The following is a 72,089-nucleotide window of genomic DNA, read 5'->3' on the forward strand; positions in this document are numbered from 1 at the left end:
GGTGTGCTCCCAGCGGGCCTTGTCAAAATAAAAAAAAAGAAAACTAGGTTTGGGGAACTTAGGCGCAGGCCCAAAAAAAAAAATTCTTACCGCCAGGCCCACAATTAATTTCTGATACAGTCACACACATAATTATTTAAAAATATTTAAAACGTACTGAAAGACTCTATTACCCTTCATCGTTTTTGGGCATAATTTTTTTTTTCTCCGCCGGTTTCTTTCTCATTCCTCCATTAATCTCTGTAACGGATCTGCAAAGATTTTTTCTCCATCATTTAAAGAAATAAATCATTTAAAATCGATGATTCAAAGAAGTAAATCATTTTTGACTAAACCCTAGAATACATTTCAACAAAAATGGATGAAACAGACGAAGAAGAAAAAATCAAGTAGAAGAAACAGAAAAAAGTTATGTAGCTAAATTTTCCCTTATATTGTCTTATGCACTAAACAAAATGATGCAGAAGACATTATGCACGTGCATAAAAATCCATAAATCAAAAAAGTGAAAAAAGTAATGCATAAGACAATATGCAGCTAAAACAAAATAATGCATAATGTCTTATGCATCTAAAAAAACTGATGCATAACCAGAAAAAGTGAGAAAAGTAATGCATAAGACATTATGCAGCTAAAACAAAATAATGCATAATGTCTTATGCATCTAAAAAAAACTGATGCATAACCAGAAAAGTGAAAAAAGTAATGCATAAGACATTATGCAGCTAAAACGAAATAATGCATAATGTCTTATGCATCTAAACAAAACTGATGCATAACCAGAAAAATGAAAAAAGTAATGCATAAGACATTATGCAGCTAAAACAAAAATAATGCATAATGTTTTATGCTGAAATAATAATGGCATAATGTCTTATGCACTGAACAAAATGATGCAGAAGACATTATGCACGTGCATAAAAATCCATAAATCAGAAAAGTGAAAAAAGTAATGCATAAGACAATATGCAGCTAAAACAAAATAATGCATAATGTCTTATGCATCTAAAAAAAACCTGATGCATAACCAGAAAAAGTGAGAAAAGTAATGCATAAGACATTATGCAGCTAAAACAAAATAATGCATAATGTCTTATGCATCTACAAAAAACTGATGCATAACCAGAAAAGTGAAAAAAAGTAATGCATAAGACACTATGCAGCTAAAACGAAATAATGCATAATGTCTTATGCATCTAAATAAAACTGATGCATAACCAGAAAAATGAAAAAAGTAATGCATAAGACATTATGCAGCTAAAACAAAAATAATGCATAATGTTTTATGCTGAAATAATAATGGCATAATGTCTTATGCACTAAACAAAATGATGCAGAAGACATTATCCACGTGCATAAAAATCCATAAATCAGAAAAGTGAAAAAAGTAATGAATAAGACAATATGCAGCTAAAACAAAATAATGCATAATGTCTTATGCATCTAAAAAAAAAACTGATGCATAACCAGAAAAGTGAGAAAAGTAATGCATAAGACATTATGCAGCTAAAACAAAATAATGCATAATGTCTTATGCATCTAAAAAAAACTGAGGCATAACCAGAAAAGTGAAAAAAAGTAATGCATAAGACAATATACAACTAAAACAAAATAATGCATAATGTCCTATGCATCTAAAAAAAAACTGATGCATAACCAGAAAAGTGAGAAAATTAATGCATAAGACATTATGCAGCTAAAACAAAATAATACATAATGTCTTATGCATCTAAACAAAACTGATGCATAACCAGAAAAGTGAAAAAGTAATGCATAAGACATTATGCAGCTAAAACAAAATAATGCATAATGTTTTATGCATCTAAACAAAACTGATGTTATGCATAACATCTTTAATTCAAATCTAATCATAAATTTCCGATTGAGATCAAAAACATGGAGACAAATAAGGTATGAAAATTTCCAATTCAGTTGATATCGAAATACTGCAACACACTTCTTACCCTTTTCAACTTCAATTTTAATTTCTTTTTACTTCTCGAATAATCAAAGACAACAGAAACCCAAAATCCCCAGATTTAAACCGCAGATTTTGAAACAGAAACCCTAGTTTTATTGAGAAGATTATTCAGAAAAGGATTTGGGAAACGATTTGACAAAGGGAAAAATCCAAATGTTAAAAACTAAGAATCGGAGTTCACCATTGTTTTCTTCTCGCTTCTCTCTGTTCGTCGCTCGAAGAAAAGGGTAGTTTGGCCTTTTAAATACTGAGAAGCAGAATTTCATAAATTATGGGTCTGCTACGAATTTTTGACGGGAAAATGGGTGCGCGCCTGAACTTTTCTGTCTGTGGGTTTGACAGTGGAAAAATCTGGGAGAATGAGTCTCCCTGTAGTTTTCACTTTGGGGAAACCAGTTACGGTTAGGTATTCTTGGTCTCTTAACCGTAAACATGTTTTCTGAAACTTTTACGGTTGGTAACAAAAAATTCCTAACCGTAAATTAAAAAAAATAAAATTACACTTGTTTGTTACGTTAGGTTTGTAACCATAAATAGATTTACGGCGGGATTCGACTCTCGCATAACCCAAGCGTAAAATATCCTAAATAAAAAAGGAATTTAACTAATTTACGATATAAACGACCGCCATGATTTTGCGGTCGGATCTGGCTGATACCAAAATTAACCGTAAATTTTCCAAAATCTTTCTACGGTTAGGTTTGGTTAAGATCTGCAATTAGTATCTATCAGGAAAAGATTTGTTCAAATCTCGTGTAAGTTATCCCTCCGTTTGATTAGCATATACCATGGCAATCCTAAAACACATCGGATCCCACTAGTTCACATTTAATCTCTTCTTATCACTTTAATGGCAGCTGTGTCCAAACGAATAAGTAAGGTCAATGTTTATATTCTAACATCACGAGGTCCATTATACATACGGCCAAATCACTAATCAATAAGAAAACGCAAATCTTATAGAAATAGAATAATTTTTTTTTCTTTTTAAATAAACTAATAATTGGATAAAGAGTATTACATTAACTAGTTGGAAGCCTAACAAGCTAAGCTCCAACAACGAACTACTACACGAATTGAACAGGTTTCCTTGCTAACCTACCAGCGAGCTTCATGGGTAACCTAGCCAAGGGAACCGAAGCGGGAAAGGACTGAAATTGTGTCACAAGGGGGACAAGCTAACTCTACCGTCCATGTTAATTCCGTCATCTTTTTTTTCTGTTCAAATTTTATATAAGGTAAGAGAGATGAAGAATGTGTTGGGCGTACCAGTTACAATTAGGAGTTTTATATTCCTAGCAGTAAATAGCAAGGGAATATATCTACGGTTGGAGATTTGGTTCTTGTCCTAGACGTAATAAAAGACTTTTTTTTTCCGGCTGATCACAAATTAATCTAAAATATCAGTGATTTAATCTAAAATACAAAGTATATAATCTAGTTAAATTATTAATATAAAATTAAACTTAACTTAATTAAATAATTAATACTAATTAACCGACGGTTGTTTAGTCATTATAAAATTATTTTAGATAAGGGGTTTCTGAAATTACTTATGGGTGACCTGTTTTTGTCTTATTAGATGACGTCTCTCTATTAGAATGTGACGCCCCAATAATAATTTTCAAGAAAAATTAGCCAAGTTTCATCCATCATGCACCAAGTTTCATCCAATTGGCAGTCATTTATTTCGGGACTGAAAGCCGTTGTTTATCTGGATACATTCTACAGACTGGCTGGTATTTTTTAGTCTGCAAAATATTTCTCAATCTACCAGAAGGTCTTAATATTGTGTTTTTTTAGCTTCTAAAAGAGTAAACAAAAAGAAAGAAAAAAAGATACCCAATGAAAGCATGCTATTACGAGGATGATGCAACTTCGCCTGAAAAATACTACTTCTTGCCTTTCTTCTTTCCAGCCTGCTTCTTGGACTTCTTTTGACTTTCTTCCCTCTTCATTCTCTTGCTGTACGGAGTATATTTAATAATAAACCCAAAAAACCCTTGGATTAGATATTTTTTCAGAATTGGATCCACGGTCAAGTTGTTAAAGCAGTCACGAATTTTCGTATATTGGATATCGGGATCCTCGTCACTGAAACAGATTAGTCACAGTGAATAAAGTTAAGTATGCTCAAATCCTAAGAGAACTATGATACCACATACTTCTATGAACCAGATAGTAAACTGTTCTAAAAAATGTCTGCAATGCAGAGAAAGACTCGATTCCTATTGTATTCCATGCTAGAGCTTACGGCTTACATATGCTTAGAAATGAAGTCTGTCTAATGAATTGAATAAGCTCATGGAAATGCAAGTTAAATTGCGGAACAGTATTGGCAAGCTAATTTAACTTCAACTAAACCACGAGGTATACTTGAAATAATAAACCTGGTGATTAATGCAACAGAGAGCTGCTTCAATTCCCCAATCCAGTTTGCATCTCCAACGCAGAAAATACTTTCCTTGTACCTCTTTTCTTCAGGATCTTAACAAACTCAGGCGACAATACGGTTATATTACATCGTATCGACTGAGTAGCCTGTAGAGCAAGTCAAAGTGACGTCCAGAATTCAAACAAATTAAACTAACCAAGAGAACCAACTTCTTGACCAGAAAAGGGTAATAAGCCTGTAAGTCAAAATCGCGCTCCCAAAGCCAATGCAGCTTACTGGAAAAAATTTCTTTGATCTTGGATGCTATAAAATCGAAAGACCTCCTTGAGAAAACTTTTGAGCCAGCTGCTGATAAAGAGCTAGAATTGCACCTTAGATTCCCCCAGGGAATTGTTTCACGGACAGAAGACTTAAGTGTATGAAAGGAACCATGCCAAGATGAAACCAAGAAAAGAAGACGTTCAAGAAAGTAAACAAACCAGGAAGCTGATATGAACTCAAAGTCTCTCTTCCAGCCGTGGTCGATTGTTTCTTGTAATGATTTTTCGAAATTGCTGACCAAAGAAATTGATACCAATCCTGATATCTTGCTCTCTTTCAACTGCTTAATGAATCCTATATAGGCTTGAGACAGATCTGAACGTTGCATTATAACTTGATAAAGTTCTTCGCTTAGATTGCCAAACATAAAGATCTGCAAGACCACACTCCACATTTCCACATACTTTAACCTGCGTTTGGTGCTCATGATCTCAATGGAAATGTCTTTGATTAAACCCTCAGCGGGCTCAGTTAATCTCAGATCCATCATAAGTTTGAACAGCATGTGTTTCGGATCCCTGAGACAAAACAACGCGTAATAATTCATCTTGGAATCATCCAAGTACTTGAGCAGTTCCCCAGGGAGCTTTCTATCCAGTATCTTGGACTCTGTTATTGGTTTTGCAATTTCGTAACTCTTAAGAGCGATCATTCCTTGTCGAAAATGACCATAAGTGTGCATGTAAGAATCCTTACCGACCCAAAAGATACCAGAAATTTTATGGAGACTTTCCAGCTTCTCCAGTACATGCATACAAAGGTTAAGCAGTGTAGAAAACCAAAAGCTTTGAGCAGAAGATGCAAATTGGTGATCATTCATGCTAAGTAAGTCTCTGGTCTTTCGAAGAAATCGATCCTCAATTTCTTTTCTCCAACAGGCATCACTGTTCAGCAAAGTGTATATGAAACTTCGACCGTGTACCTGCTTATACACACCCAAGTAACCCAAACCGAAATTCTCGTAGCTTTTGTCGTCTTCTTTATCTTGAGTTCCAGGAGAACTGAGATAACGCAATATGTTTACTATCTTTTCCTTCCATAAGTTCCAAAAGTACGTCAATATCTCAATGGAGACCCTGTTCTTGGATACATTATTCTCTAAGAGCTCTGTAGTATTCAATACCACATCATCTACCCAAACGTACTCTGAAGGTTTTACTTCTAGATGGTAATCGATGATTTTCCTTAAAGAAATAATTTCACCGCGCAGACTCTTAAATCTCTGTGAAGCAATAAAACAATCTTTCATCTCTGATAGTCCAATTTTGGTGTCTGATAATATGATTGCCTCTGTACTAACGAGTTCGTAAAAAAGAGCATCTTTGTTTTTTGCAATCATCAGAGCTTTTGCCAAAAGTTTGTCTTTGTTTGGAAACCTTTTCAAGGGCCAACCGTTGCTCCCATTTGCCCAAACAGTATTGCCAAGAACGTAAAACAGAATGACATCTGCGGCTTCTACCAAGTGCCCTGCCTTCTCTAACATATCCGCCTCAAGAAGACAATCCCCTTTCAATCTTGCAACACTGGCAGCTTCCGTGAAATTTTCAGACCCAGCTTCAAAGAGGACGAGCTCATCAAGATAATCATGAGATCTTAGAAAAGTTCTTATCATGTCCAACGAGTTAAATGCTTTGACAAACTTCATCATATTGTTAACATCATTGATGATAGTGAAGAGCACAACTCTCGAGAAAACTCCGTTCCATATCAATCAAATCTTGACTTTTGGCTGTATCAAGGTTTAGCCTTGCACTTTCTTTCCAAAATTTTATGAACTGAAGACCAGTTTCAAAGAGATTACCATTTGTGCAAACTAGCAAGCACTTGGAAAAGCAGTTACACCTAGAATACACATCAGCTGCCGTAGACCAACACCCGGCAACACTGAAACAGTCACCAGCATCTTCTAGCCTAGAGTCCCCACAGTTTTCTAAATATATCATACCTGTTACATAAAAAGCAGTAACACTATAAGCAAGCTGAACATAACCTGACTGGTAGGATAATCTATGATCCATACTCAGGCAATCACCTGATCACTGAATACTAATCAAAATTCAGGGATACAAGTGGGAAAGGCTCGCATTTATGTTATTTCAATATAGTGATCGAACCTTTTAAGTGGACAATGGCTGGATCTACCAGCTTTAAAGTTAAAGTTACAATTTAATTTTAATTTAGTTCATTTTCTATGAATATCAGATACAAAGGAGATGGTATACCGAAAGATTCCTAAAACCACTTCTATCCTACTAACCGCTAATAAGTTGAAGTCTTACAGATCAGTCCTCTTGAGGTTCAACAAAGACCGGGTAGAGGTATCAAGGAAAGCAGCATCTAGTAGTCAATTTAAAAGTCCACTGATCAAACAGTATATGTGTTCAACCAAACCATTTATGTGGAAATATGCTCGCTTCGAGTGCAGAAGAGGTAACAAAAGCATGATGTACAAAGGGAAAGTAGTCCATACCTGCTCTCTTGAAATCCTTTATATCCATAAAACATTTGGCAGCAAGATCAGCCTTGCCAATTGATTCATAAATCTCAGCTGCCTCAACAAGAGAAACGCGAGCTAGTTTAGTATTAGAACCAAGCATGTGAACACCAGCAGCTCTAAGACCAGAAGCTTTAGCAAGCTTCTCCAAGAATGAATCACCAGCTCTTTCAAAGCACATTGTCGCCATCTCAAAATTACCTTCATCCAGTAACTGCACAACAATTAAGCATGTAAAAATGATGTTCGCAACACAATACGTAATAAGCTAGTAGCATGGATGCAAGGAAGATTAGAAGCGGGGACATCCATATCACACATGTAATATATAAAACAAAGACTTCTAAGGTACTGGTTAACACATTCTTTATAGCAAAAATATTAGGAAGGAAAATTTTAAAATCTAGCTAATTTAAAATTCCTGCGCATAAATTGTGTATTCACGAATGTGTATACGTGGTTTAAGTTTAAGTTCAAACTTCAACCTTGATACCGCGTGAAGTCCATTCCTCTTTGCTGCTCGTAACCTGCATTGCCCGTACAAGTGATTCATCAAGTTCTCTCTCTTGAACGAGACATAACTTCTTCCAGTAATCAAACATAGGCTTCGAAAAATCATCTATATTCTCACAGATCCACAGTCTCTGCCTAGTACGAGTAATAGCAACATACAACTGCTTCAGCTCAGAGCATAGAATTTGGTGTCTCCCCTCGCTAAATTTGGGAAATTTTGCATCATTGGAGTCCAGAAGATCTCGTTCCTTCATATGCCCATAAACAACTCTCCACTGACTCTTTAAAGGTGATGTTACAAAAAAGTTGTAAAGCAACACATCCTACATAAAACAACAAGTACAATGTCAGTCTGAATCATACACTGTGGTGTACACTCATGGAACACAAAAATCCAAGATAAAATCTAATGGAGCACGATCTCGAAATACAGAAGTAATACCATAAGGCACAATCGTGTACCTGAAATTCTAAGCCCTTGCATTCCGCTATAGTCAGAACCAAAGCTTGTTTTCCAATATATTCGGCAATTTCCTTGCAGAATCATCACGCACCAAAATAACTTACTCCGCACCAAATCCACCGGTACTCCTACCAGCATTTTCGCCGCTTTTGCCAAAAATAGTCAAAAGCGCATCATGTGCAGATTCAAGCAAAATTGGCGCTTCTCCATAAATAGCGCTTGTCTCGGGACTTAAATTATCAATGTGCTGTGGGAAGAATACGTACAGGAGTTCAATCACACTCTGTGACAAGTTGAGAACACCTGCATGAGTACGAAAGTTTTGATTCAAAACATAGATGTCTGAGATACGAGATTGATCCATGTCTTTTGCATTTCCCACACCATCACTTCCTGAATCCAAAATAAACTCATTGTAGAACAAAGATCTTGCATCCTGAAATCTGAAATCAACCCCACCAGCAATAGTTTGCGCAGTATCACCAGAAAAAACAAATCCTTCCACAAAATTTCTACAAATATATTTGAATAGACCAATCTGTCTCATGGTGAGATCCTGTACTTCATCAATATACACAAAATCCATTTCCACACCCTCGTAACACCCAGTTTTCAATCGACGGTGAAGGTCAATAACAAAATCAGCCAAATCGAATTCATCATTTAGTATTTTCTTCTTCTCGTATTCAAGAAAGATATCATAAACCATCTTCCTTATTTCTTTGCTTATGGATGACCCCCGTCCATCTGATAGTTTTATGTAATCATCCCGACTTAGTTTGTCATCAGGTAGCCTTCCATCTAATAGCCCACCTTTTATGTGTGAAGTTATCTCGATAAAAACCATAGATGGATCAAGCTTCTTGGTCATCTGGTAATTAAAGTGAGGCCAGTAAGATGAGCTGAATCTTTCATAAGTGACCTCTTTCGTTCTTCTTAGAGCACACAAAGCAAATGACCTGGAGGTTGCAATTTTAGATTGCGAAAGTACTCTTACATCACCAAATCTATCAAAATACGAATTCCTCGTACTTCCATCAAGCATCATTAAGAAATTCTGAAATGTTATGACAAGTGGAGAACTTTCAGGTGGAATGTCCCTTAAGTCTGGTGTATCTCGATATTGAACTGCATCATCGAAATTAGCCGACCCAAGGGAATCGTAATCTGTTGAGGCCCTACCACTGCTGATAAAGATGTACTCCGTATTAAGTAGAAGAAAATTAATAAGAAGACACACAAAAGCATTACTATATACAAAACAAACATACAAAAAATAAAATAAAAGAAGTAATAGGGAAATTTCAAAGCTGACACATACCTTTTCAATTTAGAAATTTGGTTTTTAACAGCAGCGCATAATTTTGGGCTCACTGTTACGAACAATTGCCGTAAGACAGTACCTTTTGTCTCATCTTCAACCACTCTGCACACATTCCCAGCTGGATCCCACAAAGAAACATCTCTCGTGGCTTCCACAGGTCCTTTAGAAGAGAAGTAGTGTTGCTGCTCCTTTTGAAACAGTTTCATTGTCAAAACAGTGGTTTTCCCTGTTCCAGGCCTGCCAAGAATGAAAGTACTTCTAGGGAAAAGAATTATATCTAATTCTTTATCTGTTACTTCAAAAGGAAGATCAAGCTCATTTCAATCACTTCCCGAGAGCAAATGGTTTACTAAACCAGCTGATAAGGAGTAGAACTTCATGAGCAGTAGACTATCTCTCACTTTTGAATTCTCAATGTAACATCTCCCTGCTAATACTGAACTATCTACTAACTCAGCATCGTCAGTATTCTTATATCTAACCATCTCGTCATCTATTCTCCAGGTAACTGGCACTACCATATCCCTGCAGAAACAAATGATGAACAATACGTGATTTTTATTAGTAAAATGAATCCATGGTAAAATATTGTTAGCATTCGCACGGTAAAGCAAAATCGAGATTAGGAACTGATATTCGCCATCTAAAGATGAATGCAGACTTCAAGAGACGTTACAACAAAAAAACTGGTGTTTAGAGAGATGAAAGATAGCATACATACCCCTTAATGTCTTCCCGCTTATAGCGCTCGAGGTATTCGTCAGTGTATATGGAAAGTATGCTCTCCAGACTCTTCACTAGTTTTGGTATTTCCTCGAGAGGTAAAATATCCCATATCTTCAAAACTTGGGTGTAGCATGAATATTTCGCAACATCGACGCTAGAAATGATATACAACTTTCCAACCTTATACTGTTTCACAAGCTGGGTAGAGTTACCACATGAAGTTTTGACCTTCAACTTCTTTGGACGCCAACCATTGGAAAGTTCAACCAATCGATTAACCACAGACTTTTGTGTTTGTGATGACTTCAACTTCCCAAATGACTTCCTAAAGTTATTGCTGAACAGGACCTGTAAATCTGAGGCAAGAGTCAACGAATAATGAGTAGAAACTAAAAAAATAGTAGTCACTTGATTTAATCTTGGAATAGTTTACCTTCCACAATGCACTTTTGAAAAGCATACTATTTTCACTAAGTAAATTATCCAACTGATCAAGCTCTTTGTTGGCCTTGAACATTTCATTCACTAGCTCTTCATCTTCATCAGCATTAAAAAAACATTGTCGGCTCTTCGCATCACGGATTAAATCTTCCCAGAAAGATCCAATCTTACACAATTTTTTGTCATCCCCCAAAATCCAAAGGCAGTGCCTGAAAAGTTAACACATAACGAGCTAAGAAAGAATAAAGGACGTGTAGATAAAAATCTCCTACAATATACTCTCTTTACCAAATACACACTAGTTCTACCTACCCCGTGTCAGAGCAACATTAGTACACTGCGGATTAGAAAGGAACCCATCTGATAACCCACTATGATTAGACCCGGCAGTAGATATTATTATGACATCTTCCTCGCTGCCATAACATCCATCTGCAGACATCACCTTCACGATAAAGTCCTTTAGCTTCTCATATTTCTGGCCAACTTTATTCTCTATTGCAGCAATTTGGGCAGGGTACGGAGATATAATACCAATGGATAAGCTATACTTTGAGCGTTCCCGTGCTGTAAATGGTTAACATCCTTTATAAGTAGAATAAATGAAGTAATCATGATTTAACGGTTCAACTATTTTTTAAGTAGGCTTAATCAATAAAGTGATATAAAATGATATACAACAACAATGCTGATTGCCCACATACGGGTACATGTGTCATGTACGCGTGTCTAACACAGCAACTTAAAAAATTCATAATATGGGGACACAGGAGTATACATAAGGATACCGTCAGTATTTTATGATATACACATATGTTATGTTGTAAACCACGACACAGTTCCAATATCAGTTCCAATATATAGCATGACAAAGAAGCTACTGCAATTTACTAACAAGGATCAAACCACTAACCATATATAGCATAACACAGAAGCTATTGCAATTTACTAACAAGGATCATACCTTCAAATAGGGTTCGGATTATTGCCATTACAACTGCCACTTCAACCATATTTTTTATACCAAGCCCAGCTTCATCTATCTCCACCCTTCCATTAGAAATATTTATGAACGAGTAGGGACCAAACATAGGTCTGTCTCCTGGTATATAATTTTTTTGAAAATTTTCACAAAGAACACTTGGAGCATCTATAATCTGATCTTTATAAAATTTGTGATTTGGGAAAGAGCTTATTTCTGGATGCATTCTGACTGCATGTTTAGAAGGTCCTCGGAATGCCCAAAGAAACCCAACCTTTCAAATAGACTTCTTCCAAAGCCAGCTTCATCAGACACCTAAGATTACGATAGATTGGGAAATCTTGAGAACGAAAACATCATGTTAAAACGAAGAAATTGATGTTACACTTACCCTGCTTTTCACCCTAGCTTGTGGATGGCACTCATCACCAATTAGAACAGCGTGTCGTATTGCTTCAAGCTGCATGGGAATCACTGATTCACACTCTTTCAACTGAGCAGCTTCATCAATTACCAGGAAATCCAGTGGTTCCAGATCTACCTCATGCAGATTATATGAGCTTGACACTGGAAAAAATGAGGGATGCATTCTTTAAGCAGAACTCTGTTAAGAAATTTCTGTTTATGGAACTTGGAAGGCGATCACCCAGAGAATGGCCAACCGATCTTAGAACCTCCACAATTTCAATTGCCATCTTGTGTAATTTGGCTGAAATATGGTTACATGCTCTACTTCCTTCCTTGGAGTAATTTTCTTGCAGAGCAAAGAGTTCTTCAAATTCTTCGTCAGCCACCTGATTTTGAGAGAGCAAAATATCAAAAGATTCAAGCAAACCACAAAGAGTATCCATCTTTTCGAAATTCCCCAGCAAAAGTCTTTTAGGGAGATGGGTGCATAGTATTCTGATGCTTCTTTTGAGTGGCACCGCTAAAGCTCTGAATCGATCTTTTCCGAACCTGACAAGTGACATATGGACTTCAGAATTAGTTCCAACTTTCTCCAATACATGAACCTTTGTAGTTATTACATTCTTCAAATGCAAACGATACCGAGATACACAATCTTCAAGAAAATCCACCATGGAATCAAAATGTTTCTTCCAACCAGTTGATGGTGCAAAACACTCTACAAGACTATCCACACGATAATCCACATAAATCTTTCCAAGATCATTACATAACTCCAATGTATTCATATTTCCAAACAAGAGAAAGTCCCCTAATGAACAACTTGACTTGTTCTTTCCAAAGTCTGATTCGCTAGCATCTTTCTGAATGTTCAAGATACGTAGCGCAAGTTCAGCAACTGCGACGTTTTTCGGGGCACAAGCAAGTGTTCTGTAGTTCATACATAGCAAGTTATACAGTAATATACTTATGGTTTTGGTTTTTCCTGTCCCAGGTGGACCCCAAACAAGTTTCATGGAAGACCTGTGGTTACACTGCACTGCAGATATAGTCCCCAATACCACAGCTCTTTGAGATTCATTAAGATCCAGTAATAATTGTGAATCAACTTTCCAGCCAAAATCCTGTCAACTTCTGCAGAACAGAGACTGCAATTTTCCTTTACCTGCATTACATAAAAGCCAACAGAAAAATCACTTCGTAAACAACATACAAATTATTATGCAATTTTCTTCTTAAAAGGCGAAAAAGTCTTACTATAAATTTTCCCATATCTATGCAACTTATATAAAGAAAGAAAGCCAAAATTAACACAAAATCCAACTCCAAAATCAGAAAAGAAATGTCAGAGGTTAAAAAGTGAAACCAAATCACAATTGCATCATTTATTATTCACATTACGAAGAAGTCTTTAAAGGGTAGAATGTACACCAACTCAGACAAAGTTTTATACTGAATAAGTAGGGAAAACATCTTACCATGGAATTGGCACACAAAACCTCCTTGATACTATTTAAGTTTCGAAACATATGTAACGCCTTCCAAGTTCCAGTATTTGTGGCCAAGTTTACCAGAAACACAACAAAACGTGGTTTCCATATGCCCTCTTTCATCTCTATCTTTATGGTCTTTGAGGTCTTAACCTGAAAGTATACAACTCTGTCTTCGTCCCCTAGAGAATCAGACTCTTTCACATCTTCTACAACTGAAGCCAAAGACCAATTGCTTCGAAAACGCTGCAAGTCCGAAGCAACTTCGGGCACAGTATCACCCAAAATAAGCAAATCCAAAGGTTTCGGCTTGTACAGTTCTTTGCCAGATACACCATACCGGTGTCTCCAGAAGTCAACCTTGATGCGATACAAGATTGACCCCCCATGCTGCTTAGACCCCTCTACAGAGATCATCTCAGCATGAGGAACACCTGACATAAACTCCATCCGTGAACATATCTCCATGCGAGTTTCTTCCAGCAACGGCACAGTATAAGAGCCAAGATAATGTTGTGCAGACTTGAAACGCTTTGGTATCGTTTCCACCTACAGAAACCATACAGATTCTAAGTTTAAAGACGTATAAAATTGAACCAATCATGGTACAAAATCCACATATGAATTTCAGGCCTTAGCCAAACCCAGCAATGAGAAATTAACACAGGCTACCACTGAAAGACATACCAAAGAAAACCATACAGAATTTCTAAGTTTGAACAGGACATACAAATTTCAACTAATCATGGTACAAAATCCATATATGAATACCAGGCCTTAGCTAAACACAACTATGAGAAGTTACAAATTAACACAGGCTATCAAGTAGTTATTTTCATGCAGACTATTGCCACTAAGGTCTACAGTTGAGACTGTAATAACTTCCATAACATTTGGGCCTGCATAGACCACCACTGCCACCATTGCATTAGTGGGTGTTGGTAGTGGTTGTCTATGCAGTTGTTCAACTTCCATTGTACAGTATCTTTCAAAAATAGTCCATAGTGAGTACTGTTTGTTATCAATTATTGGCAGTGTTCATTTTGCCGATATATTGCTTCTCATATCACTCCAGAGCGATATCCGATATTTTGCTGATATATTGGCCGATATGGCCGATATTGACTACATTGCTACTACTTCAGACTTCTCCAGAGATCTAGAGAGAGATGGGGAAAGGTAGAAAATGAAAACCCTAGAGAAAAAATGTCGATGAAAAAGTGGAATGGTTGTTTAGCCTTTATTTTATTTATTTATTATTTTGGCGCGTACGGAGTGTGACAGGTGTCACGAGACGAGAGTATGGTGTGTCTAAAAAATATACTAGTAATCGACGGGGCTAGTCCAGGTTGCGAGTTGTCACACCCTTAACCAGCGGCCTTCAATTTTGTCGCTTCACAAAGGAAGAAAGTACTTGTTAGGGGTTGATTTAGATGTTCCATTGGATGACAATCTGAACATTACTGATGATACTAAGCTCAAAGCTGCTCTTCCTACTATTCAATACTTGATACGTCATGGAGCCAAAGTTGTTCTCGCTAGTCATATTGGGAACCTCTAGAGACCAGAAATATTGAAAAGCTTGTGTTATTTCTTCATTCAGAAAGCAGAACAGGGATGGCTTTTAAAAAGCCTTACAAGAACTACAAAATAGGATCATAACTGACACGACACAGTAGTGGAGCTACTGGTAACTTAACTGACAGACTGAATCAATAACTAATGCCTTGAACAATAGGGCTTATTCACTTCTAAAGACTCGATTAACATGCTTGACTAATAATCACGACTAACAACTTCAACATTTCCTCCCTTAAACTGAACTCCTGGTTTCAGTTTAACATTGATTCAGAGACCATTCCCATCAGACCTCTAAGCCTTACAACTTAAGGCATTCAGCTTCAGTGGCTTAGTCATTATATCTGCAACTTGGTTTTGACTGGGGCAGTGAACTAACTTGATAACACCATCATTTGTAAAATAACGAAGAAAATGAAACCTGACATCTATATGCTTGCAGCGACCATGTAAAACTGGATTTCTTGACAAGGCAATGGTTGAACTATTATCACAGAAGATGATTGTATGCTCACCACTTTGTGTCTGGTTTAAATACTCCAGTATTCTTCGTAACCAGACTGCTTGTGTCGCAGTTGCAGCAGCTTCCACGAACTCTGCTTCAGTTGTTGACAGTGTAACTATAGGCTGCTTCTTCGATAACCAAGACACAGCTCCAGAACTCATTAAGAAGGCATAACCTGATGTGCTCTTGCGATCATCTACATCACTTGCATAGTCACTGTCTGTGTAGCTTTCTAGGATCTCATCTCCTCCCTTCCGATAGAGAATGCCATAATCGACTGTCCCTTTCAAGTAACGCAGGACCCTCTTAGAAGCATTGTAGTGAAGTTTAGTAGGACAATCCATAAATCTGCTCAATCGACTTACTACGAACATTATATCAGGTCGAGTTGCTGTTAAATACATGAGACTTCCAACTAATTGTTTGTATTGACAGCTATCAACCCTTATTCCCTTTTCATCCTTGTTGAGTAGAGATCCTGGTACAATTGGATTATAGACTGAGTTGCAACCAGCCATACCAAATTTCTCAAGGATCTCTTCTGTATACTTCTTCTGATAGATGAAGTAACCATCAGCTTTCTGCATTACTTCTATACCAAGAAAATAACTGATTTTGCCAAGATCAGTCATATCGAACTCTTGCATCATCGAGTTCTTAAACTCAGCAATCAAACTTTCATCATTGCCAGTGAATATAAGATCATCAACATAAACACACACAATCAAAACGTTACCTGCCTCTCCTACCTTTATGAAGAGTGTGTGTTCATAAGGACACTTCACAAACCCTTCTTTGGCAAAGTAAGACTCTATGCGACTGTACCAAGCTCGTGGAGATTGCTTGAGTCCATACAATGCCTTCTTCAACTTGTATACCTTGTTTTCTGTACCTTGTGTCTTGTAGCCAGGGGGTTGAGAAACAAACACATCTTCACTGAGTTCACCATACAGAAAAGCTGATTTCACATCAAGTTGATATATGCTCCATTCTCTCTGAGCAGACAGTGAAATCACCAATCTTACCGTCTCCAAACGTGCCACTGGTGCAAATACTTCAGTGTAGTCTACACCATATTCTTGAGTGTAACCCTTTGCCACCAGTCGAGATTTAAGTTTTTCGACTTCACCTTGCTCATTGTGCTTTGTCTTATAAACCCATTTCACTCCCACCATCTTTGCACCATCAGGCAAATTAGTTAATTCCCAAGTGTTGTTCTTCTCTATGGCAGCAATTTCAGCATCCATTGCTGTCCTCCAAGACGCACTTTTGATAGCATCTTCAAAATGAACTGGGTCTGTTGATTTGGCCATCATCGCAAAGAATGATGCATCTTCATCTTCATCTGAGAGTCCTTCTCCACTTGTATAGTCCCCCATCCAAATAGGTTGTCTTCTTTCTCTGCCTTGTGGTGATGGTGTACTATCAGCGACACTTGAAACAACATTGTGGTGTACAGCTGGAGTAACTTGTGGTGTATCAGGTGCTGGTTGTTCTTCTACAGAAACTGGTGAACTGACTGCTTCAATTGCCACATCTCCATCTTTAGCAACAACTGCATCTTCTTCTTCCTCTTCCCATTCTAGGTCAACAAGAACAGCTTGCTCATACTCCTTATCCCACTGTAAACTAGCATCTTCTTCAAACACAACATCTCGACTTAGTATGATTCTTTGAGAGATTGGTTCATATAGTCGATAAGCTTTTGATTCCTCACTGACTCCAAGAAGAACACATTTCATGCTTTTGTTGTCAACTTTAGAGCGCCTACTATCAAATACATGAGCATGACAGATGCATCCAAAGACTCGAAGTAATGAATTGATGGTTTAACTCCACTTCAAGCTTCCTCTGGAGTTTTGTTCTTCACTGCAACTATAGGACTTCGATTCAGCACATGTATTTCCCAATTCACTGCTTCAGCCCAAAAGGTCTTTGGAAATTTCTTCTCAACAAGCAAACTGCGAACCATGTTCATAATAGTCTGGTTCTTCCTTTCTGCAACGCCGTTCTGTTGTGGAGTGTATGCAGTTGTGAGTTGTCTTTGTATGCCATTGTCGCTGAAAAATTTATTAAACTCACTTAGGGTAAATTCCCCTCCACGGTCAGTACGAAGAACCTTAATAGACATGCTTTTTTCTTTCTCAACACGGCTTTTAAACATCTTAAAAGTATTATAAGCTTTTGACTTTTGAACAAGAAAAGTAATGATGAACCTCTTCCCGCTGTTGGATATAGGTTTGATAGGTCCGCATATATCAGCGTGTACAAGTTGCAGAACTTGTCTTGCTCTCCATGTGGTTTGTTCTGGAAAAGGGAGCCTGTGTTGTTTTCCTAGTAGACATACTTCACACACCTTCGTCATGTCTCCAAGAGAAGGAAAACCATTCACCATCTCCTTGTGTTGCAGTTTTCTCAGACCTTTATAATTCAGGTGACCATATCGTTGATGCCACAGTTGAGCAACATCGTCAGTAATAGACAAACACATCTGCTCCTTTCGCTTTATGTTTGCATATAACTTGAACATTCGATTTGAGGACATTGAAATCTCTGTGATCAGACCCCTCTGACGATGATATATCTCGCACCTTCCGTCTTCAATCACTATTCTCAAACCTTTCTGAGCAAGTTGTCCAATGCTCAACAGATTATTCGTCAAATCTGGAACGTAGAACACACCTGTGACAACCTGAGTTATACCATTCACCATCATAACAATATTGCCCCTTCCCATTACTTGCATTCTTGAGTTGTCACCCAACTTCACAGTTTCTCTGAAGTTTGCATCCATGGTTGAGAATAGCTCCTTCTTGCCACACATGTGATTGCTGCAGCCAGAATCGAGATACCACATGCATACCTCATCATGTACCTTCACTGCTTCATCTGTATAGGACATCAACAACATCTCTTCTCCTGTCTCGACATAGTGTGCCTTTTCTTCAGTCTTATTTGGACATTCATACTGGAAATGTCCAAGTTTGTGACACCCAAAGCACTCAATTGTAGACTTATCAAAGTTGTTCCTTCCACTGCCTCTTCCTCGACCACGAAGTCCACCACGTCCTCTACCTCTTGAAGATTCACCATATGTAACTTTCAAGGCTTGTTCTTCCTGAACATGTGTAGTCATACGTTGTTCATGAACCAATAAATTGCTTTGGAGTTCATCAATTGAGAGAGAACTGAGATCCTTTGATTCCTCAATTGAACAAACTACATATGCAATGTTTGGAGTCATGGACCTTAAAATTTTCTAAACAACATCTTCTTCACTGACCTTGCCTTTGTGCTGTCGCATCTTGTTGACAATGGTTAATGTGCGAGAGAAATAACCATTCACTGATTCTCCTGCCTTCATGTTAAGCACTTCAAAATCCCTCTTGAGAGCCTGTAATTGTGCATGTTGGATGCGATCTGTCCCTTATACTTCTTCTTCATCGAATCCCAAATGGCTTTGGCAGATCCAGTGTCCAGAATAGTTTGCAAGACAGTTCTGTCAATAGCCTGGAACAAGTAGTTATTTGCCTTTAGATCTTTCACCTTTGCGTCATTGATCTCCTTCAATTGTGCTTTTGCTATTTTTCCTCCTGTTGCCACAGTTGGAATCCCTGCTTCTACAATACCCCAATATTCTTTCGATCTCAGAAAATTCTCCATCAACATAAACCAATGATCATAAAACCCATCAAACTTTCGAATTGATGGTTGAACATAGTTGCTCTCTGTTTCCATTCTTAATTTTCACTCAAAAACACTCCAGAAAGATATTTTCACTCAATGAAACAGCTACTGTTTCTTCTTCACTTTTCACATTCAAGAGAAAGACTGCTGTTTTCTCACAAACCAGCCCGTGCTGGCATACCAAATCTAGAGACCAGAAATATTGAAAAGCTTGTGTTATTTCTTCATTCAGAAAGCAGAACAGGGATGGCTTTTAAATAGCCTTACAAGAACTACAAAATAGGATCATAACTGACACGACACAGTAGTGGAGCTACTGGTAACTTAACTGACAGACTAAATCAATAACTAATGCCCTGAAAAATAGGGCTTATTCACTTCTAAATACACGACTAACATGCTTGACTAATAATCACGATTAACAACTTCAACAGAACCCACAAGGTATTACGCCTAATTGCAGCTTGAAGCCTCTTGTGCCTGCGTTGAGTGAGCTAATGCATAACAACGTGAGATTTGTCAATGATTGCATCGGAGAAGCAGTTTCTGAGATGGTGGTGTTCTACTCCTGGAGAATTTAAGGTTTTACAAAGAGGAAGAGAAGAATGACCTCGAGTTTGCGAAAAAGCTAGCGTCTATTGCCGATCTATATGTCAATGATGCATTTCGAAATGCTCACATAGCTCATGCTTCCACAGAGGGAGTAACTAGGTTCTTATCGCCTTGTGTGGCTGGATTCCTTCTGCGAAAGGAACTTGATTATCTTGTTGGAGTTCTTCAAAGTCCGAAGTGGCAATTTGTTGCCATTGTTTGTGGTTCAAAGCTCTCATCTGAGGTAGAAGTTGTTAAGTTCAACAAAGAGGCTGCATTATTATGATCTCACATATAATATAATATGAAAAATGAACTTGGACTTTGGCTTCTCAAAAACAACTAAAACAATCGGATTAAGAAATCTACATAGCATATACAGAAATTCAGTTTCTCCAACCAAAAACATAAAACTAAAACCTTGAAATAGTAAATCAACAACAAAAGAAAAAAATATAGTGCAAATTCTATGATTTCCACAAGGCATGTAACTAAATTGCATGAAATATTTTCATGCATTCTTCTGCTGTTTTATGAAGAATTCATTCCGTGATGGATCAGCCTTGTACCTTTTTCTGCGCCTGCACTTTTCTCCAAGAGCTTTCAGCGAAACAAAGGTGTTCATGTGAGGAACTACATTACGATATTTGCCTTCCATAAGTATTTCGAATGCTTCAGTTTTTGGATTATAACAGCAAAGATCAGACTTGTACGAAAGTAGAACTTCACCACTCTTTGTTAAGGCAAATGGCCATGCGTTCTCACCTACGATTGGTATACTGAACTCCTTGATCCAGGTCCAGAAGTCGTATCCTGCTCCTTCACATCATAATTACTATTCTCACCTTTTTTCCTCAGGAACCATATGTCTAAGAATTTATCTCGCGTTTGGTGAACAAAAGATAAGCATCCTCCCAGTACCACAAGTTCAAAACGGTTTGTCACATTTGCAGCATGGACAAAAGGTGGTGTTGGGAGCAAGTAGAACTTCTCTTCTGCAAGATCGAAAGACAGAATCTTTTGTTCTCCATCAAGCCAATGAAGTGCTCCATTTGCATACACGCCAAATTTGGAACAACCACCTCGATAACCGAGTGTATTAGGTAAACGCAGTGAGTAAGCAATTTCTCCAGTGTCTCTCCAACCACTGCAACTACCACCCCCAAGTGTATATACCTGGACCCGCGCCAGCGGTTGGTCCTGAGTATAGTATATTTTTACAACTTTGAACTTGTTTGTAGAAGGATGATAACCGAAACCACACACCATAGAAACGAGCTTGATTCACCAGTAGCTTCCAGTTTCGGGAAAGTCATGTATTCTCTGGTAATAGGATTACTAATGTAGCTAGGCTCATAGACATTGAAACGTTCAAAGGGATTCAAAAGGTTGATGTCCAAGTCATAAAAGCAAATCAACCCGTTACTTGAACCAACCATTGAGTGATCAGTAATGGGAGGCTGGTTGATCCTATTAAGTTTCTTATCAGACTGGTCATCATACTCTCCATAGTACAGTTCAATGTCGCATTTTGCCTGAAACTCAAAACTGAAAAGAAAACCAAAACCAACCTTAGAACCATTAGCAGAGGTATGACATGGGTAGCTGTCGTCGTTCATAGATATTTTCTGCAGGTACACATGAGCAAATTAAGGATGGTGAAGTAGCTTTCACACTAGTCTGCACTGTAAGATTGAATCAGTGGGCAAGCGAGATAGTATGTCTGTGATAACTTCTGACGGGAGACTGTTCACTAATGAAACTTGTATCACTCGGCAAAGTTTACTTTTTCTCTTTGATCTCAATACATGTGGATCGACCGTCATCAGTCTTGTATCTGTGCATGAATATAGGTTTCTTTTATAGTTAGTTATAAACAAATCTATGTTGTTGTTAAAGGCGAGCAAGGCGTCCATAAAGGCGCCCAAAGCGCGTCAGACAACATAGGTTCCAACACAACAACATATAGCCAAAGAAACAACTTAAGATCATATAACCATATAAGATTCGAGGAAGATGTATACCTTTTTAAGGTTTGGCTTCAGGCACTTGCACTTATCAGTTTTTGCCACGACTATGTTTCTGGGAAATAAAAAACGATATTATCAATATGTAATTCATCGAGAAAAAACAGTACTCAAATCATTTTCTATATATATTCCCTTCACTACCAAATCAAAAGAACGAACAAAGAAGAAAAGAAAAAGCAATGGATGGTCACATACCATCGCCTGCTGGATCAGTTCTTCAAACATCTACGTGATTAGTTTGGTTTTTAGGTTTTCTCCTCTGAAATTGTAGTGGTGTTTTTATAGAGAAACAAGATCCATATTTTGAGGTAGTTATCAATTTGGGCGGGAGATTCACTTTGGCGGGGTTATTTGCCTCCAAGAGGAATGTAACTGTAAATTCGGGGTTAACTTTATTAATCCTTCATTAACGGAGAAAAATCATGTGAAAATCTCGTGGAATATCTTTATAGACTTTGAAATATTGGATCGAGATCCGTGACCACAAAAGAAGAAGAAAAAAAATGGTGGCGAAAAAGAGGTGTGTTGGTGATCTTAAAGAGGCTGATTTACGAGGAAAGAAAGTACTTGTTAGGGTTGATTTAGATGTTCCATTGGATGACAATTTGAACATTACTGATGATACTAAGCTAAAAGCTGCTCTTCCTACTATTCAATACTTGATTCGTCATGGAGCCAAAGTTATTCTCGCTAGTCATATTGGGAACCCACGGGGCGTTATGCCTAGTTTCAGCTTGAAGCCTCTTGTGCATGCATTGAGTGAGCTAATGCATAACAATGTGAGTTTTGTCAATGATTGTATAGGGGAGGAAGTTTTTAAATCTGTTGCTGCAATTCCTGATGGAGGTGTTCTACTCCTGGAGAATTTGAGGTTTTACCCAGAGGAAGAGAAGAATGACCTCGATTTTGCGAAAAAGCTAGCGTCTCTGGCCGATCTGTATGTCAATGATGCATTTCGAAATGCTCACATAGCTCATGCTTCCACAGAGGGGCTAACTAGGTTCTTATCGCCTTGTGTGGCTGGATTCCTTATGCGAAAGGAACTTCATTATCTTGTTGGAGTTCTTCAAAGTCCCAAGAGGCCATTTGTTGCCATTGTTTCTGGTTCAAAGCTCTCATCTGAGGTAGAAGTTGTTAAGTTCATGATGGAGAAAGCTGATGTTCTCATTGTAGGTGGAAGTATGGTTTTCACATTTCACAGGGCTCAAAACTTATCTGTCGGAGCATCCCTTGTGGAGGAAGACAAGGTTGGCCTTGCCAAATCATTTCTTCGCAAGTCCCTGGGGGTCAACAAGAGAGTGCAGTTGGTATTGCCAATCGATTTTATTGTTGCTGACAAATTTGCTCCTGATGCAAACAGCAAGAGAGTAGGAATGCTTGCAATCCCAGGAGGTTGGATGGGATTGGATATTGGTATGAATTCTATTAATACAATTAACAGAAAACTCGACAGCGCAAAGACTGTCGTGTGGTATGGATCTATGGGAGTGTTTGGGATGAAGAAATTCAGTGACGGAGCACAGGAAATTGCCAAGAAGCTGGCAGAGATTAGTGGGAAGGGAGCAAAAACCATCATTGGAGGTGATGACTTAATTGCAGATGTGGAGGAAGTAGGTCTGGAAGAGAAGATGAATCACATCTCAACTGTAGGATCAGAATCTCGCAATGACAATGTTTCAGCGAAATTATCAGTGACACAGTACAACAGCGTCGCAGAACAATTTCAGAAATGATAAAATAAATGACATCAGCTAAGATCACGAGAAAGATATGATAATTCTGCGAAAATTAGAGAGTTTGCGAAATTAACATCTGTGAGGCTGCGAGAATGTCGCAAAACATACCCGAAAATAATGGACAGATTAGCTGCCATCCACTATGTATTTCCTTATAAATAGTCGTTCGAATTATAAAGAAAAGAGAGATTTTTTTTGAAGTAAGAAACAAATAAATAGGAGAGAGAAAGTTTAGACCATAGATCATTCTTGGATTCTTTATCTTTTCTTGTAAGCACATCCAAAGATTAATCAATAAAATTAAGAATACAAACTTAAAATGAGTTGATTAATAATGAAATCACATGAAGAGTGTAGTGTAGGATTTCCTGCAACTACATCACCCGCGGGAGATGCCTATAAGGCACTTCTAAAATGCAAGACACTCCCTGGAACTTTCGCTCTAGATGATGATGCCTCGGCTTATTATTGATGTTTTTGGATGCTGTTTGGTCAGTGACTTTCCTTACATTAATAAACTACAGTATTTACTAGCAGTACAATTTTCATTATTTTAGTTTACAACTAAGAAAAGAATAAAAAAATCATTTAACACCCGAAGATCTTTCTTTTCTCTTGTGAACAATCCAATACTCCAACAACATTTTGTGTTTGGAGGATGTTGTAGCATTTAGTCGATATTTCTGACGAAATGCGCCTTGGGATATACTCCAAATGCCCGTTCAGAGGTCGGCCGAACCTTAAAAACCTGACATCACTAGTAAGGTTCCTCAGATAAAAGTCTTCAAACTGCAAAAGTAACCAATGGCTAGTGATGAGCCCAAAACTCATCAATCAATAATCAAGAGAAACTAGAGTGAAATGTCAGATAAGGAAGAGAAGAATATCAGACAAAAAGTAGACGAATACATATAATCAGACAAGAAGATTACAAACTCAAGAGAGGACATCAATCCATCTCCATTCATAATCAACATAATAAATAGATACACCACCTATATATACCAACAGCCATAAGTGACCACCTAAAACTACCCTAACTACTCCACAAACAGTACGTACATATCAATCATATTACAATCAGGGCCTATCAGCTAGATATTACAATCAATCTCACGACTAAATAAACTGACATCCACGTAGTTTCCAAAATGTTGATATTAGTTTTCAAAATGTTCCTAAAAATGCAAACCATTTGGCACACGAGTTGTGTCAATATGCAATGCATGGAAATGTAAATAACTAGTGGAATGCTAATTCTCCACCCCTTTGTATCTTTGCAAACCTCAATTCTAATGAGGTAGTTGAATAAAGTTTGAGCTCTATTGAGCTCCTTTTCCCCTTCAAAAAAAAAAAAAAAAACTGACATCCACGTAGAAATGTTTAACCAAGTCAATGAAATACCCACTTAGAGATTAGACCTTAGTGATAGTAATCATTTCCGTGTGAACTATGTATGAATCATTAAATATGCAATGAAATCGCAAATTACCCCCGAGCATGAATTTGTGTTGCGTTGTCACTTGGGCGCATGTTACAAAGTACTTATAATAAGACATGCGAAAGAATGTTGCATTGAGATCAAACTGCAAAGGTATTGGAATTAACTCGACGGCCATTTGCTGGCTGCAGAGGATGAGTGGAAAGCTTATACTGGTTTGGAAAAGGGGCCGGGGATTAAATTATTTTTGGTGCCTTTTTCTTCCTATACATAGTCCTACGTTTATTACTCCTAGGACTTGTTGAGCAAGTATTCTGGTCTTTTAATACCCGAGAAATGAAGGGAAATGTATAAGAAAATAACTTCAAATTCATAAAGGTGTTGCATCATTATGATTATCTCACGTAAACATATATAATGAAAATGAAACTCGAGATTATTTGGTCTTTCGAAAACAATTATATAATGAAATTAACATACTAGATTCTGAAATTCAAGCGTTTCAAAATAAAACAGAAAAAGAACATCTAAAACAACAAAAAGAATAATAATCACTAAAACAATTAGTACTCAATGAGATATTTTCATGCACTGCTCAGCTTTTTTTATGAAAGCTATCGTCGGGAGGTACGGATTCACCTTGTATCTTTTTCTGGACCTGCACTTTTTTCAAGCGCTTTCAGCAAAACAAAGCTGGTCATGTGAGGGACTACACTGTAATAATAGCAATGACAAAGCTTTTGCATGGATATAGTTTTCACAAAATTAGTTAAAAAGACCAAAATCAACAATTCCTGGGTGAAATGGACGGTTAGATTTTGATACTATTTAAATGGACAAAAATGTAAAAATAGGCAGGATGTAACCATTTCATCGTGCACATTTTCAAATATTTTTTCTTATTTTTAATTTACACACATGATGTATCCAGTTTCATCCTTGTTATTTTTTGAATTTAAGCTGATTTCATCCTTACTATTTTATTTTTTTTGGCCATTTCACCCAAAATATTTTTTACTCGTCCATTTGAACCGTGATTTAAAAATATTTGGACAAATGACCCATTTTCCGTATAGTTTTTGGATCATAAGAGAATACACAGGAGCTATAATTCATTGACAGTAGAACTTCACCGCTCTTTGTAAGGGCAATTGGCTTTGCATACTCGTCCAAATTTGGTTTTTTTTGGAGAAGATAAAATTCATTCACTAGAGAGTGCTGAGCTAGCACTAAAAGAAACAACACACAGCTATTCAAACTGGACAATACAAAACGAGTAAAGGGGAGTGTAAAACATGGAACAAAAAACATTTCCTCTACTACATGTTTGAAGCTAGTTACTACTTAAAAACCTCCCAACCGTGCATGAAATCCACAAACTTAAAATGCTTAAAGGATTCATGAACTCTCGACCAACTGAATAAGGAAGCCTTCACTTGAATAATAACCCTTTCTACTGTTTTTTTCCTTATTGCGGAAAACTCTATCGTTCCTTTCCTCCCAGATTTGCTGCCATATGGCGAAGGAAAAACAGAATTTAAGAAATTCCCTTGGTTCGGTCCTGAATTTTAACTTCCAAGACACAACGAAATCCATACATGAATCTGGTGGCCTCCATCTAATTTCCAACAAGTTTAGGAAATGATCCCACACTTTCTTTGCAAACTCACATTGAATAAAGATGTGTGAAATTGATTCGTGTTCTTGATGACACAGACAACAGTTAATGTTTGTGATTTCCATCCCTCTTCGACGTAAACGATCAATAGTTGGTAATCCATTCATTGTTGCAGCCCAAACTAGAAATGACACTTTCGTTGGGATGGCTGAATTCCAAATGTAATTCGACGGCATTCTGCGTTATCTTGCTTGAGCTTGAGCTTGAGCTTGTCCTCGTAACTGTTGTTGTCCATCAATCATTTCGTAACAAGAAGAAACTGAGAATTCTCCATTTTTACCCGGAGTCCATGACCTTGTATCTTCTTCTGTTCCTAAATTGCTAGGATCCCCAATAGTTTCAATGAGCGCAGCAAAATCACTTATATTTTCTTCTCTGAAACCCGATTTAAAGCCTAAATCCCATGATGGAGTTTGCAACCCATTTCTGTTCACCATTCTGTGTATCACTCTTCCTTTCTTGCTCGACTTTCTCCAAATTTTAGGATAGAGCTCCTTCAAGGGTTGAGCTGTTTTCCAACTATCTTCCCAAAAACGAACATTCTTACCACTCGATACAATTTGCTTAGTCCCACTTTTCAAAATTTTTGATTGCTTAAGAATATTTTTCCATAACCCACACCCTTGAGTCTGGTTTGTTTGTGGGGCAGTCCATGCCTCTTCATCACCTCCGCACTTCTGTTGGATGATTTTGCGTCATAGACTAGATTTTTCTTTTCCATATCTCCAAAGCCACTTAGTTAACATGGCTTGGTTCATTAATCTTATAGATTTAACCCCTAAACCACCTTCTTTTTTGACCTGCACACCTTTCGCCATAAGACCCAATGCATCTTCTTTCCATTTTCAGAGTCTCCCCAAAGAAAATTACGCATGATTTTTTCCAGTGTATTTGCTACTGATCCTGGAATTGCAAATAAAGAGAGATAATATATTGGCATCGAGCTTAAAACACTCTTAAGAAGGATCAACCTCCCTCCTGTCGATAAGTATTGTCGTTTCCATGACGCTAGCCTTTTCTTTAGCCTATCAATAACCGGATCCCAAATACTTATCCTTCTTGAAGAACTACCAATAGGAAGTCCTAAATAAGTAATTGGAAGACTTCCAACTTCACACCCCAGTGCGCGAGCACATTCTTCGCAATTACTGGCAGCATCTCCTACTCCAATAACTGAAGACTTTTCCAAATTAATATTCAATCCAGTAATTTGTTGCAGCTCAATTAGGATTTGCTTTAATGTCGTAAACTGTGCAGGATTTGCATCAAGAAACACAACCGTATCGTCTGCAAACTGTAAATGCGTTATTGGCGTTCCATTGCTCTTTACTTTGAAACCGCTTATTAACCCATTTCTTTCTGCCTTCTTCATAAGAGCTGAAAATACCTCTGCGACCATTAGAAATAAGAACTACGAGTGGGGATCCCCTTGCCGAAGGCCTCTCGATCCCTTAAAGAAGCCTGTTGTTGCCCATTAACTATAACAGAGAACCGCATATCTTCATAACAATTTTTCATCCACTTTACCCACCTCCAGCCAAACCCCATTTTCCGACCAATTATCTCAATAATTTTCCAATTGACATGATCATAGGCTTTTTCCATGTCTATTTTACAAATGATCCCTGGTTTCTTCTCTTTTATTCTCGAGTCTATACAGTCGAACGCAATCAAGATGACATCCAAAATTTGCCGTTCACGAAGAAATGCCCCTTGCTCCAGAGAAATGACCTTTGGAAGTACCACCTTCAGCCTATTTGCAAGAACCTTAGCTATTATCTTATAAACACCCCTGATTAAGCTTATCGGCCTGTAATCTTTTAAGTGTGCTGCTTCAGTTCGCTTTGGTAGTAAAGAGATAAAAGTACACTTCATTCGCCAATCTAGTCGACCTTCATTGTTGAACTCATTAATCACTTTTGGATAATCATCTCTAATTATACTCCAGCAAGTTTTAAAGAACTCATTCGTGTATCCGTCGGGTCCTGGGGATTTGTCGAGACCAGTTGCGTTCATTGCTTCTAGGACTTCCTCCTCTAGTATATCCCTCTCTAACCAACGTTTATCTTCACCGCTAATCTTTATGAATTCCAAATCATCCCCCTTTGGTCTCTCTACATTTTCTTCTGCGTACAACTGCTCGTAATATTTCACTACTTCTTCTTTAATTTGCACCGGATCTGTAACGTCTTCTCCCTGAACCTGTAGCTTGAAGATGTTATTTTTCCTTCTCTTTCCATTCACAATTTTGTGAAACATTTTGGTATTTCTTTCACCATTTTTAACCCAGTTGGTCTTAGCCCGTTGCTTCAACTTTCTCTCCTTAACAGTGGCAAGTTTAGAGTATTCACTCCTTAATCTCAATTTCTCTGAAAATTCTTGTTCAGTAATATTATCTTCTTTTTTATCTATCACCTCGATGCCCAAACTGATGTCTTGCATTTCCTTTTCCAGTTGACCATACTTATTTTTGCTCCAACACTTGATTAAAACTTTCAGTTCTTGTAGTTTTTTTGAGAAAATGAAACTAGCAGATCCAGAAAATTCATACTCTGCCACCAAACATTCAAATTCGCAAGAAAGTCTTCATCTTGCAACAAGGAATTCTCAAAGCGAAAAGGATAAGGACCCAACTTAATACCACCTCCTCTTAAACTGATCGGGTGATGGTCTGATAAATTTCTACGAAGTAAGTGGTGAGTCGCTTTAGGAAACTGATCTTCCCAGTTATCCGAAAAAATAAAGCGATCAATTGTATATATAATTTGAGGACAAATTGCTGGCCTCACATTGAAAGTTAGGCCAAAAGCTTGAATTCTAGAGTTTCTGGCCCCGACCAATAAGAATTGGGAGTTCTTAGAAGTTCCCGACCAATAGGAATTGAGAGTTTTGAGATCTTTTCGGTATGCATGATCAATATTTAGATACCAAACCTACTCGCCAAGCCAAACCGATACCCTAATTCGTGAGCATGAAAATAAAACCCTAATTTCCATTTCTGCAGCCGATTTCCCTCTGCCTATTTTTCTTTGTTTTTACAGCACCAAGAAACGTTTGTTGCCGATAGGAATCGACGGTTTCCATATCTTTTTCTTTAACTATTTTTAGCTACCCATCAAACATATAACGTGATGTTTACCCCCATTGTTCCAACATATATAAGGAGGCTTCACCTCTCTTCCTGAAAAAAAAAACTAATCTCAAAAACCTAATTCTCATCTCATCACTCCTAAATCTCTGAAAAAAATGGTGAAAAGAGTACGAACTGTAGTATTAATGAGAGTCTAAGCACGTCGCATAATCGATATTTAGGTACAAAGAGAATCAGGAATGCAAATCCACTTATTTTTACCTTTTAGGGTTTCTAAATTCCTGATTTGGGTAAACGATCGATACATAATTGGTTATGGATTTGGTCCTATTTCGCAGCAGATTCATTTTCCTAAAGGTAGTATATTGCGTAGATTTTATGAACATAAAGAATTAATTTCTCCTCTGCAGTGTTGGAGCTCATGTTCATTGTTTTTATTCTTTGAGGTAATCTTAACTACCATATTTCTACCATGTTTTCTGTTGCAGGGTTTAAGAAATATTGTGTTAAATTGGAGCCTATGATATGTATAGATTAGTGTTTGATATTATGGTTTCTCTTGCGGAATGTATCAGGAAAAAAAAACGTATGGTTTCTCTCCACTCTGTCCATAGTTTGTACAAATTGTCATGATGGATTAATCATTCTTAGGTTGCCAGCTAGACTAAACATGCTAGCATCTGTTTTGTTTTGTTAGATTCAAAAAATTGCGCATCACATCCAGATTTTTGCATTATATTTGTAAACTGATAATGAATACTAATGAATGTCCAGACAAAAATTGAACCAACTTACATTGTTGACATTGGTGTGCTTATTCTGGATACATATATTAATCTTTGGATGGCAAATAAATGTCTGGCATCGAACCAGCTTATGTCTTTTATTATAGGTTTCGGGGTTAACAAATAAGAGGCAAGATGCACACAAGTACAAGAGAAAAAGAAATTGTGTCAATCTGAGGTATGATATTCTTAATGTTGTAACTTAAAGAACTATGGCGTCCTTATTTCCTAGATGTTGAGCTCCATGCATGGCTTGACCTCTGGATAGTGAAAACCTATGGGGTGAGAACATCATGGTACACCACAATGGAAAACTATGTGTACGTACGAGGTATGATATTCTTAATGTTGTAACTTAAAGAACTATGGCGTCTTTCTTTCCTAGATATTGAGCTCCATGCATGGCTTGACCTCTGGATAGTGAAAACCTATGGGGTGAGAACCCCATGGTACACCACAATGGAGGAATGCAGCACGGATGGGGTTGTAGCAAGCAAAGGTACTGCTCAATCTCCATGAAATAAATTTTATTTGTGGGTCCTTGGACAACATTGTGAATTATAAATACACATATGCAGCTCGATGGTTTGTTGAAATGCATCATTAGTAAATACACATAAAACTCGACGATTGAGAGGTCATGGTGACGAGCATAAGGTATAAAAGCTCTGTTGGTTAACTTTATTATTATGAACTGTGTTCTTTATATACAAGTATGTGGAAAATACTTAGTCCCAAGATATTTAAAAGTATTCACTCATTAGTGAGTCTTAGTTGTAGGTCAGTTACACAGCTTTTGCTTAGTTGTTGCTACTTATTGCATAAGACAGGGCCCATGATGTTAATATTTGATTGGATACAAGGTGTGTCAACGGTTGAATCAACTGTCAGGAGTTTTACACTCTAATTTTGTCAAAAGTGGAAATCTCTTCAGGACTTTGTTTCTGAAGAGAAGCAAGATGAAGGTAAAATCTCGGCTTGGTAAACCCTTTAATCCCGTGAATCATTTTCTCTCAAATATCATACTATCATTATCTTACTCCCATTATAATAATTCTCAGGTACATGGTTCTCAACCATGTAGCAGTGTGTTCGACTCCCACATATGACACAGTTATTAGAGTAGGATAAAGCCTAAAAACCTTAAATTGGTCTTCACATAGAGTTGTTAGTCTCATTTTGCACAACACCTATACTAGAAGGAGTCTAAACTAAAACTCAATGTGTTAACAGAGCAGAAAGTCCTGCTGCGGATGGGGATCCAAATTTTAACTTGAATAACAAGTCAACAACTCAACCTAGGGAAACGATGCAGCTCGATGATGAAACAAAGCCACAAGAATATGGTGAACACAATGGCCAACACGATTGCACAAATACAGGAGAAGCCGGTGGGAAAACTAGAACGACATATATTTTGACTTCAGAAGTAGTTGGGAGCTGGGAATTTAGCACGGCCTCAGTTCACGGGGAGAATGAAAATGAACGGAGGGGAGTTAGAGATACAGTTGGAAGTGGCAATTGAATCTTAAGAAGATGGCCAGGCTGTGGGGAGTCAGATTGGGGGTTCAGCTGCTGCTCTTGGAGCCTCTTGCTATTTGAACAAGTTTGAGCCAGGATTGTTATGCTATATATGATAGTGCCCAAATTGTAGCCCCTGAATTTAACCAAAACATCTCCGATGGTGGTGGTATTGGTTCAGGTCTAACAAGGGAAATGGGTGATGAAGGATCTAATGCAGACCATGAAGACGGAAGTAATCACGACGGTGACACTAATGTGGGAGTTGATCACGCATGAGTGAGCAAAACGACGATCCACTATTTAAATGACGTTGATGTTACTAAAGATGATTCTGTAGGATAAGTTGACAACAATTTTTTTATAAAAAAAAGATGTAGCCATGTAAATATGAGTTAGAGTTCTTTCCTATGTTCTCTTTCTACATCATCTTATCTTCTCTTTATTCATGTGAATAGAAGAAATTAAGCTAGCCAGTTTGTACGTTGTTTTTGATAGGACACACATTTATGAGATGATAAATTGAACGAAACCTTATTATAATAAATTAACCTACTAATAGACGCATTAATTTCGTATTGCGTTTCATTGCTTGAAGAAAGTGTAAGTTTTGTTCGCTGTTTGTTATAAAGAGTATTAATTTGTTTGTAAACAATTTATTTTCGGAGCTCCTAAATATGTTAATTTGACCGGTACTAATGATGGCTTCCATCTAAGCACTTTCAGAATGCTTATGAATGTTGGAAATTACCTACCTGGGAAACAATTGTCGCCACAATTGTTTTAGTTACTGCTACAGTTATCTCAAAATTGCACGAGCTAAGTTAATTCAATTAACTTAATCCCGCGCAACGCATGGGTAAGATACTAGTTCTAGTTAAAGTTGCCTCACCTCGCATGCTAGACCAAGTGTAGCAACCTCCTAACAGAGGCAAGTCGAATAGATTATGTCTTCGCATAAACGAATCGAATAACCTGATGTGCGTCGTAGTTTTATTATTCCTGTTCTTCTCAGCAGCAAAAAGAATACAATTAAAGTCTCCTCCCAAGCACCATGGAACATCCTGCCATCTTCTTTTTACTTCATCCAACTCTTGCCAAAAGTCTTTACTATGTTGTACTATTTCATCTGCTGGCCCATACACATTGGTTAGTATACATTCGAAACCATTTTGGACAAACACACATTTAATTGTCACCGAGTAATTTAGAATCAGTATATCATCAACTTTGATCTTGGTGTCATCCCACACTGTTAATATACCCCCTGCAGCACCCCTTGATGGTTGAGCAGCCCATTTGTGACTGTTGTTTCCCCACATTAAACGCACCATTTGATTAGTTACCACTTCTGTTTTAGTTTCTTGAACAAACAAGACAGTAGCTTGTTCTTCCTTCACCAATTGCTGAATTTCCCCTAAAATTCCTTCTTTTCCAGCTCCCCTAAGGTTCCACGATAATATGTTACAATCCATTTAATTTAACATACCCTCCAAGCCCTACAGAAATGCTACCTGCGTTGACAAACTTAGTTTCCTTCCATTTCTTGAACTGATTATTTTTCTCAATTGCTTTATTTTGCTTTCTTCTAACCATCTCGTTAACCTTCCCATTCACTTCTTCGTCCCCATCTTTTCCTTAAGTCGTCCAAATTTGGTATACTGATATCATTTGTCCAGCTCATTAAGTCGTACTCCTGCTTTTCCTTAGTGTCATAACTATAATTACCTTTCTTCCTGAACCATATGTCTAAGAATTCACCTCGCTTTTCGTGAACAAAACACAAGCATCCTCCAAGTACCTGAAGATAACATCTCGTCCCACTTGCAGCATCGACTGGTGATAGGAGCAAGTGTAACTTCTCTTCCGAAAGATCGAAAGACACAATCATTTGTTCACTGTCAAGCCAATGAAGCGCACCATTTGAACACACACCATATGGGCGGGAATGCTCACTCGTCCACATGTCGGCATTTTCTTCTAGATTACAAAGTGAGTCAGAAGCAGTTTCCCCCACGTCTCTCCAACCACTACCATCCCCAAGTGTATATACCTGGACGCGTCCCAAGGATGCCCAATACGTATAGTAGATTCTTACAACTTTGAACTTGTTAATAGAAGGATGGTAACCAAAACCACAGACCATTGATTCGATCATGTCTTCTTCCAGTTTTGGAATAGTCATGTACTCACCGGTTATAGGGTTACTAATATAGCTAGGTTCATGGACATTAAAACGGTCATCTAATTCACGAAAGCAAATTAATCCGTTGCATGTACTAACAATTTAGTGATCACTAATGGGAAGCTGGTTGATCATTCTAAGTTTCTTATCGGACTGGCCATCATAATCTACATAGCACAGTGTAATATTGGTTCTTCGTGGATTCGTTTCTGAAAAAAGACGACCAAAACCAACCTTAGAACCATTTATTTGTAGGTGCTTATCAACAAATGAAGGATGGCGATGGAAATTTCTCCATGTTTTGCACACTAGTCTGCACTCTAAAATCGAATCTGCTGGCAAACGGGAAAGTATATCTGTGGCAATTTCTGTAGGGAGCTTGGTCAGTACTGGTACATGTATCTCCTGGGGAAGTTTACACCTTTTCTTTGATGATCTCAATACACGTGAACTGATCGTCATAATTTCACGACTCTTATTATCCTCCAGACTCCTGATGAAAGTGGAAGATTCGTAAAACAACACAAAATGGCAACTGCTGATAATACAATACTATATGCGCTAGTTTATCTGAAATATCATATAAAAATATAATGGGAATTTTAATAAAATGTCACACTTTGGTTTTCCGGTTTAATAAAATGCCACCGTTTTTTTCAGAATTTATAAAATGCCACACATGTTAAGTTTTCTGTTAAGGGCCACTTGATTAGTCAACTGTCATTGAAAAAGTCCAAAACATGTGGCATCATTACCAAACTAACCTTCTCAATTTCCTGACAATCTATGGCTGCACAGGACCGACCGACCTGTTGAGTCGGACCAATAAACCGGCTATATTATTAACCGTTGATCTGATAAAATTTTCTAATCCTAGCCCTCTATTTCATCACACATATAATAACTTAATCCTAAACTAAGAGACACTCACTTCATCTTCTCTTCTCGCCTCTCTTTTCCTTTTTTCCTTCTTCTTCTTACAGTCACGACCACCACCAGAATCACCATTTTCTTTTTCTCTTTCACCGATTACTTCAATTTATTTGGGAAAGGGGTAAAGCTGTTCCTAATCAGATTTTTTTGGGAAAAAACGGGGAAGATGTTGTTAAGGTTTATTACATAAGGGGTTTTAATTGGAAGGCTGTAAAATCAGAAAGAGGGGTTTCATGATTTCCTGTTAATGGCTAAATTAATTGTGATTTTTAATTTTTTTATAAGAAAATTTATAAGTGAAATAGATTTGTTTGATTGTTGGATTTGTGTGAATTGTGAAGTTTCAGATCGAGAATTCGTGAAGTTTCAGATCGAGAATTTGTGAAGGATTGAGTTTTTGCAGATTGAATTTCCATGGAGGTTTTAAAATTAGGAAGAAGAGAGAAATATTGGTTGGATTTATTTGAGCAGGAGATGAAGAATTGATGTGGGTCTGTAATGAAATTTCTGTTGCTCATATAAGAACATGGGTTTGATACATGATATTGAATCTAAGATGAAGACAGAAGAAATTTGTGGTTTAAATTGATTTGTTTGTGGCAGTCGAAAGAAATGGGTACTTGAGATGAAATTGAGAAGATGGTGGTGCTAGGATTTTGAGGTAGTTTGGCCTAGTGGATGTTGCAGCTGCAGTTTGTATTGAGTCTGTAGTTGAGAGAGATGTTGAGATTCAGTAAACAATGAAGAAGAACTGGGATAGATGAATGCCTAGGTTTTAGGTACAAATTGCAGCTGCTGTTGTTGCATCGATTGAGAGAAGTTGGAGATGAAATGTTTGAGTTACTGTTGTAGAAATAATGTGTTGATGCTCATAGTGTTGCAATGATGGAGAGATGTGTTGTAGCCTATGTATGACAGATAAGTATAGATTTGCTTTTGAGATGACAAGGAAGTGAAATTGGTGGAAGAATAGAATTTGCAGAGTTGTAAATGATGATGTTGCATGAAGGTGTTGTTAGTGAAAGTGAGCTGAGAATGGCGTTGGATTTACAGAGAAATAGTGTGATGCAGGTGGTGATGCAAGGAATAGGCTGCAATGCTGAGAGATAGCAGTTGCAAAAGCTACATGCAAAGTTCAAAAGAATTTGAGCAGCAAGAATACATCTGCTGGTGAACGCAGGTGTTATACTGGCTTAGTGAAGCACCACTATGGTGCAACATCAAATTAGGCGGTGCAATGTTGACTATGGGATTTCACAACCGATTTCAGTTTGATTCAACTCGGTATAGAGTTACAAGTTAACTCTCTCTACTAAATCACTTGTTAACTCGTCCTAGTTAAATGATTCAGGGGCTTGAATGTCATTTTATATGGGCAATTTAATGACACGTGTGCACTAACGACAATTAACCGTTTTCTCAAAAAAAACAAGATGGAAATAGTCAAATGTATGACATTAAATAAATTTTGAAAAAACAGTGGCATTTTCTTAAACATGAAATTGGAAGTGTGGTACTTTATTAAAATCCCCAAATATAATAACTTGCCGTGTAAATCTTAAAACTAGATGCACCTGTTATATGCGATATCAACATCTTTTTCAATTAGATTAAAGGTTTGATTCATATCTAACAATAAAGGAACGCTACTACAGAAACTTCAAAGAATCAAATCATCAATATTAAATAAGCATGCATATAAATACTTCGAGGGAGATGTACCTTTTTTTAAGGTTTGGTTGTAAGCTCTGTCACTTTCATATGCTTCTGTTAAATAGAAAAAGATAGATATCATTTGTGAAAGTGATAAAAGAATAATGAGTTATTCACAATGTTGTTCGAATCACTAAAACAATTATTCATATTTCTGAAATCAAATGTTACAAGAAACCATAAGCATGCAAAAATAAAAGATAACCAGATTTAGCAGTAAAAGCAAAGATCAGGACATACCATCACCACATATAGATCAGTTCTTCCTTTCTTTTTTTGTGTGTTTTCCTTTGAAACCGTAGTGGTGTTTTATATGGAAAACAATTATGGTATCACTTATGTTAGGTAGTTATCGTATTCAAATTTTAGATCGTAACAGTTGATTGAGAAAAATCCTGCGGAAATTTCTTAGAATATTTCACCGTTTGACTTGAAAATAGTGGGTCGAGTAGTCCACTAAGCCACTATCTTAGGAGGGACTTCAACTGCTTAAAAAAACTACTCGTATGATGATTCACAGTCATTAAACCAAACACGTGAAAATGCGTACGTGATTGCCAAGTAACCGTTTTCTTTCCAAAAAAATAAAAATAAAAATACTGAGAATTAAACAAATTGCTCTCAAGCCTTGAGTTTGTGTTGTGGTGCGCACGCACGCTACAAAAGCAACAAGACATGCGAGAGAGTGTGGAAAGCATGCATTGTGATCAAAGTGCTCCCCCTGTACGGGAAAATTAAATTAGATGGTATTGGGTGCAGCAGCGTCAAGGTAGAAATTGGATACCAAATATAATCCATTTGCTCTTTTAAGGTTTCAACAATTACTCAGACATGCAAACAATTCATAAGATAAGAGTTCTCTCCTTTTCACCTTTCACCTGGTTGGGTGCATGCATGCATTGTTGCATTCTTTCAGTGCTCCAAGCCTGGACAATGGAAATTTATAGTGGTCAACCTTTACCCTTGGAAGGTCTCCCAGCACATTAGTTTGCCACCCCACTTGAAGCCATTGGCCTTCTTTGACAGTATCCTGAAGAAGTTCCTTCCATCTTATGACCTTCATTTCAGAAGCGGTACTTAAAACTACATATGATTTGGGCTTGATAGATCTAATACAGTTAGTAAATCAAGTTAACACGTTTTTTACTGGTGGAACGGCCATCATGTGCCACAAAATAGGAGATTCGGCATCTATGACAACATTTGTTGATGCTTGGGCCAGAGCTTCATGTCGCTAAACCAGTAGTGCAGCAGATGTTCAAGGTATATTCAGAAAACATTTCTGCACGGGACAAGGTACATCAACGCTATCCATTTTGTATGGTGCTAAGTCATAATTCTCGCAGTTATGAATTCATTTTTATTTGTTTTTGGTAGAACATGTAGCTAGCTCGTTCATTTTCGATACTTCATGGAATACGTGCACTCAAAGCCAAAGAAACCAATCACCCATAGGCGAAGAATCCTCTAGTGAAATCGGTTACAACACTTATATGGAAGTGTGCTTCAAGGGTGGCACATGGAAATACCAATGAACTGACCACCATTACTGAACTGTAGTCGAACAATAAACTAATTAACTAGTAGAATACATAATGTGTAACACGTTCTCTTCCTGTAGTCATCCATCCTGCAGGCGATTTCTCTTGATTCGAACGAATAAACTGGCTAAAACCACCGGGACGGTCAAATTTATGAATAGTTGCTCCTCGAGGAATGAACGTTTTCAGAGAAAGGAGGTTTTCCACTTGAGCATGCAGCTGATAATCCATGTACGGGCAATGAATATTCTTATCCTGGCCAATACCACGCCCAGGGGAGATTCCTTTCATCTTAGTTTCAAAGATGTCATGAATTCGCCCACTACAGGTGGAAAGGGATCCTTTTACCACCTTGAGACGTTCCATTTGGAAATTGTAGCAAGTAAGACATTCCCCGTTAAACCAATATAATAGCACCTGATCAGCGAAACTCAATATACGTGTAGGAGGGGTAGTAGTAGTTGTAGTCTCAAAGAAACTACTGAAAAGAGGTGGTAACAAATCCCCCTTCTTAAATGTAACATCAAAAAACTCCTCCTTGGTCCATACTTGGTCGACCCTGTCCCTGAGCATGTACATATGAACCTTAAAATGACAACAGCAAAAATCTCGAAGACGATGGCGACATTGATAATGAGCTTTGCGGATTACCACAATCTTCTCAGAAATTGCATAACAAGGATACCCTTTATACTCCAGAATATGATGATCAACTACTCTAAGTAGATTAGGATTCATCCTTGTTTTCCTCGCCGCCGTAGTACATTCAGTTGGGAGTCGAATAAACTGAATCTTCTCGTTGTCAAATCAGAGCAATATTCCCTCACCTCCTTGTTTATAATTAGCTATCCTCCAGAAAAGATCACCCCCGCAAAGGGTGGCCGATCTACGGTAATTTCTCCAAGCTCTCGTTACCATTATTCGCCTATGAGGAGATGAAAATGGTAGTGACATTTCAGAAGTCTTAGTAACTATCTTTCTCCATGAATTAGTTCCCGATGTAATAACCATGCAGACAAACAACTGCTCGTCTTCCTTTTCCTGATTCGTAGTACGAGTAGTAAAGATGATTACAACCTTGTATTCTTGTGACGATGACTCAAAACCAAAACCATGACACAAATGTTCACCTCCAGTACTAATAGTAGGATCACAATACATGAGAGCAAGTGTTTCACCTCTAGCCGGGTTAACGATATAGTTACTAGACTATGGTCATCATCAGAATGGATCACTGGTTTAAAACAAGCTAAACCATTACAATAACCTACTAGTTCATGAACCGTTTTGACATTTAAGAACATCGACAACTTATAATCAAGAAATACAACATGATCATCATCACCATCATAATCATCAATATTTTTATCACTGTCATTCCGTTGCAAATTGAAAAGGTAAGCCTTTTGAAAATGACTTCCGCTGGATACATTAAGGAGATTAAAAACAAGTTTCTTATGGCTTTGAAGAGCAAAGTGATGTGCGGCAAAACGCGCATCATTGAAAATAGAATTGTACCACAACTTACTCACGCAACTGTATCGAGCTAGTGTCCGAGCTGGTAATCTCGTTGCAATATTTTCGATCGCTAAATCCTCTGGGAGCTTTTTACATAATTCGGCGTCGATTTCTTTGAATGTTTCCTGCTTTCTCTTCTTTGTCTGATGACCTACATCAAGAACAGGAATGCATGATGATGACATTTTACTCTTTGTCACCGACATAATACTCGCAACTTAAACCCTAAGAGAAACTTTAAAGCGGAATAGGAGGCTACAGAGAAAGGATAAATGGGGGACATTTTAGAAGAAGATTATTCACAAAGAGATATCTTAAGGAAGGTTTGGCTTTGGAGTCTTGGATACTGTACACACAAGAAATTGGACCTCATCATTAAGTCGAAAGCTCAAAAGTTAATCTGGAAATCAAAATTTTGAAATGACTTTATAAAAGCGAAAAAAAACTTAGACTTCTAATATCCGATAATGACTTTTGCTCCATTTGTGGAGCATACGCAACCAATTATTTTATTTTATTTTTTGATAAGAAAAGAACTTAATTATGAAAATTAGTGTATTACAGTAGACATGTCTCTCTCCAGTGATTCTATAATGAATTCTGGAGGATTATTGAACCATTCACAATGGTCATTAACTCTGGCGTACTTGGCTAGGAGATCTACCACACTATTTGCATCTCTTTTAACTGATTGACATGATCAGGTTTGAAATGTTTTCAACAAAACTAAACACTCTTGGATAACAGAATTTGTTGTCCAGCTTTTTTTTTTTTTTTTTTTTGAGGGTAACCAGATTTATTTATTATTTAAGTAGTAATTAGTTATTGGTTACATTTCTTGGATAGGTAACTCCCATCCTATCATTTCGTACAGTTTGCTGTAAGAAGCCAGGGCATGTATTGTCCCAGCATCTAGTTGTTGCCGGTCCTTGATGTTGTTGTTGATCCTCCACTGCCTTATTGGCAAGTTCGTCCGCCGCTCCATTTCCTTCTCTCAGAGTGTTTGTGATCCGACATTGCTGAAGTCCTTGTAGGTTTGCCTTTAATTCTGTCAGCATTAATTGAAGATACCACGGCTGTTGATCTTGTTGTGAATGTAGCAGACATAGCAGTGCCTGTGAATCTACCTCAAACCATACTTTGTTCCACTGTTGTTGAGTTGCCATCCTTGTTGCGACGAGTAATCCCCATGTCTCTGCTAGTATGGCCGTAGTGATGCCAAGTGGGATTGCTAACGCTTTTAGTACGTCTCCATCCTCGTTTCTGCATATGATTCCGGCACCTGCCGTCCCCGGATTCCCTTTTGATGCGCGGTCGGTGTTTATTTTGATCCAGCCTTAGTCCGGAGGGATCCATCTAATCTGTATCGTTGTAGTTGTTGTGTGTCTCAGCGCTCGCGTGTCGTTCATTGTTGTTGGTCCATTTGGCATGATGGGTATTGTATGTTGTTGTGCCCATTGGTATTCTTCAAATAACACTAAGATTGTTTGGTATGTTTGTGTCGGTGTCTGCTGTGTTTTGTTATATACTTTGGCATTTCGTGCCAACCAAATATGCCAAATAGTAAAACCAAACATAGCTGACGTCATTGTTGAGTGATTTGTAGAGATGACTTCTTCGATGTTTAGTCGGCATTTGAGAGTATGCGAAGAAGGATGCCGTTGATGATGTCGATGCTGATGTTGGGGCTGTTGCAGATGTTGTTGCTGATGCTGCCGGTGCTGATGTTGATGTTGCTGCGGACTCTGCTGATGATGTCGATTATGATGCTGACGCTGATGCTGATGTTGATGTTAGAATCTGCGGGCATCCAACTTAAAACCAATTGGCAATGAGTGGACAGGCCCAAAGGATTATAATATAAACCGCAAGATCTTAGATTGCCCAAACAATTTGGGACTAATAATCTCAACACGCCCCCTCACATGTAGCCTCGTTGGGTCTAACACGTGGACAATTAAATCGGGTGACGCGGAGTAAAGGCGCGGTCAAAGACTCGTCGCAACAAATAGCCTGCTCTGATACCATGTTAGAATACGGGTATCCAACTCAAAACCAATTGTCAATGAGTGGAGAGGCCCTAAGGGATTATAAACCGCATAATCTTAGATTGATCAACAGTTGATACTGCCTTGGTTGGGTATTTTCCAGGCTTCGACCTAAATGTGTTATGATGAGTTGCCAAATAGATTTCGAGTTGTTGCATTCAAAGAACATGTGTTGCTCTGATTCCTCTTGGTGATTGCATATTGGGCAGTTGTTTGTCGCCATCATCTGTAGACGGTGTAATCACTTGAAAGTTGGTAGGCCTTGAACCGTGACTTTCCACAAGAAAAGTCTAATTTTTGGTGGACATTTCAATTTCCATAGTATTTTGTAGTCCACAGTATGTTGGTGTTGGATTTGGTTTTGTTGGGTAGTGCTTGGTTGTTGGGTGAGTAGGGTGTATCCTGATTTGGAAGTGTAGTGTCCCTCTTTTGAGAATGGCCAAACGAGTTTGTCTTTTGTTGGATCCGGTGGTAGATATATGCTGATGGTGCATTGGGCCAGCTGGGTGTTGAAGGTGTTAAAGATTAGTGGATGATTCCATGTGTTTGACAGTTGATCAATGAAATGTGAGATGAGGGTGGAAGGCGGTAATTGATGTGGAATGCTTAGGTTGGTTGCTGGTGCTACCAATGGGATCCAGCTCTGAGTGATTGTTGTGTCTTTGCCACTCTCAATTTGAGAGAATACATGTTCCTGCAAAAAAACAGACAGGTTAGCTAAACATTTCCAAAGATGAGTGGCTTATGAGTGAGGCTTTGGGGTTTACAGAGATGGTGTTTGTGTTTTGAAGTATTTCGGTGCACAAATGGATGACCAAACTAACGTCGGAAATTGTTGTAGGTGCCAAAATCTTTTAGCCAGCAGTGCTTGGTTGTGTTCTCTACTCCTCCTTATACCCAGTCCACCCAATTCTAATGGTTTTGTCACTGTTTCCCAGCCAATTGGGTGCATTTTCCTGGTTTGATTATCATGGCCCCAAAAGAAATTCCGTGTGATTCTGTCAATCTTTTCATGAACTTCCACGGGAAATTGTTGCTCCTGCATGATATGGTTTCCCGTAGGTGTTAACGCCGTTTTAATCAGCACCAGTCTGCCAGATTGGTTAACACATTTGGCAATCCATCCTTTCGCTTTCCTTGCAATTCTATTAAGGAGTTCCTCATGTAGGTGTGCTGAAAGGCAGCCATTTCTGAATTTGATACCCAAGTATGTAGGTGGCTCAGTTGTGGTATGCATTCCAAATTCCTGTTGAAGTCTCGTAATTTCATCCGGTGCTAAATGGGGGTGGTGTATCTGAGATGACTTGTCTGCATTGATAGCTTGCCCTGCCGATGCCGAGTATTTGGATAGAAGGTTATTGAGTGCCGCACACGATGAGGTATCTGCTAGGCATGTGTTAGCAAGTCATCAGCGTACATCAATTGAAGTATGGTCGGCGCATTATGAGCAATTTTGATTCCCTGCAAGGTTTTCTGACTTTCAAGGACACCGAGATTAGTCGATAGCACTTCATCACATAGGATAAAGATGTACGGTGATAGAGGATCTCCTTGTGGAGTCCTCTATTGGGTATTATCATTCCATGAGCCGCCACATGAATGTTTAAGGAGTAGGAAACTGAGGTGACACATTGCATGATATACTCGGTAACTATGGCGGGAAAACCCTTTTTTTCCGTAAGTAAGTCTAATGAAGCCCCAATACAGGCTATCATAAGCTTTTCTAATATCGAGTTTAAGGGCAATCTTTGGTTTTTTGGTAGGTGGGGAGCTACGGATATGGTGGAAAAGTTCAGTTGCAATGGCAATGTTGTCGTGAATGGCCCTATTGGGTACAAATGCACTTTGGAATGGGCTTATCATGAATTGCAATAATGGTCTAATTCTATCGACTAGGATTTTCGCTATTATTTTGTAGCTGACATTGCAAAGCCCAATAGGTCTCATGTCACTTGGTTTTTGTGGGTTTTGGTTTTTAGGAATGAGTTTGATGTTGGTGTGATTGGTAGGTTGTTGGAAGGAGGTGGTGTGAAAGAAATGTTTGACCATGGCAGTTACCTGACCTAATATTGTGGGCCAAAAAGTTGTATAGAACTTACTAGTGAATCCATCTGGGCATGGTGCCTTGTTTGCTCCTATTGACTTCGCCGCTTTGTGGATTTCTTAATCCATGATGGGTTGGGTTAGTTTACTGCATTCTGAAGCATAAATTCTTGGTGGGATGCAGTCAAACAGCGAGTTATCAATTGTTGTTGGTGTCGCCACATATTGGGATTTGTAGAAGTTCATCAGCAGGTGCTTTATGGTTCTAGGATCCGTTATCCATTCTCCCCTCTCGTTTTGTATCTGTGAAACATGGTTGATCCGGCGATGTATTGTTTCCTTGGTATGGAAGAATGTTGTGTTTAAATCTCCTTCTTGCAGCCATTGTATGCGGGATCTTTGTTTCTAGTACAACTCATAGCATTGACACAGCATCTCATGGGTGTGTCGAAGGTCACGTTCTTGTTGAAGCCAGCATTGTAGTTCAGGGCCCACTAAGCAGGAACGGGTTGATTGGGCTTGTTGGATTGCTTGTTCCGACGCTTTGATGAGGGATGGAAGGTGGCCAAACGTGGATTTACTCCATTCTTGCAGTGCAGTAGCCGTTTTCTGTAATTTGCGGATGAAATCTATTGGTGGTGACGCCGCAAAAGATTGATTCCACGTCATTTGTACAACTTCCGGCATCTGTGGGTGGAGGAACCAAAGATGTTCCATCTTGAAAGACCTTGAGTATGAGCATTTTCCTGGAGAATTAGTGGATCATGATCCGAGCCTAGTCTTGGGAGGTGTTGTATGACCATTTGGAGATGTAGATCAAGCCAATTTTGGTTTCCCAGACCTCTATCCAATCTCTCCGTAATGTTGTTATCTCCGAGTGGGTTATTCGTCCATGTGTATGGATCGCCTTTGAACCCGAGATCAATAAGGCCATTAGAATCAATCATCTCATTGAAGAGAGTACCATGATCATTCTCTATTGGTCTTCCTCCTTTTTTTCCGATTACGACAAAACTTCATTAAAATCTCCCATGAGCATCCAAGGTAAGTTGTGTTGTGGGATTAGTGTGTTGAAGTCTGTCCAGAAATCCCATCTCGCCGATGGTTGTGGTGGTCCATAAACGTCGGTGAACATCCAAGGTTGAGTAGAGTTGAAAGGCAAAATGTAACAGTGAATTAAACTTTGATTAGCAACCAGAACATTGACAGTAAGGTTGGGTTTCCATAGCAAGCATAATCCACCTTTTCTTCCATTACAAGAAACATTGAAACAATTATCATATCCTAACATGGTTTTCAAAAAAGAGATGTGAGAGTTGGAAGATAATGTTTCTGACAGAAATATGAGTTGTGGTGAGAATTTGTGAGAGTATTCTCGTAGTTTTTGAATTGTCAAGGTGCCATGAGATCCTTGACAATTCCAAGCTGAGAAATTCATGATGATGGCGATTGTTGGTCAGGGACAACGACTCGCAGTGGTGTCACATTAGCAATGATTTCAGTCTCTTCATACAGAGAGAGATGCCATGCTAGAGTAGAAGTTCTTGGTGTTGCAGATGGTGGTGTAGAGGTATTAGGGTTTGCCGGTGCAGGTGTTGTGGTAGCTTGTTGAGTTGAACTCCCAATATACATGGTTGGTGCAGGTGTTGTGGTAGCTTGTTGAGTTGAACGCCCAATATACATGGTTGATCTTGGATTTCTGGTACGTTGCGTTGGGACTTCAAACTGAGGTTGTGGAAATCTCTATGAAGCATTTTCAAGATTTGAGAGTGCACGGATCTTCTGAACTTTAGGTGCTGGTGGTTGAGCTGCAAAATCTGGAGTTGGTGGGAGAAGGAGATGGACTGGTGGGCTTTTACTTTGTGTATGGGCTTTCCTTGTATATGTTCGCAGCGACTGTTCTGGTGTTGGGCTCACAGTTTCTGAAGGAGCGGCATTGTTAGTGTGAATAGGTTGGCTCAACGGCTCCTCGGATTGTGCTGGTTTTGTCGGAGTCACAGCCACAGGGGTCTGTGTATCTGTAGTGTCATCATGTAAAGCAGTAATTACTTTAACACGTGGAAGTCCATCCACCACAGAAACATTGATGTCCACCTGACCACCGTCTTTCTGCAAAAAACTGTTCAAAAGCCTGACATAGTTAATGGTAAAGAAATTGGTGAGAGGTAGAGGAATACTCCGGGATGGCCCACTAGGTGCTGCAAAATGAGCCGGTTGAGTCGGGTTAAAAGCTTGGGTATCACCGGCAGGTCTAGGTGCGGGTGTTTGGATAGGAGTGGGTAAAGGCCCATGGAAAGATGGGCCTCCAAAGTGGATATGGGTAGGTGGATGGCGACCCGGTTCTTCAGCTTGTTATGTAGTGATCAACGTGTCAGCAGGGACATTCCCTATGAACATAAAAGCAAGGCTGTCAGGATCAGGTACGGGGATAACAGGCGCCTTACCTTTGTCAGACTGACGAGCCGGAAAACGTGGGACCGGGTTCCAAGATAGTCCTTGCCGAGTCATCTCCATACCCAGGTGAGTTGGTAACGAGTTGTAGTCTGTTCTGGTTTCAGTGTTAGTGGTGGTGGTTGTAATCATTGGAGGTGTATGTAGTGGTGGGGTTTGGTGGAAGGCTATGGATGGTGGTGGAAGTGTGGTTGATGATGGCGGTCCGGTGGTTACGGGATGAGGTGGTGTGGTGGTTGGTGGTTGTTGAAGAACAGGTTTGGGTTCACCTTGGATGGTGGAGCATGATTGCTGGGTGGATCCTTTTGGAAAAAAAAAATTGCTCTAGCGCTGCTAGATCATCTTCGATCTAGCAGCACCTTGGCCAACCATTTAGCATTTTTTTTCTACTCAACTAACTTGGGGTTTAACCATAGTTACCTTCTCAAATTTATTGGGAACATCGTTCACCTGCCGTTACAAATGATTATACCAAAAATGAGAGAGTTGTTTTGAAAGTTAGATAAAAGTATTCTTGTTTGTACACAAATTGCAGTCACATAATGGAGTATTTGAAATATGATCAAGGAAAAGTATTGTGGAGAGTATAATCTCATATACAAATGATCATTTGAAACAAGTAGAATGATAATAATGAGAGATTCCTATTAGTATGAGACAGTTATGAAAATTTCCAACAAATGTCGGCATGTTTTTTTGGTTGAAATACTATGTCGGCACCAAGTTTTTTCAGCTGGAAAAATGGTGGATTCAAAGAAAAAAAATCAAATTTTCAACCTCTTAGCAACAATTCTCTCTTCACAATCATCCTTCATTTTCACCAAAAAAAAGTTCCCTCTCAAATATTTTTTTCCCTCCTTCTACTCTCACCTCACTCATCCAAATTCAAATAAAAACCTCTCTCACTCTCTCTACGAACCTCATATTATAAAATCGGACCTCTCAGATCTAATCTAAAAAAATTTAAAATTAAAAACAAAATTTTATAATTTCATATCAGAAATGTTAATTAAAAGAAAACTTTAGTTTAGTCTTATAAAAACCCTAGAAAAAAATTTAAACGAAATTTAATCTCAACAACGTTAAACTAATAACTCTAGATCTAAATTAGTGATAAGAGAAGATGAAACTTACCTTCATAATCATTTTTGCCGACGAAAATCGTTCAACTGTTGATGATGATGTTGATCATGTTTTCAGCACTAATTTCCCGCAGATCTTCAAGAACATGTGTCGTTGATGATAGTTTTTAGGTTCTCCGTGCTTGTTTTGAATTAAATTTTGTACTAGCCAGTATTAGGCTTAAGACGACAGAACTAAAGTGACCAAAATTAACATGGGATTAAACGTTAATTTCTGCATCCCATTTGATAGTTCCCATTGTGTGTGTGGGGGTGGCTGAATCCGTCCCATATGGACCCATCCCACCCACCCGATTAATTTCTGCATCCCATTTGGCAGTTCTCATTAGGGGTGGGGGTAGGGGGGGAGGAATCCGTCCCATATGGACCCCATCCCACCCACCCGATTGGAACTTGGAACGAGGAACATGCCAGGGATGGGAAAAAAACCGACAATAGGGCTGGGTGAGATTGGCTATCCTGCCCCATTGGCGTCGAATCCCAGCGTTTATCCAATAAGTGACGGAACCATAAAATGAATGTTGGGGTGGCTTGAAAACAAGGCTTGACTTGGGCAGGCTTAAGCCTATTATTTAGGCTTGATTTTTGTAACCACACACAATTGCACTACAAAATATAATTATTTTTTTTGATTTTGGGCTGGCTTCAGCTCAAGTCACTACATAGATCCACCCCTGATCCGGTGCATACACACGACCGGATTGAAACGAAAGTAGTTGCCATGGAGGATATTTTCTGGAGAAGAGTTCAAATTTATGCCATGGACGTGGGTCATGCACGCCGTGTTCACCGGGGCAGACAACACTGTCCCGATCAAAATCTTATACACGGAGGTCCTAATTGAATAAATTTAGAACGGGTTAGTTCTTTCTTTGACGATTCAGTCCAAATCGAATTTCTTCGCCGACAAAAATAGCCTTCCAGTGAAATCCCGAGTAATCATTCACTTACCTAATCTTCTCAAACGACAAACAGTTGATGAAAGAAGAACACCGAAGGCATCATCATTTACTCTTTTCATCTTGGATGGAGATTTTTTCGATTATCTTCCTCATCTCTATCTCTCAAATCGGAAGGTAAGGGTTTCAGTTTATTTTTACTTTTGTTTCTTCTCTTCTTCATCTCCATCTAGATCTGAGTTTAAAATTAGTTTCAAAATTTCAATATAGGTTTTCATTTTAATTTCGTTTTTGATATTGTAGCTGTCGAAAAGGAGGAAACTCTAGGGGTGATGAAACCAGACGGAATTTCAGGTAACTATATAGAAACAATCAAGGTGATAATTCTTGAATCTACTTTCAGTATAGTTCAGTTGTAATCTCTTTTTAACGAGATTCTTGAACAACCTTACCAAATACTGTTTTGATTCCTCTAAAAATCGTTCATAGTCTCAAAAACCATTTATATCAGTGCTTAAGAGAGATTTTTGCAACATCTGGGTTATGGGAACCAGGAGAGATTTGTACTTTACTTGAACAATATATATCTCTTACATGTTATAGAACTAGGTCTATCTTCAAAGTGCCCATTTGGAAGATAATGTGCAAGTAACAGAAACAATTGTAAAATCAATAAAACTATGGAAATAATAAATCTAGTAGAGATGTTCACAAAATAAAATCTAAATTTATTCAGCTAACGAGAAGTAGTTAGCTGCAAATGAAGGAGTAATGTTGCCCAAGAAAAGTGCGGAACATACAAATATGTAGAGAAATGTTGATGAGAATGATTCCATTTTTCTATCTATTTACTGTTGTTAGTTACAAATATTAGCTATAAGCTTTACTAAAAACAGGAACGAGATTAATTTGAATCAGATGTGTGTACACGGCATGAGAAATGAGCTTCTGAATATGTTATCTTTATAGTACACTGCTAATTAAGTCGAGCTGTCATGCATGTACACTTCGAAAGATTGACTTTTCAGAAATAATAAAAAATCAATCGAGAAGACAAGATCACGTTTGATACCCACACAAATATCCCAAACTAGAGTTGGTTTATGGTTTGATAGATTCATCCGCAGTAATCAATTAATCATTAATATTGGCTGTTTTGCAAGTAAGAACAATTTTCTGTCACTAGGTGTTGATTTAGCGCGTAGTCCACGACACGTGAACTATTATATGTCTGCTTAAAGGATTAAACGTTAAACACAAAACTGTAGAAGTATTTTACTTCTTTTACGTTTCAAAAATGCATATGGAAAACTATATATTGTTGTCATTTAACTAATTTTAGAGATCCACTCGTATTTGGCGATACGGAACCATTTGTAGGAAAAAAAATAGTATTTTGAGTAGAAGGATTACTGGAGTTTCTCTCACAAAAATTCTCAAGCCTAGACTATAAGCATTTTGAGAGCGGTCCTTAGATGATATATTACCATATATCTCAATTTGATTCTCTCTTGTGCTAGCCTGGGCACTTGTTTTGACTAATAACTAGGTTTTTCAGTTTGGTTAGTGTTTAAAGTCTTTCTATGTTGATTAGCTTTTGGTTTTGATATCAATGAAGATCAGATTGGAGTTCATTTTTATAGGTTTAGTTTATATTGGTGGAATAGGATAAGGTTTTGGGTATTTGATTATTCATTTGTTGTTGTTGCTTTCAAATGATAGTTTGAGGGTTCTTATCTGATATTTGTTGCTTTTTTTTAGCAGTGCATGGTTTGTAGAGATGCCGATTTAGCTTGACATTGTCTCTTGGCAGTTAGGTTACCATCCTTCTGTAAGTGTACATATTGGTGCACATGTATTGCAAGTGTACATTTTGGTGCACCTGTAGTACAAGTGTACATATTGGTGCACCTATGATATGGTGATTTAGAGGAGGATGTGAAGTGGATTGAGCCTGCAACAAATATGTATTTATCTTTTTTTGTAATTTGTGTTTTTTGGTTACTTATGTTTTAGGTTTGATCCTTTTTTTTTTCCAGGGAAAGTTTGCTTTACCGAATGAATATGTTTATTTGATTTCTGCAGGCTCTTACCGGTGGTCCATTAGTACAAGCCCGTAATTTTGCTGTGATGACCGGCGTTAACGCTGATATATCTTGTGTTATGAAAAGAATTAGAGGAAAATAGGATGTTCAAAATAGGTAAACAACCTATTAACCCACTATTAACCTAATTTTTGAACTGATTAAAAACTAGGAAAACAAATGTTTTTGTCTGGAATATTATCACGTATTGGAATTTAGGTGGACTTCGATTAGACCAGATTGAGAAGTCTCGTAGGTGTTTAAAAGACGATAACATTAGAGTTTTACAAGCGATTGATTTAGACATCCAATATATAAAATAGACACACTGAATTCATTTAAAGTATTTCTGTGTTGCCCAATGTTATACCAAGTTATTGGTAACTGGATGATGCTCGTTGTTGAAAATCATTGGGGGATCCATGATTTGGTAGTGATCGGCAGTTAAACTGGGTTTATTTATTTTTCTTCTTGAGAAAATATAAATGTGGGTCATCATTCTTGAAACACTTAATTGAATGAAAGGATACATTGTGTAGCATGGTGGCAGCTTTTGGGTGGTCCTGATATGGCAACCAACGCAGTCACATCGGGGGTATTCTTTGCGCTTGTCCAAGGTGAGAAAATGTGGGAAGGAGTTTAGTTATCTTTTTTGTACCAAGCTACAGTCTGAACTCTGGATGTTTACTCCTTTCATTATATCTGAGGCAGAATAGTACCTCGTACCATACCTCTTGGTCAGAGTAGTTTAACTGTTTAAGTCTGCATAGTACTTGAGGCTTCCATGCACTAGCACTAGCACTGTATCCAATGAGGCTCAGAAAAAATAAAATGAGATATGAATAGCTCCAGCCTTCATTTTCTGCACTAGCACTGTATCTAACACTCTAGATGTAGAGTGTTTATTATCATTTCATTGATTTTCGAGTTAATCAATAATGCATCCGTGATTCAATGTTGACTGATTGGTCCATAAAAATTATTTCAGGGTGAGGAACTGAAGAAACAGATTGGTGTATTAGCATATGTAGAATGCAGTTCTAAGAACCAACAGAAACCCTATAAATATACTACATTTTCTCTATCATTTGTCGTGGCCTGAAAAATTCAAGTAATTTCTGTATGAGAAGTAGCATGTTTATGGGTAAAGTAGCCTGGTGTACAAACTGGTGCACCAACCTATTTCCTATGAGAAGTAGCGTGTTTTGGGTACGAATATTTGATTCATGAATATTTGTAGGTGTGTACATGCTTGTGCACCAATGTATTTTCCATGAAAAAACTAGGTCCGAATGAACGATTTCATGCATGTCTTATAGGTGTGTACAAACTAGTGCACATGTGAAAATAATGACTTCCATAAGTTAACAATTCATAACTCAGGGAGTTAGTAACTCTTACAACAAGAAGAGTAGAGCCATCTAGTGCCGGGCCTTTGTCAAGGATCCTGACATTAGATTTATCTACTTCTAGATCATTGAGAATACAAGAAGGAGGATTGTTGCTCCATTCAAAATCAGTTCTAAAGTTCTTAGCCTCTTTGGCTAGAGTATCAGCTACCCTGTTTGCTGTTCTAGGTCTAAAATAAAAACCTTTAAAGTTGTTACAAAAAGAAAATTCTTGCCTAACTTCATCCATAATAGTTTGGTTTTTCCATGTGATTTGAGATAATTCTCCATTCAGATAGTCAATAAGATTCTTGCAATCGCCCTCCACACTAAAGTCTGACATATTCTTTGTTCGAGTCCATTTTGCTGCATGAAGAAATCCTAAAGCTTCCGCTTCTCCTGGTGAAGTTGCTGAGATAGGTCCTGCTCTTCCATGCTTGAAACCACCTGCATCATTTCGAAAGATTATAGCATAACCTGCTGGGACACTACTTGAGATCCAAGCAGCATCCAAATTTAGTGTGTTATGGCCAGGTGCCGGAAATTGCCATTTGTTGTTCCTATTTTTTCCTATCATTGAGTCTTTTTTGTGAACTAGGTATTTTCCCTTATGCCAGTAAGCTAAGTGTCTCTGTATTTCTAGTATGCACATAGTTATACATATATATGTTGATTTTTTTGTTAGTATGCATGATTTTATGGATTTTTACAGACACTGGTGTAAATTAAAAAAATTGAAAAATGAAAATTATATATTCATATGGGTATTCTTTTTGCAGATCTCATGGGTACTCATTTTGCAGATCTCGGAAAGAACGTTCCGAATTATAAAGTTTGCGAATTTCGGACGAACGGTTCGAAAGATAAATTGTTTTCTAATTATTTTTATACTCCCTCCGTCCTAGTTTAGATGCCAAAATTGGGGATTTTTTTTGTCCTAGAATACTTGCTCTACTTTATATTTTTCCACCTTTTGTCCTGATTTGCCCCTAACTTGGAATCAAAGCATAACATGGAGAATTGTGTATTTCATTTTCAAGACACTTTTAAATACTTTTCTCTGATTTGAATTTTTCCAACTAAACAACAAAAACCTAGACAACTAAAAATTAGGAACATTAAATACTAACCTAGGGTAAATGTGGAAAAAACTATTCTCTTTGATCTTTGTGCAAAATACTATTTTGGCATCTAAACTAGGACGGAGGGAGTATTATTTAAAATTGTGACATCATCATTAGTCAGTTTGGACTAAACCGTAAATATTTTGGAGTAAATTATAAATCCGAAAGGTTATTTGTGTGTTTTTCATATTTTAAATAATTTTTGGATTAAATCGTACCTATCTGGATGGACTAATCTGTCCTTTTTAACGCGTTTTTGGACTAAACCGTTTTTTCCCTACAACCGCTTGTGACATATTTACTTTTTATGATTGGCTCTCTGGCTATTATATTTTTGGGTATTTGGGATATCTACACTTTCCAAGATGGAAATTTTGAGATGCCTGCAAAATTGTGGGGAATGACCTCTCTGACCTATTTAGCAGATTTGAAAAGGTGTGCAATAAATTAAAATTGAGATGGAAATTTTTTGTACTGCTCTCATAAAATTGCACACCTCACACAGGGTTTTGCTCCTCTCTCTCTATCCGAATTTTATCTCAATGTTTGAAAAGGATATAAGGGCGTCCCTTCGTTTCCCTACGTGAATTAACGGGTGAACTAGGGGAGGGATTTGAGTTGGCTGGGCGGGTTATAAGGCTTGGTCGAGGCAGACCCAAGCTAGAAATTTTTTGTCCAGATTGCCCATCGAATCCGTGGAACTCATTAAAGTACTGCCCAAGTTCGCCCAAATTATGTTCCTCGGGTTTCTCGGATTGGCCCAACTTTCACTAGACATATGAGTTTGTTAAAATGGTAATAACTAATAACAAACTTTAATAATAATAAGATTTAATTGCATCATTTATCTTAAATTTCCAAATAGATGAAGATTATTTACAATAATATAATTTTTTTCATATTGAATAATTAATGAGAATGGTTTCGAGATGACTTTGTTCATGACATTGTTGTTGACATTTGCTACAAGGCTAGTGTACCTGCCCGCAAGGAAGTCTTTCTTGGGTTTCTGTCAGATGACGACAAAAGCTTACGGCATGCTGATATTCTCGTCCTTAACGGGGAAAATGGTCAAGATGTGTGCATGGATGTTACAGGTGTCTCTCCTTTCATGGGTTATGGTATTCGCTCTTTCATTCCAGGCAGGGCTATCTCTAGTGCTGTTTCGCGTAAATGCATTAAATACTTGGACAAGTGTGTCTCTCATGGATATGATCTGGGCGTTCTAGCTTTCTCTACCTTAGGGGAACTTGGAGAAGATACTTTATGCTTTTTCAAGCGTCTGAAGAATTGTTTAGCTAACAACGACGCAAGTAGTGGTTTTGGTAGTTTCATTTTTCATAGGCTAGGCATTGCTATTCAAAAAGGTGTTGGAGCCCAACTTGTTATTAGGTTGCCGCTCATAGCTTTGTAATCGTCGAATTTTTATAGTTATTATTTTGGAAAAAAAATAATATTAATGAAACGGATATAATTTATATTTTCATTATTAGATTTGAAGATACTATCTAAAACTACTCTAAATAGGTAATAATATCAATTATAAAAATAGTTTTATATAACTATATATCACAGTTCTTCGAGTTGGGCGGGTTGCTTAGATTAGAAATATTTGTGTCCATCCTTGCCAAAATTTAACTCGGCTTTATAAAATTTATGCCCAAATCTATCCAAAATTTTGAAATACGTTGCCCATTTCTGCCCAACGTTCCGGTTGAGCATGGATTGAGTGGATTAACCCAACCCAAGTCCCACCCCTAGGGTGAACATGGTATTCTTTCTTACCCAGATCTAGAATAATGTGGAAAAGGTCCAACTAGCTCGCTCATTCAAGGGTATGTCCACCATTGATTATCCGGATGCTATTATTAAACTTAGAGAATAATAGTTCATCCAGTATATACGTTAGGACTGGATTGATATATATACAAGTAGTTGATGGAGCCATGGACGTGGTCCCACGCCGTGTCCACCGGGGCAGACAACCAATTCCACCGTCCCGATCAAAATCTTGATTGGTTGAGAAGATTTAAGTGTGCGTGGTTGATAGGATTTTTCCACGTAGAAAATTTTCATTAGGTTTTGTTTTTTATGTTTCTTTTCTAAGTCTTAATCGACGCTAATCTACTTGCATCTAGCTATGATGAGATATTCCCATGCAAAAAACTTCCATGATATTTGTTTGTTCTTATATCAATTTCGTATTCTTTTCATTTTTCTCAAGTCTTTCTCCAAGACTGCAACAGTTTGCGTGTAGGAAAATGTGTGGGTATGAATCTCTCCGTATTTTATACTCTCACTGACTATATATATATGAACACTCTTGATGAACTGAGAGAAATATATCATCCAGCTATTTTCTAAATATCAATGGAGTTTAATTATAAGACGAGCTTCGTGTTGTTCACCCTTCTTTCATTCTGGAATATCCTACCTACATCCCAATCTATCATCGCCGAAACTGATCGACTAGCTTTACTTGCATTCAAAGACAAGATAACCGATGACCCATTGGGAGTACTAAATTCATGGAATGCATCGTCTCATTGCAGCAATTGGACAGGAATTACATGCAGTCGTCGGCATCCAAGCAGGGTCACTAGGTTGGTTCTGAGCTCTATGAGTTTGGTAGGTTCTATATCTCCGTACATTGGCAATCTTTCATTCTTAAGAGTTTTATTCCTGTATGACAACCATTTCAGAGGCGAAATTCCACAAGAAGTTGGTCATTTATCTCGCCTTCAAACTTTTGTTGTGGCAAATAATACACTTGCAGGGAAAATTCCTAGGAATCTATCCTCTTGTAAAGATCTCGAAGTTTTTTCATTATCAAGGAATGATTTGGTAGGAGGAATACCTACCGAGCTCGGTTCCCTATTTAAGCTTCAAAATTTGTTGCTCTCCGCCAACCGCCTAGAAGGAACCATCCCGGTTTCACTATCAAACCTTTCGGTTCTCACTGCATTTCATTTAGCGCTCAACAATTTACACGGTTACATTCCATCCGAGCTTGGCCAGTTATCAAGATTAACTATTTTTACAGTCTCATCAAATAACTTGTCAGGAACCATTCCACCCCAACTTTTTGATATCTCTCTGATCACTGTTTTTTCTGTAAGCGGCAATAAATTCCACGGAACCATTCCACCCGACATCGGGACTACTCTCCCAAATCTCGAACTCCTTTCTTTAGATGGAAATAGATTTTCTGGTGTGCTACCTAATTCCATATCCAATCTTTCTAGACTGTCTAAATTAGGTCTCTCCGATAATCAGTTCACTGGGTCTGTACCTTCTAATTTGGGTAACTTGAAAAATCTCACTGTTTTAAATATTGAGAAAAATTATCTTGGAAGAGAGGAAGTAGATAACCTTAGCTTTCTTAACTCATTACCGAATTGCAGTAAATTAGCGATTCTTTCCATTTATGACAACCATTTTTCAGGGCAACTACCGGTTTCCATAGCTAACCTCTCGACAAAGCTTAGGGGACTGTATGTGGGGAAAAACAATATATTTGGTGAAATTCATCCTGGAATTGAGAACCTTATCAACTTAAATGTATTAGGCATGCAGGGTAACCAGCTAACCGGAAGTATTCCTGTTTTTGTTGGAAAACTTCCTAATTTAATATACTTTTCGCTGTCGGATAACCAACTCTCTGGAAAAATTCCGTCCAACATTTGCAACAACACTCAGTTGAGCAAAATTGATTTTAGTATCAATAGACTGCAAGGTGGAATTCCACCAAATTTTGGCAACTGTCAGAAAATGATGGTACTGGAACTTGCACAAAATCAGCTTACCGGCCCAATACCTAAAGAACTGATTGGTCTTTCTTCAATAACTGGTGGGGTGGATTTATCGGGAAATCAGTTAACTGGTTATTTGCCATCAGAGGTTGGTAACTTGGAGAGGATTGTCGACCTTCGCTTATCTAATAATCGATTATCAGGGAAACTCCCAGATTCTTTAGGGAAATGTATTGGTTTGGAAGGACTTTCCCTGGATGGTAACTTATTCGAATGGGTCATTCCTCCATCCTTGAAAAATCTAAAGGGACTCCAAAAGTTAGATATGTCAGGTAATAATTTTTCTGGACAAATTCCGGGGTATTTGGAGTCCTTTGCTTCCCTCGGATATCTGAATCTGTCTTCCAATGACTTTGAAGGTGAAGTACCGAAACAAGGGATTTTCAAGAATATACGTGCATTTTCAGTCCTCGGAAATGACAAGCTCTGTGGAGGAATTCCGCTACTTCATCTGCCGAGTTGCCCGAGACCTAGCTTTGAAAAAGCAAGTAAGCGATCCCCTCTCAAGAGATTGCTGCTAATAATATTCGGAGTTGTTGTCTGTGTTATTCTTATGGGTTCCTTTCTCATATGGTTCTGGAGGAGAAAAGCAACAAAGAAAACTTTGTCACCTTTAAACAATCCTTTGGATAATATGTTTCAAAAGGTCTCGTACAAAGAACTTCTCAAAGCGACAAACGGATTTTCGGTAGAAAATTTAGTTGGAGTTGGAAGCTACGGATCTGTTTACAAAGGATTGTTATCGCTGAGCCATGAGGTAACAACAGTTGTTGCAGTGAAAGTACTGGACCTTCAAAGGCGGGGAGCTTCAAAAAGTTTCATGGCGGAATGTGAAGCAATGAGATGTATTCGGCATCGAAATCTCGTGAAGATGTTGACATCATGTTCTTCTATTGATTTTAAAGGAGATGAATTCAAAGCTCTTGTTTCCGAGTTCATGCCAAATGGGAGTCTTGAGGAGTGGTTACACCCAACACCAAATGACGTACAATCATCCTGGAGACCATTAACTTTTATGGAGAGACTAAATGTAGCCATTGATGTTGCTTCTGCTTTAGATTATCTTCATCATCGTTGTCAGACACCTATAGTTCACTGTGATCTGAAGCCAGGCAATGTTTTACTTGATAATGACATGAACAGTCGTGTTGGTGACTTCGGATTAGCGAAGTTTCTTGGTGGAGTCATCATCAATGTTGAATCTGGACATCATACCGCCAGTACTTCAGTTGGGATAAGGGGCTCGGTTGGTTATGCTGCTCCAGGTAAAAGATTCTTCTCACTCTGACAAACCTGTAAAAATAATAGTATTGAAAACCATTAAACATATAATCCATTGTCTTTTTACTGGCATGCAGAGTATGGAATGGGTAGAGACATATCGACTTATGGAGATGTCTACAGTTACGGGATCATGGTGGTAGAGATTTTTACTGGAAAGGGACCTACGGATGACATATTCACAGATGGTTTGAGCCTTCATACCTTTGCTAAGACAGCTCTTCTTCAAGATCATGTAATAGAAATTGTTGATCCTACACTGCCTGGTCATGTTCGTCTCGAAGATGATAACAACTCCAGAGATCTTATCAATGTCGAGAATGAGACCAAATTATGCGAGGCTTTGGTGAGGATTTTCAATCTTGGCGTTATGTGTTCAGTTGAATCACCCAAAGAACGGATGGAAATGGCACAGGTCGTGAAAGAGTTGCAATCAATCAAGAAAGCATATCTCTCCAGGCTTTAGCAAACATTACGGCTGTCCTACTATAAGTATGGGGGTTAGAAAGATTTTTTTTTAAGAAATGCATTAGCCTTTTTATATTGTCACTAGATTTTTCGAAACGTTTTATATTTAAAATTGAAATCTAAATAGCAAATTTACACAAGTCGATCAAGGTGGGTTGATGAAGATTAAGCACATATGTGACCATGAAGGACAAGATGATGTGTTTATCAGAAATGTAATATCCTAGTCGTATACGAAACAAAATATACGTGGTTTTGTGCTCATAATCTCTTGGTGATTAATCACATTATCATACCATGATGTTGGTTGGTATATGTTAACATGACGTGTGGCTTATGGCAAAGTTTTCCTGAATAACTTCACTCCTACCCAGCATAGAAAATATGATACTGAAAAAGCGGGGTCTAACAACACCACCCAATATTTCGCTTAGCAATTAGTATGGACTAACTCCGAAATACTTTGCTAGAAAATCAACTAGACTATCAGACTCAATCTAGACAAAAGTATCTCAAAGAGTTAATATCTCTCTCTTGTTTTTGATGTTACTCAAGCTAATAGAAATCAGCGAGTCCTCATCAAACGCAAGGAATACTTGGACGGTACCAAAGACCAATGTCCAAGGATCAATCAATATCAATAAACAACCAAAGGTCGGATTTCCAATTGATGATCACAAACGCACAACCTGTATTATTTCAATTATAAAGATAAACAATATAATGCGGAAATGAAATAACACAGACATCAGAAGTTTTGTTAACGAGGAAACTGCAAATGCAGAAAAACCCCGGGACCTAGTCCAGATTGGATACACACTGTATTAAGCCGCTACAGACACTAGCCTACTCCAAGATAACTTCGGACTGGACTATAGTTGAACCCCAATCAGTCTCCCACTAATTCAAGGTACAGTTGTACTCCTACGCCTCTGATCCCAGCAGGATACTGCGCACTTGATTCCCTTAGCTGATCTCACCCACACCTAAGAGTTGCTGCAATCCAAAATTGCAGACTTGATAATAAACAAATCTGTCTCACACAGAAAAGTCTATCAAAGGATAAATATGTCTCCCACAGAAAAATCCTAGGTTTTGATCAGTCTTAAGATATAAAATCAAGGTGAATGGGAACCAATTGATAATCCGATCTTATATTCCCGAAGAACGGCCTAGATTAATCAATCACCTCTCAACAATCCTTCTTGACTACACAAGCGGTTTGTCTAGGAATCACAAACAGTGAGAAGAAGATGTTTGTGACTTCTTTATCTTTCCTATCGGAGAACTCTCACGATCTCAATCCAATCAAAGATTGTACTCGTACGATAGAAGATGCAAGATCAGATCACAAAACTACGATAAAAGTAGTATTGATCTGGCTTCACAATCCCAATGAAGTCTTTAACTCGTTAACCTGGTTTTAGAGAAGAAAACCAAAGGTTAAAGGATAATCGAATCTAGCGAGCGCACTAGTATCACACAGACGTGTGGGGATTAGTTTTGCCCAATGCTAGATGTCTCTTTTATACATCCTTCAAATCAGGGTTTTGCCTTAGTAACAAAGCAATCCATATTCATCGTTAGATGAAAACCTGATTTAGATTCAAGCTAATTTTTCTCAACCGTTAGATCGAAAACTTAGCTTGTCACACACACTTGGGTATACGTTTACTGGGTTTGTGAAAACCGTGCCCAAACGTGTACGTGTATGTTGGTTCAGCATTGTAATCCAAAAGGTTAACCATATGATCATTTCATATTAACGTAGTTCTTCTTCACCATAACTAGTTCAATTGACTCAAATGAACTAGTTAGAGAGTTTTTCAATTGCTATGAGATCTTATGTAACTACACAAGACACAATTGAAACAAAGATGATTCGATTCGATGAATCGACTCATGAACTTTATAGCCACGGTTTGCATAAAGCATTCCTTAGTAATTTAAGTTTCATGTTCAGATCACATCTTTAAATCATAACCACTTAATCTCACAAACAAGTTCGCGGACTTAAGGCAACCGGCAGAGTTTCCCAAACTCAGCAGAATCTCGGCAAAGAAACTTCCGCCAGTTCGCGGACTAGGTTCGCGGACTGAGTTCGCGAACTAAACACGCAAACAAGTTTTTGGAAAATCCCAGCAGAAATTCTCGGAAAGAGAACTTAGGTCAGTTCGTGGACTGAGTTCGTGGACTGGGTTCGCGGACTTGGAAAAGCCAATTCCACCGGTTTCCCTCAATCAACAAAGTTTGAAAACTTCGGATTAAGGAATACATGGTTATGTAATCTAAACTCTCATTCCAATCATTGAGACATTCTTAGAGGACGTTATATAGCCGTCATTCACAGACCGTTTCACGTCAGAGCAATTCTCAAATTAATTGAAACTTTTCATGACTTTCTTCACTAGGTGAAGATAAACTTGATCAAAGCGAAACGCTTTACCAACACACGATTTCTAGAAAAAGATAAGTAGTGAATACTCAGCTCGAAATGTCAAATGTGTATGATCCAGTCTATATAGCATACGACTTTTTGTATCATGAGAAGTAGAAGATAAAATAGATAGACTTTTGAGTGATAGATAAGTTCAAGACTCCACATACCTTTTTGTTGATGAAGTTCCACGATTCCTTGAGTAGATCTTCGTCGTTGTATGATGAATCTCCATGAAGTCCTTGAGCTCAACTGCACTTTTCTATCCTAGTCCGAGACTTAGCTATAATAGACTAGAAATCACGACTCATAGTTTTGATCACTAACATTGACAAACATGGTTGATATAGCAACGCATGCGAGGTCGACCGACCTATGCTCTAACAATCTCCCCCTTTGTCAGTTTTAGTGACCAAACTATTAATACATATGGAATAGAAAAAGATAAACTTTAGTGGCTCCTATTCCATAGTCTAATCTTCAACGTTCCTTGAAATCTTCGTCCTTCCAATTACTCCAATGATCCCAAAGGTTGTAAGTTTAGCACCACCGTTGTTGAAGATCCGTAGCTATAATAATGAGAGAAATCGAGATTCTCGATCATTATTATACAGTGTCATAGTATCATTATGTAACATCAAAGTCCAATTGCATCACGACTTTAACAACAATACTATAGTGATATGTATCACTCCCCCTTAGTCAATACTCCATCTCGATCATGGAAACCACTCCCCCTTACACAATGATCCGAAAACCATATGTATTTGTAGTGTGAACTACATTATTTCTCCCCCTTTTTGTCAATAAAATTGGCAAAGGTAAAAGAACGGGATCATAATGAAATTTCCACAAGATACATTTCATAGACTAAAAGAAAAATAATACCAAATTAATTTAGGTGCAATCATAAAGCCGAAGCTAAATGCATTCATCAAGGAGTTTTAAGATACAAGATAACCCCTATAAAATTCCACAGCCGCACGGCAAGATATTACCATTAAGCACAAGTTCAAAAGAACTCTCCCCCATTTGATGTCATTCCCGAAAGAACAACAAGAGCGACCTTAATTTCAAAAGAAAACAAGGATTTTGAAGCACTAAAGAGATACTAAAAAGACAATAACGATAATCCTACAGAAACTGAACTGGAAAGTACCTACTGGAGTTTCAGACTCAATTGCCCAAAATATAAGGATAAGCATAGGGGCAAGAGTCAATAAAACGTTTTAATGAACCAACACAACACCAATAGACTGCCGCAAGTGTTGAAACGTTGCAGTGTCTAAGGGTTTGGTGAGAATATCAGCCAATTGTTGTTCGGAAGGCGTAAATCCATACTGATACCATTTTCATAAAGATCACGAATAAAATGGTACCTTATGTCAATGTGCTTTTTTATTGAGTGCTCAACAGGATTCTCAGTAATTCGAATCGCACTGGAGTTATCACAAAAGATCTTCATTATTCCAGTATCAATTCCATAATCAGCAAGCATATGTTTCATCCATATGAATTGAGTACAACATGATCTGGAAGCAATATATTCTGCTTCACATGTGGACAGGGATTGAGAGTTTTGCTTCTTACTATGCCACGCTACAAGATTGAGACCTACATAGTAGAATCCCCCTGATGTACTTTTTTTTTGTCTTCTACACATCCTTCCCAATCAGCATCAGAGTACGTAGAAAGGTCAGCATTAGTATCAAAAGTGTACGAAAGACCATACCCAACAGTGTGATTTATATATCGTATGATTCTCTTTGCAGCTTCAACATGAGATTCTTTTGGATCCTCCTGAAACCTGGCACAACAACCAACACTGAAAGAAATGTCAGGTCTAGTAGATGTAAGATACAAAAGGCTACCTATAATGGATCGATATAATTTTTGATCCACTTTTGCTCCTTTCGCATCCCTGTGCAATTTACTAGTAGTAGGCATAGGAGTCAACTTAGGAGACGACTTATCCAGACCAAATCTTGACACAAGATTACGTGCGTACTTCTCTTGGGATAAGTAAATACCATCCTTATGTTGTTGAATGTGTAATCCTAAGAAGAATTTCAATTCACCAACATTGCTCATTTCAAACTCTTTAGCAAGAGAGACTTGGAAATCTTTTGCGAATTTTTCAGAAGTTGATCCATAGATGATATCATCTACATAGATTTGAGCAATGACCACTTCTTTCCCACTCCATTTGGTAAACAATGTTTTACCAGCTCCTCCTTTTGAAAAACCTTTTCTAATAATAGAGGTAGTAAGTTTCTCAAACCAGTCTCTTGGTGCTTGCTTCAATCCATATAACGCCTTTTTGAGCTTTAGCACATGATCTGGGAAATCAGGGTTTTCGAACCCCTTAGGTTGAGCGACATAGACTTCCTCTTTTAAAATTCCATTCAGGAACGCTGATTTTATGTCCATTTGAAACAACTTAATCTTGAGAAAGCAGGAATGGGCCAATAAAAATCGAATGGACTCAAGACGTGCCACGGGTGCAAAGGTATCGTCAAAATTGATTCCTTCAATCTGTCAATATCCTTGAGCGACAAGTCTAGATTTATTTCTGACAATTGTGCCAAATTCATCAGACTTGTTTTTGAATATCCATTTGGTACCAAAAATATTGACATTTGGAGGACAAGGTACACGTTCCCAGACATCTTGTCTTTGAAATTAATTTAACTCTTCATACATCGCATTTACCCAAAAGGGATATTTCAGAGCTTCATCAATATTCCTTGGTTCCACCTGCGAAAGATAACAACCAAAATTGCATATATTTTGAAGTTGACCCCTTGTTTTGGTTGTAGAATCCCTTCCCCCAATGATACTGTTGGGGTCATGATTCCTTTGAACCCAAAGATGTCGTGGAGGGACACGTTCTTGTTCATCAGGAATGGCTTGATCAGTGCTCTTCTCCTCATCACTAGAAATGTCAGGATCAGTAACAGTTGGGATAACTTCAACTGATTCTGGAATTTCTTTGACTTTCTCAATTGTCTCAGTTGGAGGCAACTCAGTAGGAGAATTATCATGACGAAAATTACTAATGTCGTCGATGATAACATTAGCAGATTCCATCATGACTTGTGTTCTGAGATTAAAAACTCGAAAACCACGACTATCAGAAGCATAGCCAAGAAAGATACCTTCGTCACTTTTGGTGTCGAATTTCCTTTTTTGTTCTCGATCTTTCAGAATATAGCACTTACTTACAAACACCCTAAGATAGTGTAGGTTGGGTTTCCTTCCATACCATAACTCAAAAGGAGTGTTAAGGGTTTTAGACCGTAAATACACACGGTTGATCAAGTAACATGTTGTAAATACAGCTTCTCCCCAAAATCTTAAAGGTAAGTTTTTGTTGTGGAGCATTACCCTGGCCATTTCCTGGATTTTCCTATTCTTTCTCTCAGCAACTCCATTAGCTTGAGGAGTAATTGGTGGTGAGTATTGTTGAATGATCCCCAGTTCGTCACAGAACTCAAATACCTTGGTGTCTTTGAATTCAGTGCCACGATCGCTTCTAATTTTCTTTAGTTTGCGACCTTATTCGTTCTGGATCCTTTTAACAATAATCTTGAATTCACTAGGGTTTCATTATTATGGGATAGGAATGCAACCCAAGTAAATCTGGTGTAATCATCTACCATAACTAAAGCATACTTCTTACCGGCAACAGTGGGTTGTTGAATTGGTCCGAAGAGGTCCATATGAATTAAATCAAGTGGAGCTTTAGTGAGAATATCTCGAGATGATTTGTGGTGAACTTTCGTTTGCTTACCCTTTTGACAGGCACCACATACACCTTCAATCTTTGCATTGATTTTGGGAATGCCTCTAACAAGTTCTTTGTTAATGATCTTAGTTAGAAGGCGATAATTGATGTGACCAAAACGCTCATGCCAAAGATGTGTAGATTCCACCTTAGTCAAATTGCAACGGTTGCTAAACTGAGTATCAAGAAGATAACAGTTGTTTTTACCACGAGTTCCTTGAAAATCACTTTCCCAGATTTGTCAACAATGTCACATCCATTCGCATTGAAGACAACTCGATGGCCCTTGTCGCAAATTTGACTAATAGAAAGAATTAGCAGTCATACCTTTAACGTATACCACATCATGGATTTCTGGAACACCGGGTAGCTTGATCGTTCCCTTTTTGCTAATGTAGCAACAACTTCCATCTCCGAATGTTACAGGACCTCCTTCATAGTCAACAGACGAAACAAACCAAGTGAGATCACCTGTCATATGTCGACTGCATCCACTATCAAGAAACCATTGAAAGGGAGATGTGGATCTTAAAGCAAAGGCACCCATACTACTAGTACTTCTCATTTAGAGTTTCCTGGTAGTGTTGTATGAACTTTTAGAGAATCATACAGTTGTTTAGCTTTCTTACAAAGATTACTTGCAACGTTAAGACTCTTTTGAAAGGACATACAAGCTTGTGTATATGATCGGATGGATCACAACATGAGCCTATGCTTTGAAGATTGTCTGACTGGTTCCTTGTCATATCAGTTTTCTCAACATCTGTCGTTGATTACTATCTGATTTGACTTTTCTTGAAAAGGAACAACTGAGATTTTTTAACTTCTCAAATGGAGTATTTCCAGATATCAAATCCTTAAGAATTGAAATTTCTGCAACAAGACAATAGTTGATCCGGATTTGTTCATCCAACCCTTTTTGAAGAGACACCAGTTTGTCAGACCTTTTCTTTCGGTTGTTTTTTAAACCTGGTAAAGTGTCTATTAAGATTTTATAGTCCATATAGTCAGATTTCTACAAACACAGACTTTTGAGGTCTTTAATGTGTTTGCCTGCTCTGATACCAATTGAAAAAGCGGGAGTCTAACAACACCACCCAATATTTCGCTTAGCAATTTGTATGGACTAACTCCGAAATACTTTGCTAGAGAATCAACTAGACAGTCAGACTCAATCTAGATAAAAGTATTTCAAGGAGTTAATATCTCTCTCTTGTTTTTGATGTTGCTCAAGCTAATAGAAATCAGCAAGTCCTAATCAAACACAAGGAATACTTGGAAGGTACCAAAGACCAATGTCCAAGGATCAATCAATATCAATCAACAACCAAAGGTCGGATTTCCAATTGATGATCACAAAGGCACAACCTGTATTATTTCAATTATAAAGATAAACAATATAATGCGGAAAATAAAATAACACAGACACCAGAAGTTTTGTTAACGAGGAAACCGCAAATGCATAAAAACCCCGGGACCTAGTCCAGGTTGAATACACACTTTATTAAGCCGCTACAGACACTAGCCTACTCCAAGCTAACTTCGGACTGGACTATAGTTGAACCCCAATCAGTCTCCCACTAATTCAAGGTACAATTGTACTCCTACGCCTCTGATCCCAGCAGGATACCGCGCACTTGATTCCCTTAGCTGATCTCACCCACAACTAAGAGTTGCTGCAACCCAAAATTGCAGACTTGATAACAAACAAATCTCTCTCATACAGAAAAGTCTATCAAAGGATAAATCTGTCTTCCACAGAAAAACCCTAGGTTTTATTCCGTCTTAAGATATAAAATCAAGGTGAACAGGAACCAATTGATAATCCGGTCTTATATTCCCGAAGAACAGCCTAGAGTAATCAATCACCTCTCAATAATCCTTCTTGACTACACAAGCGGTTTGTCGAAGAATCACAAACAGTGAGACGAAGATGTTTGTGACTTCTTTATCTTGCCTATCGGAGAACTCTCACGATCTCAATCCAATCAAAGATTGTACTCGTACGATAGAAGATGCAAGATCAAATCACACAACTATGATAAAAGTAGTATCGGTCTGGCTTCACAATCCCAATGAAGTCTTTAAGTCGTTAACCTGGTTTTAGAGAAGGAAACCAAAGGTTAAAGGAGAATCGACTCTAGCGAGCGCACTAGTATCACACAGACGTGTGGGGATTAGTTTTTCCCAATGCTAGATGTCTCCTTTATATAGCCTTCAAATCAGGGTTCTGCCTTAGTTACAAAGCAATCCATATTCACCATTAGATGAAAACCTGATTTAGATTCAAGCTAATATTTCACAACTGTTAGATCGAAAACTTAGCTTGTCACACACACTTGGGTAGACGTTTACTAGGTTTGTGAAAACCGTGCCCAAACATGTACGTGTATGTTGGTTCAACATAGTGTAGTGTATCTAGTACAACTACAAGATGAAATTTGGATAAAAATGGTAGCAAGCTACCTTTTCTCTGATAAACAGATCTTGGACTTCAATTGAAGTTTAATTAGGTTTTCATTACATGGTTTCAGGAGAAGAATGATTGGTCTTTAATAGACCAATCCTCTCTAACAGTATCAATGGATAATAACTCATCTAACTCATTACAGAACTCGAGGAAATGACTCTAGGATGAGTACACCCAATAATTGGTTAATTGCACCCCTTAGTAGCTAATTCAGAAATATAAGGTATGCATACTGAACTATGTGGTACATGACAGTGCCCCTCGCATTTAGAGATCCTTGTCCTCAAGGATGAAGTCTGGAAACTGAGCTTGGATATGAGCAACATCCTCCCATGTTGAGTCTGAAGGGTCTGAGTTTCACCATTGTACCAAGACTTGTGGAATTTGAGTTGTGCCTATAACAGTAGTTCTAGTGTCCAAAACAGCAATGGGTTCAATTACAAACTGACCTGCATGGTCTACTAGGGGAAGTTGAGGTGATAAAACATCTTACAATCCAATCTTCTTCTTCAGTTGAGAGACATGAAATACTGGATGGATTCTAGACCCCACAGGAAGCTTGAGTTTATAGGCAACAACTCCAATTTTTTGTATGACTTCAAAAGGCCCAAAGTATTTGGCTGAGAGCTTGAAATTCTTCCTCGCAGCAACTTATGTTTTCCTATAAGGATGTAGCTTCAAGAAAACTAAGTCACCCACTTCAAAGTTTCGGTCATACCTCTTTTTATCTGCAAAAAATTTCATTCTACTTTGTGCCTTGGACAGTTTTTCCTTCAACAATTGTAACATAATGTCTCTTTCCTGCAAGTAATTCTCCACAGTAGAAACAGAAGTAGAAGAAGGAATGGGAAAAACCAGATGTGGAGGAGCATATCCATATAATTCCTGAAAGGGAGGCATTTTTAGGATGGAGTGGTAGTTAGTGTTAAACCACCACTCAGCTAAAGCTAACAATTGCAACCACTGTTTTGGGTGAGAACCTGTCATATACCTCAAGTACTGCTCAACACATGCATTTGTTCTTTCAGTTTTCCCATTTGTTTGAGGATGGTAATCAGAACTGAGCTTCAGAGTAGTACCCAATGATTTGAACAGAGCTTGCCAGAATTGGCTAATGAAAATCTTATATCTGTCACTTGGTGTGCCAATGGAAAACACACAGAAACTTGCAAGTATACAAGGCCAAGTTATGATATAGAAGGTAAGCAGGGGGTCAGTCCACAGGGAGTGGGAGCATACAAGAGAAACCTAAGCTAACAATGGTGACAATGCACTATGGAAGTGAGCAAAGCAAGGTAAATAGCATGAACCAAGGGTGCAAGGTAAAGCAGCAAAGAAACAGCTAAGAAAACAGCAAGGTAAAGCAGCAAAGAACCAAGGCTTGGAAGCCAAGGGCCAGGTGAGGATTGTGCACTGACTTCAGTGCACAAAAGGCTTCAAAGTGCAAGAAAAAAAAGGCAAGAAAATAAACTGAATTGAAAGCACACAGAACTGAAAATGTAAGTGACTGAGAAGGAATTGGTGGGTAAGCCAAGGCTTAGGATCCACCTTGTGTCCTAACCAAATGACATGTTTCTAGGTTGAGTTTGATCCTATGCATACATCTAGAAATAGAAGAATACTAAATTGCTCAATAGTCTGCCCCTAGCATTGGCTGTCTTTTGACAGCACAGCCAATCACAGGCACTATGTGCATTGGTATCTCCCATTTGCTCAAGCAAAACAGAGCATGGAAGTAACTATCCTAGCTTCTAGTCACTTGAAAGTGCACAAGGCTTCAGCTGAGCCTTGGCCTGATGCTATTTAGCTCATGCTAAACATGGATAAAGCAATAACATTCATCATATGTGATAATTCAGATACAACTAGCAACATTTGAGATAACTAAAAACATATGCAACTTTCAACTGTCAACAGTTATGCAAAAATCAGAAATTGGAATTGCAAAATTAAAATTGTTCTAATTCTCTACTGGCTAGTCCAGAGAGATACACAGTGTCTTTCACACACTCCACATAACACCAATTTATACCCCCCCCTATCAGAATTAGGGTTCACAGCCCCTTTTCCCCAAAATCAGAAAATCAGGTGAAATTGATTTACCTAATGTTGATGAGATACTCGCTCCATCTCGTCGACCCACTCTCCAATTACTTCTTCTCGTTCATCTCCTGCTCCAATTGCTGCTCTAACATCAACTTATATCCCCAATTTCTCACCTAGGGTTTCAGTGATGAGAGATGAGAAATTGAGGAGATTAGTTGATGAAAAAGAGGTAAAACGTGATAGTGATGATGGGTTTAGGTGTGGTGGTGATAGAGTGATTTGGGGAGAAGATAGTGGAGTGATTTGGGGGAAGGTAGTGGTGATGGAGACGGACATGGTGGTACTGTTGCAGAGGGGGGGGGGGGGAAGATGGTTTCGATGGATTTGGGAGAAGGGTGTGTTTGGCTAATGGTGTAAGGTTCGGGTACTAGGGTGTTGAGCAGGTGTAGAGGATTTTGATGTTTCGCGAAGCTGGACCGATGGATGGGAAGATGGTAGGTGGATCTGACGGCGATGCGGAGGCAGGCGATGAGCGACCGTCGGATGAAGAGATACGACGAAACGAACGTACTTGATGGAGTTAGGTACTGTAGTGTAAGGCGGAGATATCAAACTTCGATGCACAGCAAGGGAGCGACCGTCGGATGCTCCTGAGAACTGATCTGACGCTGAAGACGCAAGCGGGTATGGATTCGGGTTTTAGGCTTTTGGGTATAGAATATGGGTTTGGGAAATGAGTTTGGGCTTGGAAAACCTTGAGCCCACTTCTTCTTTAAGAGCAACTTTTCTTCTTGAGCCCATTTCCAGCTTTTTGGACGTGCGCTCCATTCTTTGCGGCTTACTTGCGAATTTCTCCCGGCTTTTCACCACTTTCTGCTCTTTTTGCTCCGAACTCATCCAATCTTTATTTATTACCTAAAAATGCAAAATTAAGTAAGAAAAATATTTATTCTTGAAAACAATGAAAATACAGAATATGGGATAAATGTAGAATTAATGCATAAAAGATGAGTTAAATGCCAACAAAAAGGTATAAATATATAATATTTGGCACTCATCAAATACCCCCAAACCTGAATTTTACTTGTCCTCAAGTAAAACAAAACTAAGGAAACATCTAACTATACCACTGTCGCTGGTCTCTCGAATGCATTTAGCATATGCACTAAGCCTTTTAAACCCACTAAGTGTCCTAGTGGACGAGTTAGTGAAGTCTCGTGAAGGTTTGCTTAGAACGTACCTACAAAGTTCTAGGTCAAAATATAAGCTCAGATTCCATCAAATGTGACATGTGCAAAACAGTTAAGCTCCCAGCAAAATGGAGATGTCAATCTAGCTATCGAAGGAACAATCCTAGCACTGATAACAAATAAAGACATGTGATAAGAGTGTAAAGTGTATCTACACATGTGTAAAGAAAGATCTGAAGTTATGACTACTAATCACCAAGAGATAGTTTCTCAGGCTAAGAACCAAGGTCGAAATCTAGCTAGCTGTCTGGACTTTACGAGAATTGTGAATGAGTTGGAGGTATTTCACAATTACTCGCGTTGTACATCAATGGCATACACCTTTCCTTGCTTATTACAATGAAACAACAAAATGACTCTTTACATGACTCTTATTTACATTGACTATTCTCTTTTTATTTTTGGAACAAGAGATGATGGAATTGATAAATACTTGATTTTTTTGTATTTTTTTTTTTTTTTTTGAGAAGGAAACACTTTTGATACATATACAAAAGGAAACAAAAGATTACATGACACTTTGCAAGAGGTAGCCCTTTTTGATGCACCCAGTTAAATTCGATGGTTGTCTTTCTTAATGTAACCTCCACCTTCTATCCCAACCAACCAAAGAACAAGCTAGTCAAGTTTCGTTCAGTATTCTAAAGTGATTGGCAATCGTAACTTCCTATCAAACACCTTGAAGATCGAGGCCATACATGTATTGGTAGATCGTGCGCGTGCAAATTTCGTCCAGAGAGAAGTTCAGCTCTTTGATTGCCCAGTAGGCACGATGTTCTAATTCCACAGGTAGATGGCATGGATTTCCATACACTAGACGATAGGGGGACATGCCAATTGGTGTCTTATAAGCTGTTCTGTAGGCCCACAAAGCATCATTCAATCTCAATGACCAATCTTTCCTGGACGGGTTGACCGTCTTCTCCAGAATGTGCTTAATTTCCCTATTAGACACTTCCACTTGTCCACTAGTCTGAGGGTGGTACGGAGTAGCAACCTTGTGAGTTATGCCATACTTGCGTACTAAAGACTCAAAGTACTTGTTACGAAAATGTGAACCGCCGTCACTGATGATAGCTCTAGGGGTACCAAAACGTGCAAATATGTTCTCCTTTAGAAATGAAAGTACCACCTTGTGGTCATTTGTTCTGGTTGCTATGGATTCTACCCACTTAGAAACGTAATCAACTGCGACTAGGATGTACAACTTGCTGTCAGACATGGGAAATGGACCCATGAAGTCTATCCCCCAAACATCAAAAATCTCCACAATCAAAATGGGGTTCAA

The 72,089-nt window shown here is 38.2% G+C and overlaps 4 protein-coding genes, 1 long non-coding RNA gene and 1 pseudogene across 5 annotated transcripts; 4 read left to right on the top strand and 2 right to left on the bottom strand.

Moving 5' to 3' along the window:
* Positions 1–8,267: 8,267 nt before the first annotated feature.
* Positions 8,268–14,513, bottom strand: LOC113337813. Its single transcript, XM_026583397.1, has 13 exons — positions 14,352–14,513; positions 13,620–14,087; positions 13,089–13,213; positions 12,365–12,978; positions 12,032–12,207; positions 11,873–11,955; positions 11,623–11,708; positions 10,967–11,225; positions 10,651–10,867; positions 10,213–10,565; positions 9,867–10,016; positions 9,489–9,728; positions 8,268–9,354 (listed from the first exon to the last, which is right to left on the bottom strand). Exons 1-13 carry the CDS (start codon positions 14,511–14,513, stop codon positions 8,268–8,270), a joined length of 4,020 nt encoding a protein of 1,339 aa, XP_026439182.1.
* A 136-nt stretch (positions 14,514–14,649) lies between these two features.
* Positions 14,650–20,185, top strand: LOC113337814 (annotated as a pseudogene).
* A 2,247-nt stretch (positions 20,186–22,432) lies between these two features.
* LOC113337816 (phosphoglycerate kinase 3, cytosolic-like) lies at positions 22,433–25,879 on the top strand. The gene is made up of 2 exons (XM_026583398.1): positions 22,433–23,575; positions 25,790–25,879. Exons 1-2 carry the CDS (start codon positions 22,433–22,435, stop codon positions 25,877–25,879), a joined length of 1,233 nt encoding a protein of 410 aa, XP_026439183.1.
* Positions 25,880–39,360: 13,481 nt separating this feature from the next.
* LOC113337817 (putative F-box protein At3g52320) lies at positions 39,361–40,256 on the bottom strand. The gene is made up of 2 exons (XM_026583399.1): positions 39,882–40,256; positions 39,361–39,762 (listed from the first exon to the last, which is right to left on the bottom strand). The coding sequence occupies exons 1-2, from the start codon at positions 40,254–40,256 to the stop codon at positions 39,361–39,363; spliced, it is 777 nt and encodes a 258-aa protein (XP_026439184.1).
* Positions 40,257–48,581: 8,325 nt separating this feature from the next.
* Positions 48,582–52,043, top strand: LOC113337843. The gene is made up of 4 exons (XR_003354449.1): positions 48,582–48,831; positions 48,958–49,008; positions 51,278–51,355; positions 51,727–52,043. It is a non-coding gene; the product is annotated as an uncharacterized LOC113337843 (long non-coding RNA).
* A 3,577-nt stretch (positions 52,044–55,620) lies between these two features.
* On the top strand, positions 55,621–59,058 carry LOC113337818 (probable LRR receptor-like serine/threonine-protein kinase At3g47570). The gene is made up of 2 exons (XM_026583400.1): positions 55,621–58,327; positions 58,421–59,058. The coding sequence occupies exons 1-2, from the start codon at positions 55,621–55,623 to the stop codon at positions 58,807–58,809; spliced, it is 3,096 nt and encodes a 1,031-aa protein (XP_026439185.1). The 3' UTR covers positions 58,810–59,058.
* Positions 59,059–72,089: the final 13,031 nt, after the last annotated feature.

Source organism: Papaver somniferum, unplaced genomic scaffold (genome assembly GCF_003573695.1).
Source record: "Papaver somniferum cultivar HN1 unplaced genomic scaffold, ASM357369v1 unplaced-scaffold_18, whole genome shotgun sequence".
NCBI lineage: Eukaryota > Viridiplantae > Streptophyta > Magnoliopsida > Ranunculales > Papaveraceae > Papaver > Papaver somniferum.

Bases quoted from the DNA above. Each gene is read 5' to 3' on its own strand.
- LOC113337816 (XM_026583398.1), top strand. From the start codon at position 22,433: ATGGTGGCGAAAAAGAGGTGTGTTGGTGATCTTAAAGAGGCTGATTTA. The intron at 23,576-25,789 runs GTAGGATCAGAA...AAGCGCTTTCAG, and splicing joins AGATGAATCACATCTCAACT to CAAAACAAAGCTGGTCATGT.
- LOC113337817 (XM_026583399.1), bottom strand. From the start codon at position 40,256: ATGTCATCATCATGCATTCCTGTTCTTGATGTAGGTCATCAGACAAAG. The intron at 39,763-39,881 runs GTATTTCTTGAT...TGATGACCATAG, and splicing joins ATGGTGATGATGATCATGTT to TCTAGTAACTATATCGTTAA.
- LOC113337813 (XM_026583397.1), bottom strand. From the start codon at position 14,513: ATGGAAGTTGAACAACTGCATAGACAACCACTACCAACACCCACTAAT. The intron at 11,956-12,031 runs GTAAGTGTAACA...TCGTAATCTTAG, and splicing joins AAGCTAGGGTGAAAAGCAGG to GTGTCTGATGAAGCTGGCTT. The intron at 10,566-10,650 runs GTAAACTATTCC...TCAGATTTACAG, and splicing joins TCAAAAGTGCATTGTGGAAG to GTCCTGTTCAGCAATAACTT.
- LOC113337818 (XM_026583400.1), top strand. From the start codon at position 55,621: ATGGAGTTTAATTATAAGACGAGCTTCGTGTTGTTCACCCTTCTTTCA. The intron at 58,328-58,420 runs GTAAAAGATTCT...ACTGGCATGCAG, and splicing joins GGTTGGTTATGCTGCTCCAG to AGTATGGAATGGGTAGAGAC.